Genomic DNA, 72089 nt, shown 5'->3' with positions numbered 1-72089 from the left:
GTGTGATAGGTCTAAAAAATTCACACAGTGCACAATGGAACTCAGTTTATAATAATGCCAAATTCCATAAATAAAATTAATGCTACTAGTAATACAAGTTCCTTCCTCCAACTTTTCCTAAGGACAAAAAGTGGGATATCTGATATGAAGAGCACAAAACATATGTCAAAATGCATAGAACATAATAGAAGGATGTAAAATTCATATAAATCTTGTCTCTAGACAAGATAGATTTCCCTGGTGAATCAGATGGTGAAGAATCTACCTGCAATGCAGGAGGCACGGGTTCAATCCCTGGGAAGATCCCCTGGAGAGGGAAATGGCTGCCCTCTCCAGTATTTTTGCCTGGAAACCCCATGGACAGAGAAGATAGCCCATGGGGTTACAAAGAATTGGACACGAATGAGCGACTAACACTTTCACTTTTTCTTCAGGTTGATTTTCAACTGTGAGTGATTAAAATTTCTTTCCTTAACTTCCAGGTCCAGAACATGAGACAAACATATATTCCATACTCCTCTAAGTACAACTAAAATCTGTAGACATGACATATAAAGCAAACATAAGACTTTGATAAGCAGAGAGCAGAAGGCAGACTCAAGAAACGAGATAACCGTGAGTTCTCTGGTTTCTGTTTTTTTGCCTCATATATTCAGAGATGGAGTAGAAGTTGACAGCAGAAACACAACAGTGCTAACAAAATAAATCCAATAAAAACTTGCTCACTCTAAAAACAATTCAGAATTTTTCAATTGTGAGTGGTTAAATAAACTGGAAAAAAATTGCGTCATGAATTGTAACTCAGCAATAAAAAGGAATAAGCTATTGATTCATCCAAAAAGCTGGATGGATATCCAGAGATTTATGCTGAGTGAAAAATCCAATCCCAAAAGGTCTCATATTGTTTGATTCCATTTGTGTGACACTCTTGACATCACAATTTATAGAAGTGGTTACCACAGTTTAAGGAGGGGCTGGGGACCAAAGTAAAACTTGCAAATGTGTACGTAAATTTATGTGTATGTGTGTGTGTGGCTATAAAACTGCAACATGAGGGATCCTTGTGGTAATGAAAATATTCCATTTTACTGTATCAAGGTCAAGATCCTGGTTTTGATATTATACTATAGTTTGGCAAGATGATTCCATTGGATGACACTGGGTAGAGGGTACATGGAACATCTATTACTCCTTTTAACAACTTAATTTAAAACTTTAATCACCTCAAAATAAAAAGCTTAATTAAATTATTTTTTTGTGCTTCTCAGATTGAGTGATCTTGTTTACTAATGATCCATCTGTCATATTTAGCATTTGGAAACTGCTTCTTCTCTAAAGGCTCAGGGAAACCATAACATCTATGATAAAAATTGATATCAAATTATTCTGAATCTGTCTTAACATATTTTATAATTTGCAGTCTTAATGCTCAGATTTCAAACTTTCTATTTTTTAGCCACCAAAATTCTGAGAAAAATATAAATTAACTATTAATATTCTTTAAAAGTTAAAACAAGTTAACACTAAAGTCAATTAACTCATATTATTGTGTTTTGCAGTGGATCTGGAACTCTACAACTGCAATTTCATTAGACCTCAAATAATTGAATACATTTTTGATATGTGTGAAAATTGTGTGTGTGTGTGTGTGTAAAGGAGAGAGGGGGACTGTAGAGGAGGAGGGAGAGAGAGAAGAGAATGAATTAGTTGAGAAAATAATATGGATTTATATGGTATCAAACACTCTTTAAAAGAATAAAAAATTGTAGTTAAAAGTATGTTTGTGATTTGGGGCATGCTGACTACCAGCAGAGAAGCTAGACATTCCATCTTGTTTTGGTTGGACTAGAACTTTTTATGGGGCCTATGGCATTAGTACTTTTATATCAGCAGTAACATATCTTTTTACTGGAACTGAATTGTGACATTAGTGCTGTCAGAGATCCATATTACAGAAATATACTATCTTTTCAAACACTACATCTTATAAAAACTACTCATAAAAAGCAAGTTTTCTCTGGCAACCCAGTGCATATTGATTGATAATTCTGCATTGATTGTGACTGATGAAATCTTATGATAGCATAAAATTTAGATACTTTCTTCTTCTAAACTCTAAGCAATACTGATACTCTTCAGAAAGATAACCCGTGTTTATCTAGTAGTTTTGATTATCTGTTGACTCAGAAACCTGTACTTCTTTAAGGGACAAGTAACTCCATTTAAGAGAAGGGGAAATGTTTTGAGTTCTATTTCTACTAGTGGTAATGAATTTAACTTGATTCTTTCTGGCTTACCTTGGTAATTTGTATAATGAATGTGTTTACAATAATTGTGCAACAAGAATAAACCTGGCTAAATCATAGAAGATTACAATTTATAGTGCTAAATTCATTATATAATTAAATCACATTAATGAGTAGATAATAAGTGACAAGTTGGTTTCTTTTCCTTGGCTTTATTGATGTTGCCTACATTGATACATAGCTAAAACCTTCTTCAGGAAACAGCAAAGCAAAATAACAACCAGGATTACTGCATATGTTTGGGGATGTGTTTAGCAAAAACCTGCACAAAGATGATCTACTGAGAAGTATGAAATCCAGGTTTCTCTCTACTTTCCAAATAATGAACTCTGGCAGTATTACAATAACTCTGAAGGAAACAGCACTTCATCTAACTGTCTTCTTCTAATTGGCACAAAAGTTCATTCTGTGTTATGCTTGTGTCCCAGTGATGAGCAATAAAATTTACTTAACAAATACTCACTAGTTCCCAGCATCACATCATTAGCCTGTCATACACTGGGGATATAAATATAAATTATAGAGGATCTCAGTATGCCATCAAGTAATTCCTAATTTAATGTAAATGCTGATACATACATAGACATAATTATTTTATCAGTGTACAGAGGTAGGAAAAGAGAAAATCTGATAGACTTCTGTATATCTGGTACTCACGATTTTGCATGAATCTTCTAGTATACAAAAATCTTTCTTTTACTTCCTTTTAAAATACTTTCTTATTTTCTGCTATATTTTTCTCTGGATTATACAACTAAAATGATATTATTACAGCTACTAGGGCTGGTAATTATAAAAATGGCAACAATATTTAAGCATTCTTAATCTTAGAGTATAGGAAGTATTTCATATTCACTGTTCCCCCTGATACTTACAAGAACTCTACAATAATGAGAGTATACAATGGTTACTTGTATATGTCAAGCTGACTGGCTCATGAGATGTCCAAATATTGAGTTGGAGGGATGAGTTAAGCAGATTTCCCGCCCCAATATAGGTAAGCATCATCCCAGCCATTGAAAGCTGAAATAGAACGACAAGAAGGAAGAAATGATTAACTTTCTTTGTCTGACTGGTGAACTGGGATATTGTCTTTTCCTGTCCTTGGATTGAAATTTATACACTATCAGCCCTCAAATTCTCAGTCTTTTGGACCTGACTAGCCATTATACCGGGTTTCCCTAATAGCTCACTTGGTAAAGAATCCACCTACAATGCAGGAGACCTTAGTTCAATTCCTGGGTCTGGAAGATCCCCTGGAGAAGAAATAGGATACCCACTCCAGAATTTGGGGGCTTCCCTTGTGGCTTAGCTGGTAAAGAATCTGCCTGCAATGCAGGAGACCTGGGTTCAATCCCTGGGTTGGGAATATCCCCTGGAGAAGGGAAAGGCTACCCACTCCAGTATACTGGCCTGGAGAATTCCATGGACTCTATTGTTCTCTGGTTCTCAGGTGTTCAGATTCAGATTGGAACTACACCACCAATTTCCCTAGGTCTTCAGTTTCTCAATGGTAGACTGGGACTTCTCAGCCTCCATAGCTGTGTGAGAAAATTCCTCATTAAAATATTCTTTTATAATTATATATTATATATAATTATTACAATAAAATACTAATATAAACAAATATATATTTATTTACTTTCTAATGGCCCTGGTTATCTAGGGAACCCTGATTAATACAAACTGTAAATATTATCAGAAAATTCTCTCATGCAAATAATTTCTCTTAAAATTAGCTGATATATAAAAAATAAACAGTATGAGAATATCAGTTGCTTTTAATGTGCTAAACTTAAATCTAAAAAACTCAAAAAACAAGTGAAATAGAATACAGATAATGTTTTCCCATATAAGTCATGAAACAGCAAAGGATAATTAATTTAAAAATAAAATATGTGAGGTTTTACTTTTTTAGAAAAGCCTTTAGAGAAAATAATTAATTAGCAATATTTGATTGATAACTTCTTATTCTTTTCTGAGTGATTCAAATTCAACAGGCAAATTTAGCCTTGAGTACAAAATGAAGCCAAAGGCTAAGAATTTTACAAAGAGAAGGCACGGATCATAGCAAACACCCTCTTCCACAACATGAGAAGACTCTACACATGGACACCACCAGATGGTCAATACCAAAATCAACTGATTATATTCTCTGCAGCCAAACATGGAGAAGCTCTATAAGTCAGCAATAACAAGACTGGGAACTGACTGTGGCTCAGATCATGAACTCCTTATTGGCAAATTCAGACCTAAACTGAAGAAAGTAGGGAAAACCAATAGACCATTCAAGTATGACCTAAATCAAATCCCTTACAATTATACAGTGGAATTGACAAATAGATTCAAGGGATTAGATCTGATATACAGAGTGCCTGAAGAACTATGGACAGAGGTTTGTGACATTGTACAGTAGGCAGTGATCAAGACCATCACCAAGAAAAAGAAATGGAAAAAGGCAAAATGGTTGTCTGAGGCCGTCTTACAAATAGCTGAGAAAAGAAGAGAAGCTAAAGGCAAAGAAGAAAAAGAAAGGTATACCCATCTGAATGCAGAGTTCCACAGAATAGCAAGGAGAGATAAGAAAGCCTTCCTCAGTGATCAGTGCAAAGAAATAGGGGAAAACAATAGACTAGGAAAGACTAGAGATCTCTTCAAAAAATTAGAGATACCAAGGAAACATTTCATGAAAAAATGGGCTCAATAAAGGACAGAAATGGTATGGACCTAAGAGAAGCAGAAGACAAGAAGAGGTGGCAAGAATACACAGAACTATACAAAAAAGAGTTTCATAACCCAGATAACTACAATGGTGTAATCACTCACCTAGAGCCAGACATCCTGGAATGGGAAATCAAGTGTGCCTTAGGAAGCATCACCGTGAATGAAGTTAGTAGAGGTAATGGAATTTCAGTTGAGCTATTTCAAATCCTACAAGATGATGCTGGGAAAGTGCCACACTCAATACGCCAGCAAATTTGGAAACCTCAGCTGTGGCCACCAGACTGGAAAAAACATCAGTTTTCATTCTAATCCCACAGGAAAGGCCAGAGAATGTTTGAACTACTGAACAATTGTACTCTTTTCACATACTAGCCAAGTAATGCTCAAAATTCTCCCAGTTAGGCTTGAACAGTAAATGAACCTTGAACTTCCAGATATTAAGGCTAGATTTAGAAAAGGCAGAGGAACCAGAAATCAAATTCCCAACATCCAATGGATCATAGAAAAAGCAAGAGAGTTCCAGAAAAACATTTACTTCTGCTTTATTGACTATGTCAAAGCCTTTGACTATGTGAAGTGAAGTGAAGTGAAGTCGCTCAGTCATGTCTGACTCATTGTGACCACATGGACTATAGCCCACCAGGATCCTCCATCCATCCATGAGATTTTCCAGACAAGAATACTGGAGTGGGTTGCCATTTCCTTCCCCAGGGGGATCTTCCCAACTCAAGGATTGAACCCATGTCTCCCGCATTGTAGGCAGACACTTTTACCATCTGAGCCACCAGGAAAGTCAACAAACTGGAAAATTCTTCAAAAGATAGGAATACCAGACCACCTGACCTGCCTCCTGAGAAATCTGTATACAGGTCAAGAAGCAAAAGTTAGAACCAGACATGGAACAACAGACTGATTCCAAACTGAGAGAGAAGTAATTCAAGGCTGTATATTTACACCCTGCTTATTTAACTTCAATGCAGAGTGCATCATGCAAAATGCCGGGCTGGATGAAGCACAAACTGGAATCAACACTGCCAGGAGAAATATCAATAACCTCAGATATGCAAATGGCATCACCCTTATGGAAGAAAGCAAAGAGGAACTAAAGAACCTATGAAAGTGAAAGAGGAGAGTGAAAAAGTTGGCTTAAAACTCAACATTCAAAAAACTAAGATCATGGCATCTGGTAGCATCACTTCATAACGAATAGATGGGGAAACAATGGAAACAGTGAGAGAGTTTATTTATTTATTTTTTGGCTCCAAATCATGGCAGACGGTGACTGTAGCCGTGAAATTAAAAGGTGCTTGCTTCTTGGAAAAAAAGCTATGACCAACATAGACAGCATATTGAAAAGCAGAGACATTACTTTGGCAACAAAGGTCTGCCTAGTCAAAGCTATGATTTTTCTTTTAGTCATGTATGGATGTGAGTTGGATTATAAAAAAGCTGAATACCGAAGAATTGATGCTTTTAAACTGTGCTGTTGGAGAAGACTTGAGAGTCCCTTGGACGGCAAGGAGATCCAACCAGTCAATCATAAAGGAAATCAGTCTTGAAAATTCATGGGGAGGACTGATGCTGAAGCTGAAACTCCAATACTTTGGCCACCTGATGCAAAGAACTGACTGATTTGAAAAGACCCTGATGCTGGGAAAGATTTAAGGCAGGAGGAGAAGGGGACGACAGAGGATGAGATGGTTGGATGGCATCACCAACTCGATGGACATGAGTTTGAGCAGGAGTCGGTGATGGATCAGGATGTCTGACGTGCTGCAGTCCCTGGGGTCACAAGGAGTCAGACAGGACCGAACGACTAAACTGAACTGAACAACATTATTGTGCAGAGTTTAAATATCATAACTCATAATTTTGAAGAGAAGTCTGGAATAAAGTTCTGGAATAAACACGATACATTTCGAATATTACAAACATTGTTTCTTAAACCAGTCTAGTTACAGGCTGAATTATCTCCCTCTGCAACTCAGTGGTAAAGAATCCTGCCAAGCATGAGGCACAAGTTTGATCCCTTGGTCGGGAAGAGCCCCTGGAATAAGAAATGGCAACCTACTCCAGTATTCCTGCCTGGAAAATTCCATGGACAGAAGAGCCTGGCAGAGTACAGTCCATGGTATCACAAAGAGACATGACTGAGCATGCACATGGACACACTATAAAATAGCTTGTTTACAGCTTCTGATAAAACCTATTTTTAATAGTTTTCCTACTTTCAGGCTATCATGGGATGGATCACTGGTACTTGAAAAACAGAAGCCATGTGTAGGTAGCCTATACAACACATACAATGGAAATTTCATTCATAAGAAAGCTGACAAACTTATTTTTCAACACGTTCACTTTCTTTTTCTTTTAATTTTATTTTATTTTTAAACTTTATATAATTGTATTAGTTTTGCCAACTATCAAAATGAATCCGCCACAGGTGTTCCCCATCCTGAACCCTCCTCCCTCCTCCCTCCCCATACCATCCCTCTAGGTCGTCCCAGTGCACTAGCCCCAAGCATCCAATATCGTTTAGGCCCTTGTTCACAATTTAAATAAAAATTCTGCTCAGATTCATCTCTGAAAGAGACAAACACTGAGCCATTAGCCTATACTGCACTTGTAATAGACAGTCAAAGGCCAACAGCACTGTTTTCAGCATTTTAGCCTCCACACAAATCATTTTTAAATACAAGCTCACTGATAAGAGCCTTGCCACATATTTAAAATGCATAAAACCATTCTGAAGTGGCCGATTAAGGCAGATTCAATTAGAAAATTACCATAACACATCTTTAAAGGTTTGAAAAAATTCAACAAAACAGTGAACCAGAAAGTGTTTGCTCTTTTAAGAAACTGATTAAAGTCAACTTTCTTGCAGTGAAAGAGTATGAGAATTAGGGACAGGAAAGAAAATACAAAGGCTCACTGCGGGGGAAAAAAAAAACTGTATATATATTTCAAAGACCTGGAGTAAATTATCTCTGCAAAATATGAATGCACAATTATTTAATGCAAAGACTATTATTTTGTTTCCAAACAAGCCGAGTGAGGAAAATCGGACAGAGAAAGACAAATATCATATGCTATTGCTTGTATGTGGAACATATTGATAAAAAAATATGGCACAAATTGACTTATAAAAAAGTCATTGATGAAGAAAATAAACTTTTGGCTACTAGGGAGGAAAGGGAGAGGAGCGATAATTTGGGAGATTGGGATTGACATACATACACTACAATATGTAAAACAGATAATGAAGACCTAGTGTAGAGCTGAGGGGGGAACTGTACTCAGTACTCTGTACTGGGTTTATACGTGAAAAAACTCTTTAAAATAGTGGAAATACACACACACACACACACACAAATACACACACATACCACTTTAAATCAACTATACCCCAATAGCAATTTTTCAAACCAAGGCTTCTTTGGTGGGTATCTTGATGCCTAAATAACATTTGAGCATCTTACTATCCAAGTGGAAAATCAAAAAGTGGCAATATTAGCTGACTGCCTTTCTATTAACTTTTGTCTTCCAGCAATCAATATATTGGTCCGCCATGACCCACAGTAAGCAACCATAAAAGTTGAAGAAATAAAAGGTTAACACCTCCATGACACTGTACTATCACAGTCACGTCACAGGCAATGATATAATCATTTCAAATGTGTCCGATAAGATATTAATGCACGTGTCTATTGTATGCTGACTAGTACTCACTGTTTCAAAAGACATTTGTCATATTACCAACTCTCATATAAGACACTTATTTCCTAAATAACTTCAAGCCTTTTGTCTTACATCATTAATTTTCCTGGTGAGGTTAGTAATAAACTCTAAAAATCAGACTGAGGAAGATATCATCTTACAAATATAAAATTTTAATAGATGAAAGCACATAAGGTGAAGTTTTTTCTCTCTCAAAATTTTGATCATTTATTATTTGAGTTAAAAGTTTAATTGTTATCTCAAAGCCAAATGTCCTATATATATATATATATATAGGATCAGAATCAGAATCAGAATTCTGATTCAAAATCAGAATCTCTCTCTCTATATATATACAACTTCAGTTCAGTTCAGTTCACTTCAGTCACTTCATCGTGTCCGACTCTTTGTGACCCCATGAATCGCAGCACGCCAGGCCTCCCTGTCCATCACCAACTCCCGGAGTTCACTTAAACTCACATCCATCGAGTTGGTGATGCCATCCAGCCATCTCATCCTCTGTCGTCCCCTTCTCCTCCTGCCCCCAATCCCTCCCAGCGTCAGAGTCTTTTCCAATGAGTCAACCCTTCACATGAGGTGGCCAAAGTACTAGGCTCCAAATGTAGCAATACATGGTTCAGCCTCAAAGTGATGGAAAGGACTATTTTCTCTAAGGCTGTGAAAGATGCTACCTAGAACTTTAAAGTGTTTGGCTTGCAAAGTCTTAATTGGTCATGCAATTTATAATTCTATTTAAAAGGCATTTTAAAGCTGAAGATGATTTATGCACAAACATGTAAATGCTGTTGAACAGCATACAAATATTCATAGTTAGATGATGGGAAAAACAACTAATTTTCCTTTAAAACTTATACTTTACCAAATGCTTCACTTGTATCATCTTATTTAATCTGTAAAAGTTAAAGATAGGAAACTGAGAACCTCAGAGATAATATAGACATACGAATGGACTGAAAGCAGGATTTGTCTGACTGTAAAATCATATTTGTACTATGCTTTATTCTCTTTCACAAATTCTTCACTCATTACTAATAAAATTAAAAGTTAGTCAAGTGGCTAAAACAACATGCAGATTTTAAGACACATGGAATATTCTTCCTCCTCCATTAGAACAAATTGTTTGTGTGGCACAATGGTGGGATATATTGCTGTAAAGCTAATTTGAGACCAGACAAAGGACTTTGGATGTTCGGGTAACATCCAACATTAAAAGTCAGGGACTCTGGCTTTTTTTTTTTTTTTTTTAGTGTGAAATCACCTTTTATGTGTTCATTTATAGAGTTGGGATGTCACTGGTTAATCTGAACCTGTGCTTATCACTTACCAAAGTATTTCATTTTTTGGAAATATTATTGATAATGCTGTGCATTTAGTATTCCAGATAATCTTTAGGATAATTTTTCCATCATTGATATGTATGAAAATGACTTATTTTAATTTAAATACACACTACTATATATTGAACTCTGGCTAAAAACTCCTAAAGCAGAATCTCTAGTACCAATACCTTAGTTTAAAAATTATGTGTTTAAAAATATATAATTGGTTTAAAAACATAGCGGTGATTTTTTGAACAGGTAGGATTATACTGTAAGTCATTAAAATAATATGACCAAGGGATTTACAAGATAAAGGAATAAAGGGCTTGAGCAACTATAATGTGCTAATCAGTCCTTTCCCACATCTGGAACACTTCCCTTTTCCTTTAGTTCTCTTATAATACTTAGGTCAGTCTCACTAATTCATTGTCTATATTAAACATCTAGTCTACATGATATATCATGGGTAGAAATATAAATAATATGTAAGCTGAGCTTCTAGAAGTTTGTAAAAAAGTAGAGGAAAATGCAATTTTTAAATCTACAAGGTGATTAATGCTAAGATGGAAATTTCAACAGAGTGTAGTGACAAGTCTAAGGAGAGAGTGCTAAGTTCTATCACTGAGGCCATCAAACGCATCATAGAAAGGTGTATATTGGAGTTACACACTGAAGTTTGAGAGGTGCTTTGTAAGAAAACAGGGATATGGGTATACTCTTGCCTAATAGAATAGTGTGAAAAATCACAAGGCTATACAACAGGATGATTCAGAAGTTATGTTATTGTTCAGTAACAGTTGTGTCTGACCCTTTGAGATTCCATGGACTGCATCACCATGGAAACCAGGCTTTCTGGTCCTTCACCATATCCTGGAGTTTGCTCAAACTCATGTCCACTGAGTCTGTGATGCTAACCAATGATCTCATCCTCTGCCGTATCCTTCTCCTGCCTCCAAAGTTTCGTAGCATTAGTGTCTTTTTCAATGAGTTGGCCCTTCACATCAAGGGGCTAATGTATTGGAACTTCAGCTTCAGCATCAGTCCTTCCAATGAATATTTAGAGTTGATTTCTTTTAGGATTTACTGGTTTGATCTCCTTGCAGTCCAAGGGACTCTCAAGAGTCTTGTCCAACATAATTTAAAAGCATCAATTCTTTGGTGCTCAGATTTCTTTATGGTCCAACTCTCACATCCAAACATGACTATTGGAAAAACCAAAAATTTGACTATATGGAACTTTGTCAGTAAAGTAATGTTTCTGCTTTTTAATAGCTTTTCTTCCAAGTCATAGCTTTTCTTCCAAAGAGCAAACGTCTTTTAATTTCATGACTGCAGTCACTGTCTATAGTGATTAGTGGTTCTGGAGATAAAGAAAATAAAGTCTGTGAGTATTTCCACTGTTTCCCCTACTATTTGCAATGAAGTGATGGGACCAGATGCCATGACCTTAGTTTTTTGAATGTTGAGTTTGAAGCCAGCTTTTTCACTCTCCTCTTTCACTTTCATCAAGAGGCTCTTGTTTCTCTTCCCCTTTTGCCATTAGGGAGGTGTCATCTGCATATCTGAGGTTACTGATATTTCTCCTGGCAGTCTTGATTACAGCTTGTGCTTCATCCAGCTGGGCATTTTGCATGATGTACTCTGCATAGAAGTTAAATAAGCAGGGTGACAATATACAGTCTTGGTGTACTTTTCCAATTTTGAACCATTCTGTTGTTCCATGTCTGGTTCTAACTGTTGCTTCTTGACTTGGGCATACATTTCACAAGAGGCAGGTCAGGTGGTTTGGTATTCCCATCTCTTTCAGAATTTTCCAGTTTGCTGTGATGTGGACTCTATCTCTGGGTCAGGAAGATCCCCTGAAAACCCACTCCAGTATTTTTGCCTGGAGAATCCCATGGGCAGAAGAGCGTGGCAAGCTAGAGTCCATAGTGTCACAAAGAGCTGGATAGAACTGAAACAACTTAGCATAAGCACAAGCCCATACAGTCAAAGGCTATAGTGTAGTCAATGAAGCAGAAGTAGATGTTTTTCTGGAATTCTCTTGCTTTTTATGTGATCCAATGGTGTTGGCAATTTGATCTCAGGAAGTTCTTGGTTCACATACTGCTGAAACCTAGCTTGAAAGATTTTGAGCATTAGCTCAGAAGTTAGGAATACATCTCAAAGATTGAGGTATGACTTGCAATGGGCATCAAAGGGGTGCTGATATGTAGCAAGGTATATTATTAGAGAAATAAGTACACATACTAATCCCTGAATGATACACTGGACCAGGCTTCAGCAGGCCGTGAACTGTGAACTTCCAGATGTTCAAGCTGGATTTAGAAAAGGCAGAGGAATGAGAGATCGAATTGCCAACATCCACTGGATCATAGAAAAAGCAAAAGAGTTCCAGAAAAACATCTAATTCTGCTTCAAAGACTATGCCAAAGCCTTTGACTGTTTGGATCACAACAAAGTGTTGGAAGATTCTTCAAGAGATAGGAATACCAGACCACTTTACCTGCCTCCTGAGAAATCTGCATGCAGGTCAAGAAAAAACAGGAAACAACAGACTGGTTCAAATTGGGAAAGGAGTACCTCAAGGCTGTATATTGTCACCCTACATAACTAATTTCCATGCAGAGTACATCATGAGAAACGCTGGGCTGGACGAAGCACAAGCTGGAATCAAGATTTCTGGGAGAAATATCAATAACCTCAGACAGGCAGATGACACCACCTTTATGGCAGAAAGCAAAGAGAAACTAAAAAGCCTCTTGATGAAAGTGAAAGAGGAAAGTGAAAAAGTTGGCTTAAAACTCAACATGCAGGAAACTAAGATCATGGCATCTGGTTGCATCACTTCACAGCACATAGATGGGGAATCAATGGAAACAGTGAGAGACTTTACTTTTGGGGGCTCCAAAATCATTGCAGATGGGGACTGCAACCATGAAATTAAAAGTTGCTTGCTCCTTGGAAAAAAGTTAAGAACAACTTAGGCAGCATATTAAAAAGCAGAGACATTACTTTGGCAACAAAGTTCTGTCTAGTCAAAGCTCTGGTTTTTCTTTTAGTCATGTATGGATGTGAGAGTTGGATTATAAAGAAAGCCAAATGCCGAAGAATTGATGCTTTTGAACTGTGGTGTTGCAGAAGACTCTTGAGAGTCCCTTGGACTGCAAGGAAATCCAACCAGTCAATCTTAAAGAAAATCAGCCCTGAATAATCATTGGAAGGACTGAGGCTGAAGCTGAAACTCCAATAATTTGACCGCCTGATGTGAAGAATTGAGTCATTGGAAAAGACCCTGATGTTGGGAAAGATTGAAGGCAGGAGGAGAAGGGGACAACAGAGGATGAGATGGTTGGATGGCATCACCGACTCAATGGACATGAGTTTGAGTAAGTTCCAGGAGTTGGTGACGGACAGGGAAGTCTGGTGTGCTGCGGTCCACAGGGACATGACAGAGTAAACTGCCAGACACAACTGAGACACTGAACTGAACTGAACTGTAAGCAAAGGGAAACAAAGATATGATTCAACATGAGATTTTTGGTCTGGTGAAGATGAGTTAGAACATCTGACATACACCAAATGAGGGCTGTCAAGCCTACTCTGCCAGTAGCAGTGATGATTTTGAGAACCATTATTTCCAAAATCTTCATTCTCTGAGGTATCATTCAGTTGACAGTGATATCTGCCTCAGATTATAAGAGGCGAATATGTAACTTGTGTTTTGTTTATCTTTCATCAATCTTATGTCAATTTAATTTTCAGGAAATAAAATTTTTGTCTATTTTCTCATCTTATGTTACCTTTTAGATCAGTATAACATAAAGAACTGTCAATACTATTTTTGACCAGTTCAACCTTTTCTGGTTTGCACTCACCCTTCAGAAATGCACATTGTGATATCTTGTCTTGAAATGAGACATGCAAATCGAATGCAGTGTCCTCAGAGTCAGAATGTCTTTTTTTAACTGCACCCTAAGTCAGCATGCACAATGGATCATGAGTGAAGAAAAATGTGTCGTTGAGGTGGCAGCTTAGATACCTTTGTGACTGGCATGATCAAAATCATCACCCTTCCAACCCAGTGAAACATAGACACAGGGTGAAAGCCAATGAAATATGTCTTCACTGGGCTGTTCTAATATTTAACAAATACATGCCATCAAGGTAATCTTTCACTGAAATTCCTTAAACAATTGGTTTAGACATATTTTGTTGTAAATATTTATATTTTAATATATTTATATATAAATATATTATATATTAAAAAGCCACACATGATCATGATTCTCACCTATAACATAAACATTAAATATATGTTGAACACATTCTAGTAAGTTAGTTAAATAAGTAACCTTGAAAATTCCTTTTAAGGAAAAAAAGTTCAAGGAAATGTTGATATCCCAGAACAGAGATCACATCCCCTTTGGTGTCATACTTTGATCCCTTTTGGTGTTATACTTTGTCTCCTGTGGTGGTTAATAATAATTACTAACTTGCTATCTGTTGAAGAGAGTCTTTTCTTTTCCATTGATTTTTGAGCAGTCAGTTCTTTTTATAAGTAATTTTGCATAATTGCATGAACTGCTATTGTTTTGAAATTGAATCAACTTATAATTGCTAAAAATCTCAATTCTCCTTTTGGCTAATAAAAGGAATTTTGCTATGATATTATGCTATGATTATTTAACAAACTAATAAATGTGGGAAAGAGAAATGCACAAAAATCTTATTTCTTGAAAACTGTTGTTGCATACAAAGTGTATAATTATCACTTATAGTTAATTATCATTTTGCATATATTTATCTTTTCAGAGTATAGAAGCTATTATCTCTCATTAGGATGTGTTTTCTGCCTATGGCAGTGATTAAGGGAAGATTTAAGGAAAACACACAAAAACAAAATACTTTTCAGCGTGATTCTTTTATGCTAGTAGTTCAAAGTGATTTACAAGTACTTTTGAATTAGGCTCTCACATTGCCAGTGTTAGAGCACAGATATTAGATATATTTGAATCAGGGAAACTTTGGCTTATGGAGAGTACACAATTGAGTGCATATCAAAAGCTGAATACCTCTAAAACCTTAATGGAGCCTCCTAAAATATAACATTTTTTTCAGAGGATAGACCACATTGTTCTCTGAATGCGAAACATTTAAGAAAGGATCTGAAAAACTGCATTAACTTTCTGTTACTAGTTTGCAAGGAAAACTATTTTCTTTTGCCATCCTGCACCCTTGTTTTATATGTTCCCATGTAACAGCCACCAGAATAAGATTTCTTCTCTTATTTTATATTAACAAGTGACAAAACAGAGCATCAAGCTATTTTTAAAAATCAGACTTAAGCAGCAGCAGCAGCGACCACCACTCCCTAGGATAATACCTGGAGGAATTCATTTATGTGGGAGGGTGTTTTAAATGGATTGTGTTTTTTTCCCTTGCTTCTTTCTCGTGCCGTTATGTGGACCTTTCCTTATTTTTTCTAGCCTTCCCCTATAGGTGGAACATTAGCAGCCACTGTGGCAGATGTTGCCTTTTTTTTTAACAACAACAAAAAAAAAAAATAAAAAAAAAATAAAAATCAATTTCTTCTGGAAGAAATTTATTTTCATTTCACACTTCAGATAACATGATCAAAAGCTTGAAGTCACCTGACTTTCTTACTATGTATTAAGCCCTTAAGAAAAGGTAAGAGTAGATGTCTATGTGCCACCTTTTGCTTTCAGATAGATTGATTTTTTTTGTAACTGTTATGTTCAGTTTGTTACCTGGTAATTTCCTTAGTTATTCTGAAAGCTATATTTTATCTCTGATTTGTACAGATGGTAATTTAATTAAATAAGTCTATTAAATTACTATATCAATTTATTTTTATTCTTTTTATTGAAGAGATACTATTAATGTTACTTGATAGGAAAGGTACTTCCATAATACTTTCAATGAATTAAATTTATAATTTTGCCATTGATTGACTTTGCTAGATGTGTTTATCTTTTTTTCCCCATATTGACTCTAGTGCATAAAGAATACTTGTGAAAATAATCCCCTCAATGGTTTTCAATCTCACATCACAAAGAAATACTCAGCTACCTGTGGAAAGACTCCACCTCCTGTACTACACAAAGTCCTATCTTAAATGCAGATAACTAATAAACTTGTTGAAAAAAAAAAAAGGAGTTATTTAAACAAATCAGGTATCTCAGACCATCTCATTTCATCATTACTATGTATTCAGTTGTCTGAGTATGATACATTTAGTACCTCTTCAGCCTCATTCAATAAAAAAGGTTCAAGTCACTGGACTTACAAGTCTGACTAGTTATTTTCTACTAAATTTAGTATTTTGAGGCTGGATATAATAGAAATTGCAGGTTACTTTAGTTTCATAAAGATAGTGAATATATAAGCAAATACATATTTTTTAAGTAACATAAGACTACAGAAAGACTAAATTAGATATTTTAATTTCTATTACTTCCTGTATACTCCAGCATTCTCAGGATGACATGATATAAAATAAATAATCAGAATCCCCCTTCAATTTCTTTCATTCAACTTCAAATATAGCTTCATCCAATTAAATAATACTGAAAATGTCCACAAAACCCAAAACTGCATCTTATGCTCAATACACATTTCTGCTCCCTAGAAAGACAAAAAAAGCAAGTCAAACTAAATTACAGTCCTGATCCATGAATATGTGAATGCTAACTTAATTAGATTAGAAAGCAATATGGTTAAGGTAGGATACAGTCTTATTTGTCTGCTAAATAAGTAAAATGTGCTAAAGTAAATAAAACAGAACATTTTAAATACTGTATGTGTTGATCAATGTTTGATTTTCTGAAGCAATTAGATTGAAAAACTTAGTAAGTTTTAAGTTACATTAGGTATAGGTGTAATACATCTTGAAAAAATCTTCAAGTCCATCTTTTCTTTGTAAAAATATCTGTTCTAGTGTTTAATGTTCAGAACAGGAGTATCAGGCATTTCCAAGCAACTTCTTATATTGGCTGATTTGTTTGCTGCTGAAGCAATGCACATTATGACACTTGAGGCTATGTTAAGTCCAGAAAATATAAAAGAACTAAAAAACTAAGTCATTTTTAAATTTTTATATCTATCTGTATTTCAAAGTAAATCATATTTATATATTTCTGCTGCTATACTTTAGTTATCACAAATATTATTTGACAAAGGTTATAGGATCCACATAAGCTTCCTGAGTACTCTTATATGCCCCTCAACAATTTATTTGAATCAGAGAATTGTTATTCCATAGGTAGATGAACCATAAGATAGTTATTTTTATAGCAGATAAATTTATAACCCATAAATTTGAGTTCATCTGAAACTAGTAAGCAAACCATTCAATATCACAGTAATCCAAGTCTATGCCTCGACCATGCTGACGAAGCTGAAGTTGAACGGTTCTATGAAGACCTACAAGACCTTTTAGAACTAACACCCGCAAAAGAAGTCCTTTTCATTATAGGGGACTGGAATGCAAAACTAGGAATCCGAAAAACCTGTAGTAACAGGCAAATTTGACCTTGGAGTACAGAATGAAGCAGGGCAAAGGTTAATAAAGTTCTGCCAGGAGAACAGGCTGGTCATACCAAACACCCTCTTCCAACAATAAAAAAGAAGACTATATACACGGACATCACCAGATGGCCAATGCCAAAATCAGACTGATATATTCTTTGCAGTCAAAGATAGAGAAGCTCTAGACAGTCAGCAAAAACAAGACTGGAAGCTGACTGTGGCTCAGATCATGAACTCCTTATTGCCAACTTCAGACTCAAATTGAAGAAAGTGAGGAAAACCACTAGACCATTCAGGTATGACCTAAATCAAATCCCTTATGATTACACAGTGGAGGTGAGAAATAGATTTAAGGGACTAGATATGATAGACAGAGTGCCTGATGAACTATGACTGGAGGTTCATTACATTATACATGGGACAAGGATCAAGATTATCCCCAAGAAAAAGAAATGCAAAAATGCAAAATGGCTGTCTGAGGAGGCCTTACAAATAGCTGTGAAAAGAAGAGAAGTAAAAAGCAAAGGAGAAAAGGAAAGATATACCCATTTGAATGTAGAGTTCCAAAGACTAGCAAGGAGAGATAAGAAAGCCTTCTTCAGTGATCAATGCAAAGAAATAGAGGAAAATAATAGTATGGGAAAGTCTAGAGATCTCAAGAAAATCAGAGATACCAAGGGAACATTTCCTACAAAGATGGGCTCAAAAAAGGGCAGAAGTAGTATGGATTTAATGAAACAGAAGATATAAAGAAATGGTGGCAAGAATACACAGAAGAACTGTACAAAAAGATCTTCATGACCCAGATAATCACAATGGTGTGATCACTGACCTAGAGCCAGATATCCTGGAATGTGCAGTCAAGTGGGTCTTAAAGCATCACTACGAACAAAGCTAGTGGAGGTGATGGAATTCCAGTTGAGCTATTTCAAATCCTGAAAGACGATGCTGTAAAAGTGCTGCACTCAATATGCCAGCAAATTTGGAAAACTCAGCAGTGGCCACAGGACTGGAAAATGTCAGTTTTCATTCCAATCCCATAGAAAGGCAATGCCAAAGCATGCTCAAACTACCTCACATTTGCACTCATCATTTCATACGTTAGCAAGTACTGCTCACAATTCTCCAAGCTAGGCTTCAGCAATACATGAACTGTGAACTTCCAGATGTTCAAGCTGGTTTTAGAAAAGGCAGAGGAACCAGAGATCAAATTGTCAACATCTGCTGGATCATTGAAAAAGCAAGAGCATTCCAGAAAAAAACATCTACTTCCGCTTTATTGAATATGCCAAGGCCTTTGACTGTGTGGATCAGAACAAACTGTGGACAATTCTTCAAGAGATGGGCATACCAAACCACCTGAACTGCCTCTTGAGAAACCTGTATGCAGGTCAAGAAGCAACAGTTAGAACTGGACATGGAACCACAGACTGGTTCCAAATAGGAAAAGGAGTATGTCAAGGCTGTATATTGTCCCCGTGCTTATTTAACTTATATGTGGAATATATTATGAGAAATGCTGGGCTGGATTAAGCACAAGCTGGAATCAAGATTGCTCGGAGAAATATCAATAAACTCAGATATGCAGATGACACCACCCTTATGGCAGAAAGCGAAGAAGAACTAAAGAGGCTCTTGATGAAAGTGAAAAAGGAGAGTGAAAAAGTTGGCTTAAAGCTCAACATTCAGAAAACAAAGATCATGGCATCCCGCACCATCACTTCATGGCAAATAGATGGGGAAACAGTGGAAACAGTGGCCGACTTTATTTTTCTGGGCTCCAAAATCACTGCAGATGGTGACTGCAGCCATGAAATTAGAAGGCGCTTACTCCTTGGAAGGAAAGTTATGACCAACCTAGATAGCATATTCGGAAAAGGCAATGGCACCTGACTCCAGTACTCTTGCCTGGAAAATCCCACGGACAGAGAAGCATGGTAGGCTGCAGTCCATGGGGTTGCTAAGAGTCGGGCACGACTGAGCGACGTCATTTTCACTTTCATGCATTGGAGAAGGAAATGGCAACCCACTCCAGTGTTCTTGCCTGGAGAATCCCAGGCACTGAGGAGCCTGGTGGGCTGCCGTCTGTGGGGTCGCACAGAGTCGGACACGACTGAAGTGACGCAGCAGCAGCAGCAGCAGCAGACAGCATATTATCTTTCACCTATCACAAAAAGTAACTCACAATAAGTTAAAGATTTAAGTGTAATACCTTAAATGATAAAACCCCTAGAAGAATATGTAGGGGAAAAGCTTATCATGAATCCCCACAATGATTTTTTGGATATAATTCTTAAAGCTCAAGGAACAAAAGCAAAAATAAACAAGCGGCACTACATTAAACTAAAAATTTTCTGCAGAGCAAAATAAATGATCAAAAAAATGAAAAGTTAACCTGAAATGGCAGGAAATACTGGCAAACCACACATAAAATACAGGGTTATTTATACCAACTCAAATAACTCAGTAGAAAAAATAACTTTTTAAAACATGCAAATGTTCTGAATAGATAATACACATAGAATATATTCAAAAGACCTATAGCTACCAATAAAAAGGTATTGAAGAACACTCATTATCAGGGAAATGCAAGTCAAATCTACAGTGAGATGTCACCATATACCTCTTAGTATGGCTATCATCAAAAAGACAAAAGATGATAAATATGGACAAGGAGAAAGGGGTTTCCTTGTGCACTGGTGGTTGGCATTGGGAACGCAAACTAGTATAGTCACTATGAATAGTAAGGAAGTTCCTCAAAGAAAAGTAGAACTACCCCATGATCTTGCAATTCTATTCTGTATATATACCTAAAGGAAATGAAATCATTAGCCCCAAAAGATAACTGCATCTCCTACATTCATTGCAGCATTATTTACAATAGCCAAGACTTGGAAACAACCTATGTCCATTACCAAATGAATGGATAAAGAAAATGTGGTGTGTATACACAATAGAATACTTAATCCATTTTAAAAATTGGATTGCTATTTTTTTCTATTAAGTATGAGTTCCTTGTATATGCTGGATATTAGAACTTTACCAGCCACAAAAAGAAGGAAATCCTGTCATCTGTAACAACATTAATGGATCTTGAGGGAAATAGGTCAGACAGAGAAAGGTAGGTAGACTTTAATAAAATCAAACTTATAGAAAGAGTAGATTGTTGGTTGCTAGAGGAAGGGGATAGATGGCCAAAGAGTAAAAGCCTCCAGTTATAAGCTAAATATGTACTGGGGATGTAATGTACATAAGGATGATAGTTAACATAATGTATTATACATTTGGAACTTCTTACAAGGGTAAATCTTCAAAGTTCTCATCACAAGGAAAAGGTTATATGAATAACTATGTGTGTAAGGTTATGAATATTAACTAAAACTACTCTGGTAATTATTTTACAATATATACATATATGAAATCAATATGTTGTGTACCTTAAACTTATACAATGATACAACAAATATATCTCAGTAAAACTAAAAAGCTAATAATGGGATGAACATTAATTTTATGTTTTAACAAAACTAATTTTTCATTATAGAATTATTTCAAGTAAATTGAAAAGATTTTCAGATATATTCATGTTGCAAATATTTATAAATTATATTTCTTATAAATAATGCCTTCTTTGCATAACATTAATATTACATATATTTAAGCCTTTTTTTGTGATAAAAGAGACTAATAAAACTGACCAAGAGGCCTCAGTGTTCCCTTAAGCTTGACTGTAGTTTAGACGGACTTCTACGCTCTAGTCTTTAAGCTTTCTTAGAACATTTACTTCAAACAAACAAACAAACAAACAAAAAACTCGGCAATTCTCTCTGTCTGCCCCTTTCAGATATATATAAATTTTTTCAGGTTCTTATAATTTTACCACCCAGGACTGTCATTCTCAAGTACTTGGGAGATGAGACATCTCTTTGAGAAGAAATGTTAAGGTAGATACCACCCCATCTCCCTCTTTCTGTTGAAAGGAATGTGTTGGTGCCTATATCCAGTGGGCACCTAGCTCTAAGTTGTAAAATCATCTCTTATCACAGGTATATAGAAAAGTTTACTTTTTCTTTAGTTAAAGCCAATCAGCAAGCTCAGATGGCCCTGTACTGTGACCTTTAAAATTCTCCTGTATGTATGAGCAGACTGAGTTAAGACTGAGTCTTGGCCTCTCTTCCCTACTGCAAAAGCTTTGATTAAATTCTCCTTGCCTGTTTAATGGGTGCAATTTCGCTTTTATATTTTAGAACACTACATTGCTTAATCTTCTTCCCTGATTCCATTCTTGTTACATTTAGCTATGATAAAAGACAAGCTCCTCTGTTTTTCATCATCTGAAAAAAAAATGCTCTCTCCAGCGGAAAATTCAAAGCAATTGGAAGGGTGATGGGAAAATAATCAGTTTACCAGCTGCTCTTCAAATCAGGTGATCAGTCTTTGGAGACATGCTTATATTTTAAGTTTTGTGAATACCAAAAGCATCCAATTTACTGATATTCAAATTCAGTATAAAATTAACCTCACAACAAGTACATTTTGGTAGTTTTCCATGACACCACTACTGCTACTACTATCATTAATAGAACCACTAATAAAATTAAATATATCATCTACTATTAGTTAATGATCATTTGGTGCCATGAATTGAATATGTGTTTATATATATATATCCAAAATACTTATACATATATATCCAAAAATATATATATATATATCCAAAACACATACATATATATATATATCCAAAACACAAAATTTTAATAATATTTCAAAATCTAATAAAAATGTCAATGATAATACAAGACAAATTTTAAAGGATTTAAAGATAATTTCTCTTTATAATTATCCTACTTTAAATTTTAGCTCTTTATTTCATTAGTATGTCTAAAGGAGAGTTAATTTTTTTTCATTCTTTCCAAATAAATCTGTTCCCTTTAGTCTGTATAGGAAAAGTAAAATGAGCAACCACTGAAACACTTTATTACAAAACATATTTAAATAATTATTAATGGTTACATTTTTATTCCTTTTACTTTTTAACAAAAAAAGATCTGAACAGAGAGATTGTCAAAAAAGATATACAGGAGGCAAATAAGCATATGAAAAGTCATACATCATCAGGGAAATAAATAAAACAGCAATGAGATACTATACATCTATTAAAATGGCCCAAAATTTAGAACACACTCAGGTCCCAATGCTGGCTATAATGTGGAGTTGTAGGACCTTTCATTTACTTCTAATGGGAACAAAAAATGATGCAGTCCCTTTGGAAGATTATGTTGGAAGTTTCTTATTAAACTAAATATAATCTTACTCTATGATCCAGCATTCACGCTCTGGTGTTTACCAAGAGGAATTGAAAACTTATGTCCACACAAAAACTGCACACAGATATTTATAATAGTTTCATTCATAATTGTCAAAACTCAGAAACAAGATGTCCTTCAGGGGATGAATAGATAAATAAACATCCAGATAGTGGAATATTCAGTGCTACATGAAATAAGCTATCAAGTCATGAGTCATGAAAACACATGGATGAAACAAATGCATATTAATAAATGAAAGAAGCCAAGGTGAAAATGTGACATAATATACGATTTCATTCATATGACATTCTGGAAAGTCAAAATTATAGAGACAGTAAAAAGATCAATGGTTGCCTGTGGTTAGGCGGGAAAAGTAAACAGTGCACAGAAAATTTTTAGGGCAGTAAAACTACAGCATATTATACTATAATGGTAAATACATACATATCATTATATATTTGTCCAAATACATAGAATACACAATACCACTAAGGTAAACACTTTGGAATTTGGTTGATTTTTATTTTATTTATTTATTTTTTAAATTTTATTTTATTTTTAAACTTTACAATATTGTATTAGTTTTGCCATATATCGAAATGAATCCGCCACAGGTATATCCCGCGTTCCCCATCCTGAACCCTCCTCCTTCCTCCCTCTGCTCCCCTCCCTCTGGGTCGGTCCCAGTGCACCAGCCCCAAGCATCCAGTACCGTGCATCAAACCTGGACTGGCGACTCGTTTCATACATGATATTATACATGTTTCAATGCTATTCTCCCAAATCTCCCCACCCTCTCCCTCTCCCACAGAGTCCATGAGACGGAATGATAAAACTATATTTTATACATATGTCCTCATTATTTTAGAAAACATGCAAACTAAAGTATCCAATGCTATGCTGTGCTATGCTAAGTCACTTCAGTCATGTCCGACTCTGTGTGACCCCATAGAAGGCAGCCACCAGGCTCCCCCATCTCTGGGATTCTCCAGGCAAGAACACTGGAGTGGGTTGCCATTTCCTTCTCCAATGCATGAAAGTGAAAGTGAAAGCGAAGTCGCTCAGTCGTGTCCGACTCTTAGCGACCCCATGGACTGCAGCCTACCAGGCTCCTTCATCCATGGGATTTTCCAGGCAAGAGTACTGGAGTGGGGTGCCATTCCCTTCTCTGAAGTATCCAATAAAATTATGGTAATTAATACATTTTGAATAAAATTTTACATCCTAGTAACATCAATATTAAACTATAGATAAGAGCACAATAAAACAAAAATGGTAGACATTTAATAGTATCATTATGGAATTATAAACCATGATATACAAAGGCTTACATTCCTTATAATCTTGTAGTGGGCTGAATGGTGGTCTCAAAAAAGATATTTTCATGTTCTAATCTCCAATGCTTGTGAATACTTATCTGGCGAAACATGAAAATAAGGATTTTGAGATAAAGAATTTGAGCTAATTATTCAGGTGGGCAATAAATACAATGACTAATAAAAAAAGGAATCACAGGAGATTAGACAGATGAAAGTACGAGGCAGCATGACCACAAAGGCAGAGATTTGGAGTAATGTATGCATAAATCCTGGAATTTTGACACTCAGATGAAGCCAAAAGAACCTCTAAAGGGAGTATGGCTCTGCTGACATCTTGTTTTTGGACTTCTGGCCTCCAGAATTCTAGGAGAAAAAAAATTAATTGTTGTTTTATATTACTGCATTTGTGATCTTTTGTTGTAACAGTCTCAGGAAAGATACAAAGCCCTACCAGATAAGATTCTTTTTCATATAGAGTCACATGAGGAATATAGCTTCTACTTGCCCAAAGAGGAAATCTTTTTGTATTCCAAATTGAGAAGGATAATAATCAATGTGTACACCTATTTACTAGGTTTTGTAACAAAATACCTGGTGGTTCAGAGGTTAAAGCATCTGCCCACAATGCGGGAGACCCAGGTTTGATCCCTGGGTCAGGAAGATCCCCTTGAGAAGGAAATGGCAACCCACTCCAGTGTTCTTGCCTGGAGAATTACATGGAGGGAGGAGCCTGGTAGGCTACAGTCCACGGGGTTGCTAAGAATTGGACATAACTGAACTACTTCACTTTCACCACAAATCACATGGTTTAAAAAATAGAAAATATTCTTTACAAGTTTGGAGACCAGACCAAAATCAAGAGGTGGGCATGGTCATACTCTCTCTGATGGTTCTGTGGGAGGAATTCTTTCCTGCCTATTCCTATTTTCTGGCTCATCTTGGTGAGCCTCGATGTTTCTTGGCTCATATATGCATCACTCCAATCTGCTTCACTCTTTCCTCTGCTTGTCTGTCTCTGTGTTCAAATTTATATTCCTTATAAGGACACTGGCATTATTGGATTAGGTCCCACACTACTGTTATCTTCACTTAATTACATGTGCTATTGTTGTTCTTTAATCTGAGTCATGTCTGATTCCTTGCGACCCCATGACTGCAGCACACCAGGCTTCCCTGTACTTTATCTCCCGGAGTTTGTTCAAACTCAAGCCCATGAGTCCTCATCAAGAGGCTCTTTAGTTCCTCTTTTATTTCTGCCCTTAGGGTGGTATCATCTGAATATATGATGTTGTTGATGTTTCTCCCAGAAATCTTGATTTCAAATTGTGTTTCAACCAGATGGATATTTCAAATGATGTATTCTGCAGAGAAGTAAAGTAAGCACGATGACAATATACAGCCGTGACCTACTTTTTTTCCTATTTGGAACCAGTCTGTTGTTCCATGTCCAGTCCTGTTTCTTCTTGACCTGCATACAGGTTTTGCAGGAGGCAGGTTCGGTGGTCTGGTATTCCTATCTATTTAAGAATTTTCCACAGTGTATTGTGATCTACACAGTCAAAGGCATTAGTGTAGTCAATGAAGCAGATTTTTTTTCCTGGAATTCCCTTGTGTTTTTTATGACCCAATGGATGTTCCCAATCTGATCTCTGGTTCCTCTGCCTTTTCTAAATCCAGCTTCTATATCTAGAATTTCTCAGTTCACATACTGTTGTACGTGAAGGATTGAAGGATTTTGAGCATTAAAGGATTGAAGCCTAGATTGAAGGATTTTGAGCATCACTTTGCTAGCATGTGAAAGGATTGCAATTGTGTGGTAGTTTGACCATTCTGTTGCATTGCTCACTTCTTTGGGGCTGGAATGAAAACTGACTTTTTCCGATAGTCCCGTGGCCACTGCTGAGTTTTCCAAATTTGCTGGCACTTTAACAGCTTCATCTTTTAAGATTTTAAATAGCTTAGCTGGAATTTCATCACCTCCACTAGCTTTATTCATAGTGATACTTCCTAAGGCCCACTTGACTTGATTATCTGGGTCATGAAGATCTTTTTTGTATAGTTCTTCTGTGTATTCTTGCCACTTCATCTTAATATCTTCTATTTCTGTTAGGTCCACACTGTTTCTGTCCTTTATTGTGCCTATCTTTGTATGAACCATTCCGTTGGTATCTCTAACTTTCTTGGAGAGATCTCTAGTCTTTCCCATTCTATTGTTTTCCTTTATTTCTTTGCAAGTTCACTTAAAAAGCCTCTCTTTTCTTTCCTTGATACAAAACTCATAAAGTAGCCAAAAAATACAGGCTAAAAGAAACAGTCTCTTTAGTATCAACTACTAGATTATTATTGTTCAGTCACTCAGTTATGTCCAACTCTTTGCAACCCAATGGACTGCAGCACACCAGGCTTCTCTGTCCTTCACCATCTCCAGAAGTTTGCTCAAACTCATGTCCATTGAGTTGGTGATGCAATCCAACCAGATAGGGTAAAGATTATCCACCTTCTATGGTGGTGCTGGTTGCATTAGTCATGTCTGAGTCTTTGTGATCTCATGGACTGTAGTTCACCAGGCTCCTCTGTCCATGGAACTTTCTAGGCAAGAATACTGGAGTGGCTAGCCATTTTCTACTCCAGGGGATCTTTCCAACCCAGGGATCAAACCTGAGTCATTTGTGTCTCCTACATTGGCAGGCGGATTTTTTTTATTTTTAATCACTGCACCACCTGGGAATCCCATCTTCAATGGTAGCTGTTGCTATTTTGTGCCACAGCATCTGCTGTAGGCAATCATAATTTGTGGTACACAGTAATGGATCATCCATTACTGTATCACTCTGAGTGATGTGACTTAGTGCACGACTTAAGTGTATTGTTACTATAAGTGTTAATGGTCCTTTGATTTTGCCTATCAATATAGTACTAGTTTAATATTTGTAATATTGTGACCATGTGTCATAAGATAATGAAAATGAGAACCATAAAGATACCTATATGGCAGAAAGTGAAGAGGAACTAAAAGCCTTTTGATGAAAATAAAAGTGGAGACTGAAAAAGTTGGCTTAAAGCTCAGCAGTCAGAAAACGAAGATCATGGCATCCGGTCCCCTCACTTCATGGGAAATAGATGGGGAAACAGTGGAAACAGTGTCAGACTTTATTTTTCTGGGCTCCAAAATCACTGCAGATGGGGACTGCAGCCATGAAATTAAAAGACGCTTACTCCTTGGAAGGAAAGTTATGACCAACCTAGATAGCATATTATAAAGCAGAGACATTACTTTGCCAGCAAAGGTCCATCTAGTCAAGGCTATGGTTTTTCCTGTGGTCATGTATGGATGTGAGAGTTGGACTGTGAAGAAGGCTGAGTGCTGAAGAATTGATGCTTTTGAACTGTGGTGTTGGAGAAGACTGTTGAGAGTCCCTTGGACTGCAAGGAGATCCAACCAATCCATTCTGAAGGAGATCAGCCCTGGGATTTCTTTGGAAGGAATGCTGCTAAAGCTGAAACTCCAGTACTTTGGCCACCTCATGCGAAGAGTTGACTCATTGGAAAAGACTCTGATGCTGGGATGGATTGGGGGCAAGAGGAGAAGGGGACGACAGAGGATGAGATGGCTGAATGGCATCACTGACTCGATGGATGTGAGTCTCAGTGAACTCTGGGAGTTGGTGATGGACAGGGAGGCCTGGCGTGCTGCAATTCATGGGGTCGCAAAGAGTTAGACACAACTCAACGACTGATCTGATCTGATACAGATATTACCATACATGAAGGCTAAGTAAATCTGTTACATTTATGGAAGGTCATATGCAACTGCATAGGGAAGTATAATCAAGACAGAGCATATTACACAATATACAGGAAGGAATTGGGACTGCCATGATAGAGAAACAAATACTAAAGTACACACAGGTACCAAAACTCACAGCTCTAGGACAACAAAGGCATGAACCTCTAAATCAAGCAAAGGGCTTTGTGTTCCATATAGACAATTATGCTCAATCACAAATAATGACAGCTGAATTATTTTGGATATACTACACAAACACATTATCCTATTTTTTTCCTTAATTATTCTATGAATCTGAGTTAAGTAACATTTTCTGATTTGGAAGTTAAACCTGGGGAAGAAGTGAGCATTTTGATATGAGATGTATTGGCCCGGTGCAACATGTAGCATCAGGTGGTGTGTCAAATCAAAGCAACAACAAAACCTGACCCAGTTCTAACATATATGCTTGGAAAAATGCACTTTGATATCACCTACTCATACAAACATTTAATAAAACCACAGAAAACATAAAAGATTACTGATATCGTGTCCAAATACAAAGTAGACTTTGCCAATCAATGTGCATATTCAATAGACGGTGCAACTAAAAAGTCTAAAATTTCATTCAACTGTAGGGTTCTTAACAAAGAAAATGCAAAGTCATACTTACTAAATATTCTCCAAACGTTATAGCCTATATGCAAAAAAGGAGTGTGATTTGTGTACGTGTGATATCTAGGATATCATAATAAACATCTTTGGTTGTCTCAAAAGTTGCAGAATCACTTATTGATATATTTTGTACATTATAAAAATGTCAAAAGATAAATTTCTAGACCTGTACCTACAAGACTGCTATCATTGTGGCTGGTCATAAAGATGTTAAAATGTGGGCCTAGCATGAAATCATATTTTCACAGCGTGGGGAAATAAGAATGACCTTCTCTAATTCAAAAATGCACTGAGAATCAGAAAGGAGGAAAAATAAACTCAGTAAAAAGATATATACATATATATATACACATATATATATATATATATATGCTGTTTCTTCAAATAATCTGATAATCTTTGAAGTGGCTATAGTCTAGGAAAGGATGAATTGATTGTACAAGGGTGTCTGATGTTAGCGTAGGTCACAATACAATGTATACACTAAAAATGACTCATTTGAGATAATAAGACCGTTTTAGAACTCATATATACAAATATCACTAGAAAAGGGAAGGTGAGTTAAATAGAACTTTCTCAACTTCTTCATTAAGACTGTAACTTAAAATCCAGTTTCATTTTCAAGAGTTCAAATTATCAACAACAAAAAAAAGAGTTCAAATTATCTCCCTTCTCAAATTTCTTTGAAAAACAGAGGTTTAGCTAATAAAAACATTCAATATGCTTTGTAGTATGGGAAAATAATGGGCATTTAAAAACATGAATAGCCTATGATGAATAGACATAAAGAACATGATTAACACACAGCTGGTCTATCAAAACAATACTGTAGATATAACGAGTATAGACATTTTCAGTGACATGGAAAGTGATTCCCGCAAGCCAAACTTGCTGGTGCTAGTAAGTAAAATCCTATCAATTGCACTCTCAAATGATTTTGTTGAGACTACAGTTGGAAATCATCACACTGGACTGACATCAGAAATCAGTGTACTGTGAGGTTGATAAGAGCTGAACTATAAATCAAACTGAATTTTATGTTTGACTGAATTCAGGTTTACCACTACATAAGAGAATAGTGTCCTAAATACTTTAGGTGGCTTAGAGAAGTATTATTAGAAAAGGAAACAAGGAGTAAAAATAGCCTACTGTATTACAGTACAGAAAGAAATATGTCATTAAATATAGATAATATTGGTTTAATTAGCCATATGGTATCAAATAATCTTTTTTCTTTGTAATAGCATGTAGTTTTGGAGCAGCACTGAATTCACAGCAAAATTCAGGGGAAGTACAGAGATTTCCCATATACCCTTTGCCCCAAAACATGCACAGCCTCCCACACTGACAACATGCCTCACCAGAATGGTACATTTTTTTAATCAAGGAAGAACCTAGACTAACACATCCTAATCAACCAAAGTCCATAGTTTGCATTCAGTTTCATTCTTCGTGTAGTACATTCCATGGGTTTGGACAAATATATAATGACATTTATCTATCATTATGATACCATATAGAGTATTTTCACTGCCCTAAAAATCCTCTGCCTATTCATCTTCTCTTAAAAAACACTAGCAACTACTTATCATTTTACTGTCTCCATAGTTTTCCCTTTTCCAGAATGTCATATACTTGGAATCATACAGTATATAATCTTTCAGATTGATTTATTTTACTTAGAAATATGCATTTAACTTTCATCCATGCCTTTTCATGACTTAATAACTAATTTTGTCTTATAGCTGAATAATATTCCATTGTCTGGATATACCATAGTTTATTTATCCATTCACCTACTGAAGGACACATCTTGGTTGCTTCCAAGTTTTAGCAATTATGAATAATGCAGCTGTGAATATTCTTGTACAGGTTTTTGTGTGAACATAAGTTTTCAGTTCCTTTGGTCAAATACCAGGGAGTGCAATTGCTGGATTGTATGGTAAGAGTATTTCAGTTTTTCAAGAAACTGCTAAGCTGTCTTCCACAGTGGCTGTACCATTTGCATTCCCAATAGCAGAGTAGTAGAATTCCAGTTGTTCTGCCTTCCACAGCATCTGGTGGTGTCAGTGTTCCAGACGTTGGGCATTCTACTAATGTGCAATGGTATCTCACTGTTGTTTTAGTTTGCATTTCTTGGATAATATATGATTTGAGGCACCTCTACACACACCTGTTGGTCATCTATGTATCTTTTGCAGGGGGAGGTGTCAAAGTCTGGGCCCATTTTTTAATCTGGTTTTTCATTTTCTTATGGTTGAGTTTCAAGAGTTCTTTGTATATTTGGATCCCAGGGAGGCCTCAAAAACAAACAAACAGAAAAAGTTCTTTGCATATTTTGGAAAGTAAGCCTTTTAGAGATGTGTCTTTTGTAAATATTTTGTCCCACCACTGGTCTTCTTAGTGTCTCTTCTGTATGTTTTTTTTTTTTCCCCTATTTTACACTTGGGTAACTTGAAAATATACAGTAACATAGCCTATCTAAGAAGAGTTTCAGTTCAGTTCAGTTCAGTCGCTCAGTTGTGTTCGACTCTTTGCAACCACATGGATGGTAGCACGCCAGGCTTCCCTGTCCATCACCAGCTCCTGGAGTCTACCCAAACTCATGTCCATTGAGTCGGTGATGCCATTCAATCATCTTATCCTCCGTCATCACCCTCTCCTCCTGCCCTCAATCTTTCCCAGCAAGAGTTTAGGAAGAGTTTAAAAACATTCAGGCATGGGAGGACTTGTTGACAATCAACTTTGGTGACAAACTAACCCCTGTATCCTGTGACCTAGAATTTTACCATTCCTTGGCATACAATGGGGCTTCCTTGGTGGCTCAGATGGTAAAGTATCCACCTACAATGCACAAGACCTGGGTTTAATCCCTGAGTTGGGAAGATCCCCTGGAGAAGGGAATGGCTACCCACTCCAGTGTTCTTGCCTGGGGAATTCCATGAGCAGAGGAGCCTCATGGGCTATAGTCCATGGGGTTGCAAAGAGTTGGCACAACTGAGTGTAACACAAGCATAAATGAATAAAAATAGATTCATTTTTTTATTCATGCATTTTCATACATGCATTTCTCTGTGTATACACACATGTGTAAGAGCAATTTTTATATGAGGTCAAAGCTGGAAACAATTTAAATGTCCAGAATAGTAAGTGAATAAGCTAATTTTGGTGTTTATATAATACCATTCTGTCAAGAAAACGAGTGAACTGTACATGTAACAAAAATGAATCTCACTTATATAATGCAAAGTGAAATAAGCCAGATACAAAAAAATGTAGATTATAAGGGGAAAGAGGTAAAATAAATTGCTATATTAGGTGACAGAATAAACATTTAAACATATCTCTCTAGTTTTCTCACAGATATTACTAGTATAATTAATCTTACTATTAGTTACTACTAATTGTCTCTGTTCACTGGTCCTATTATTGGTGTGTTTAAATAACAGCATTTATTTAACAGGAAACTAAATATATAGGTTAATACATAATATTAAACTCACATTTTTATATTAAAGCATGAATATATGCATAATTATTTAATATATTACATTGTTCCCCCTCCTTTTTTTTTTGGTCTGGTATGTCTATGTCTGAACTGGATCATTAAAAGTTGATTATCATAGCTTACAAAAAGTACCTAATAGAACAAACCAGGATCTATGGATTTCAATCAGAGCTCCCTGGAGAATTTTATATAAGTGCTAAACTTTTTATACTATAAAGCAGATGTTTTACAACTGAAATTTTTCCTACTATGTGAGGAGAATAATCTCACATATCTGCTGTATGATTATAGCCCAGAACACATCCTAAACAGGAAGGACGGACCAGGGGAGCTTCTCTTTCTCCTTCCAACTTCTTTGTGTCACTTGATTGCCTATATCCTTGAAATTAGCAGAAAATCCTAAAAATGCTTAAGATCTCTAAATTTGTACAGGTTTTACAGTGCAATCTTAAATGTCAACTCATGTATTACATATTAATTATACATGAAGTATATAAGTAGATATATATATTATTTTATATGTGCATGTAAATACATTCATATATATTTATGTATATATAAGAAAGTTCTATCATTTGTGATTATTTTCTTACATAGTATACCATTCTATACTCACCAAATAATCAGTGATACAAGGATTATTTAGATCAACAGTAAATTGAAGGTGTGTAAAAATCACATATAGCTAGTCTTATAAGTAGGAAGCATAAGTTTGTGATGAATAGGATTATGAAATTACAGACAGAGTGAAGCATATTTAACAACTGATAATTTTTCAGGTACACATTGTAGTATGAAGCAAATATCAATGTGAGATAATGACAGGTAAGATGATATGATTATGCTGATAAAAGATTTCTCAAATTTATATTCTTTCTCTCTTTATCTGAACAAAGAGGCTCTCAGTTTTGAGGTTAGAAGCATAATAAAAGTAAAATTTATAAATACCATTTTTCCTGGTATAGGGTAAATTCCATACAGTGGCTTTTGCATCTGACCTTGTGGAGATCAAATTCTGAATTTGCCATTGTAAACTTTGTTCGCTTAATGTTTTAACTCGTGAGCCTCAGTGACCATTAAATGTAAGACTGAAAAAATAATATTGACTCTTTGCAACCCCATGTACTGTAGCCTGCCAGGCTTCTCACCCATGAGATTTTCTAGGCATGAATAGTAGAGTGAGTTGCCATTTCCTTCTCCAGGGTGTCTTCCCAACCCAGGGATCAAACCTGGTCTCCCAGACTGCAGGCAAACTTCTTACCATCTGAGTAACTGGGGCAGCCACATAAATTTGATACGATCTTTAAAATACACACTGAAAAGAACTTAGAAGAGAGACTGAAACATAGTAATAAGCTTTTATTTTTATTTATATTTTTGTTAATTGAACTTGAATAAAACAAAAAACCTGGGGCTTCCCTGGTGGCTGAGATGGGAAAGAATCTGCCTTCAATGCAGGAAACCTGGGTTTGACCCCTGGATTGGGAAGATCCCCTGCAGAAGGGAATGGAACCCACTTCCGTATTCTTGCCCGGAGAATTCCATGGATAGAGGATCCTGGGGGTCTACAGACCATGGAATTGCAAAGAGTAGGACATGACTGAGTGACTGAACTGAACTGAGTACTAATGTCTTAGAAGTAGCTATGGCATAATTTGAAGAAATCCTTTTAGGATAGTGCTATAAGAAGTGGTTGACTGAAAAATTATGTTTCATGTTAAAATACAAAAATAAAAAATCATATGTGGGATAAATATTAAGAAAGTTAAAAAAACAAAAATATTATTTTAAAGCAATGAAGAAGTGGTTAATGAAAAAGGCAACAAATGTGTAGAATTTTTAGGTTACAAGACAATTTATATTTAGAACACAGCACATTATTAGGCTCATTAAGGGATTAAAAGATTAAAAGAAGCACACAAAGAACAATTTCCCCAGAACTTGAAAGATGCTCAGATTCAGAGTGTCTAACTCTTAAAGGACAAAAGCTTTATTAAAGAAAATAGTAAATGAGAATATTAATATGTGTTTTATGTTTTCACAAAGTTATGATTATATTTTAATCTCTTTGTTAGTAATTACATTTTAAAATGCATTATTTAATTATATATAAAAATCAAATTCAGTATTCCATGCAATTTGTGCCACTTACTAAAATCACTACAAAAATAGGAAAAAGATAATGACAAATAAGGCATAAAATTTTATTATAATTTTACTAAGTTTCTACCATTCTATGGCTGCTTTCCTTACTGTGAAATTACAAACATGTAATTTGTGTTAAAGATGTATTTATGTTACTACTTTTTATCTCAAATGAAAAACATTGATAGTGATACAAATTTTATACTGCTCATATTTACTTTTTTAATACATGTCAATATTACTAAAATTAAAACTGGAGAAATATTCTAACCCTGTTCTCCTTGTCCACGGAATTCTCCAGGCATGAATACTAGAGTGGGTAGCAATTCCCTTCTCCAGGGTATCTTCCCGACCCAGTGATCGAACCCAGGTCTCCTACATGGCATGCAGGTTCTTTACTGTCTGAGCCATTAGGGAAGACCCCTTTAGTATAAATGACTACTAGTTATGAGACAATATGGAAATGAATGATGCCAAACCTCTTTACTTCATAGACTTTATAAAAAACTAGGTCAATAAATAGCATAAAGAAATATTCATGTATATATAAAGCCACTTATGAAATAAGAAAGTGACTATAATTCTTTCATAGTAATTAATTGCAAAGGGAATATTGCATAAGTAAACAAGCAGAATTAATTAGATAAAGCTGGGAAATTTTCCCAGAAAAGGATTTTGGTTAGATCTTAACCAAAGTTTTGTGTGTTTTTTTTTTTTTAATAAAAATCTGTTTTGTATATGTATACATCAGGAGACTTTAGAAGGTATGAACCTACACATATAATAGAAGAATCTACTCTATCTCTCCAGTATCTCTTAACAATGTCATAGAGAATTTGTTACAGAACTATTTTTTCTATATTACATTGATGCTTTTTGTTTATTTCCCTCTTACTTGGCTGTACAAATTGAGGTTATGGGGTCTTTATAAATAGGTGCATATTAGCTGAACTAAAGCAATTCATGAAGTAGATTGGAGAGGGCATTTTGACTACCACAAACAAAATAGGTTTAGTTTGAAACCATTTCAAAATAAGAAACCATGTGAAGCCAGATACTTCAATGATGTATGTGTAGAGAATTTGACATACTCATTAAGATAATGTTGCCCGTTTTGAGTTCACTGGATAATGATTAAAACAAAAAATTGCTTTTCCCATGAAGCACAAATTGTTTCCCAAATGGAAAAAAATCTACTGAAAATGGAACTGATATTCCAAAATGACCTTCTATGATAATCAAATATTTTTATCTGCTTAAATGGCTTGCATTTGGAATGGGAATGGCAATAAATTCCTTTAACTTTTTTCACTCAATACAAAGAGAAGAAGCTTGGTCAAAATAGAAATAGTAAATATAAAGACAAAAACAGTAATCTTAGACAAATCTACAATCTGTCTCAATACATTATTTTATAGGAGCCTTGGTATTTGCAGTATGCTGCATTTGCTGAGCAGTCACTTAAGTCTCAAAAGGAACAAAAGTACTTTGCAAATTTAAATGAATCTCTTCAGGGACTGCTCTAACCACCATAAAAATAGCTATTGCATTTCACCCCTAGGTAGTTACAAATGAAAGTGGAAGATAATTTTAAAAAGTAGCTAAAAGATGGTAGCTACAGAGAAACACTACACTTAATAGTTGCTGCACAGTGAAGTTAAGTAGGCAAAACATAAGCATCTGACAATTAGGTAATTGACCAAGGCTCTCCAACGGAACTTCCTGTACTTCTTCATTAGTTGTAAAATATGCTACATTTTGTGTGCTCAGTGGATTAGACTTTTTGACTTCAGATAAAGATTTCTGCTTTACTTAGCTCCTTAGACACAGATAAAACAGAATAGCAAATAAAAAGCTAATAGCTCACTATATTCTAGAGATGAAAATAATGCATATTTCACAAACAGGTAAGTTATGATCTATGCCATGTTATGGAAACCAGTTACATGATAACTGTTATTATTTACTTATTCATCTATCCATTCATTGTTTTGACAAAGAATATTAGTTGCCACTTATATATCCAAGTAGGGTAGGGTTAAAGGGGCATGCCATGGTAAAAGCTGATGTGGTCACCCTCTGGTTTTAACAATCTTCATTTATAAATAAACTATAAGATGCATCCTAGACTGTAGGAAATTTGATACAAGGATCTGAGGTTTTGGACAGAAATGGATATGATGATGTGAGGCTGCCAGATTTTATTCCAATCTGTGTTGTGTTCCTAACACTGTTTCCCAGGAAAAGTTTGTTTCATCAGAAAGATACATATCCACCTACTGTGAGGTATTACTACTATGAGGAAACAGCCTCCTAACTTCATGAATGGTAATTTGTTTCATTAGATGTTTAACATAAATGCATTAATATGCAAGACCTGGGGTTAGTACCTGCTGTGGAGTAACACATCCTTAGGCGAACTCAGAGCAATGTAAGTGAGGGCACAAATAACAGACCAGCAACTCAGAGACAGTACTAGAAAACCTAGATTTCTCTCCCTGATAAATTCACTTCTAAGGAAAGGAAGTATAGAGGATTAAAAATTGGGTAATAACACTGTGCTCTTTTTTGAGTTTGTAGCTGAAAGACACACATGGAGATTAAAAAAAAAAAAACAAATTAAAAAAACCCTGCAAACATTTGGCTCTGTTGCTCTCTCATGAAAAATCATGCCTACAAATTTAGGTCATAAGTAGATTATTTTTTAAGACCCCAAAGATGAGGATTTCTTGAGGATTCTTCATTCTATCCAAATTGTTACTGTCTTCATATCTTATTGGACTTGGGTCTTTCAGACCTAGACTCTCTAGTCTTTCAGTTTTTATATATTGATAACATTTCGAATCTTATATATATGTTACTTACCTGAAAATTATAGAAGGGAACATTCATACCTGCCCTGGCCCACAGAATGATGACGGAAATGTAAGTGTTATTTAGCCAAAAAGTTCCTTTAGGATTTTCCGTAACATCTTACAGAAAAACTTTGAGGAACGTTTTGGTCAGCTCAATACATTCACCTCTACATTGTCTTTCAGTACTGAGTCTCCTGTTCATCAGAATTCTTGGGGTCTCCAAGAGAAAGTGGCACCAGATATTCTTAAATTCAATATATATGAATTGTTCTCATCCCACAGTACCAGCAGGAAAGAGAAAAGAGTTAATAAGCATCTTTGCTGATTTAAGATATAATCTGGTCTCCTCTCTTATTCTGTGAGTGTTTTTCCATCTACTCTGTAAGTAACAAAAGAATGGTTGTTTGATTAACAAATTGAATGTATTTCTTGATTATTCATCCTCATGTGCTTCTCTTTCTCTTCCTTCTTCCATTCTTCTTTTCTGACCCTTAATACACTTTATATTTCTGAGCAAGTTGGGCATACATGTAGAAAATCTGCACAGATTGTTTTCTCTCATAAAGGAAGTAACAGCAACCAGAGAGGTTATAAGGAGAACAAATGAGTAATGAATGAGGTATTACAAAGGGAATTTCTCCCTTGTCTTATAAATCTTAGTCCCTCGCCCCAAGAAAAATGTTCCTGTTGAAATTACTGCATCTTATAAAAAGATAAAATCTTATTAAAATCAACAATAACAAAATGAAAAGAAAACTTTCTTGAAATGGTTGCCAAATGAATCTCAGGTGAGAAATATACTTTGTATCACATAATTTTTACTGAGACAAAAGACATAATGGTTACAAGTGTTTTGAATGTAATTTAACTTCCTAAAACAAATTCAGATTGAAATACTAGACTCTTATTCTGTTCTACTGTTCTTCTGCTTCCAATATCTTTAAAAGTAAAATTTTAAACCTAGAATGGTTTGCTTACTGTTGTTGTTGCTTCCACCGTTGTTACGCTTATTGCCTTTATTTGACTAGGGTAATAGGCCTTCTTAGACTTGCAGATTTTTAAGAGCTTTACTTAAAACTCTGTTTTACTCAAATGATACCCAGAGGATGCTATTTATCCCTTCAGTGCCTATCTACTCTTATAGAGAAGATGAAAACATAAGTTGATTATAAAATCTCATGGTGAAGTAAAAGGTTCTATAGCAGTACATTTCAAGAGAAACCTCAATGTTTGAAATAGGGGCTATATATTTTAGTTTCTGATGGGCTCGATAAAGGACAGAAATGGTATGGACCTAACAGAAGCAGAAGATATTAAGAAGAAATGGCAAGAATACACAGAAGAACTGTACAAAAAAGATCTTCACGACCCAGATAATCATGATGGTGTGATCACTGACCTAGAGCCAGACATCCTGGAATGTGAAGTCAAGTGGGCCTTAGAAAGCATCACTATGAACAAAGCTAGTGGAGGTGATGGAATTCCAGTTGAGCTATTCCAAATCCTGAAAGATGATGCTGTGAAAGTGCTGCACTCAATATGCCAGCAAATTTGGAAACCTCAGCAGTGGCTACAGCACTGGAAAAGGACAGTTTTCATTCTAATCCCAAAGAAAGGCAATGCCAAAAATGCTCAAACTACCGCACAATTGCACTCATCTCACATGCTAGTAAAGTAATGCTCAAAATTCTCCAAGCCAAGCTTCAGCAATATGTGAACCGTGAACTTCCTGATGTTCAAGCTGGGTTTAGAAAAGGCAGAGGAACCAGAGATCAAATTGTCAACATCTGCTGGATCATGGAAAAAGCAAGAGAGTTCCAGAAAAACATCTATTTCTGCTTTATTGATTATGCCAAAGCCTTTGACTGTGTGGATCACAATGAACTGTGGAAAATTCTGAAAGAGATGGGAATACCAGACCACCTGATCTGCCTCTTGAGAAATTTGTATGCAGGTCAGGAAGCAACAGTTAGAACTGGACATGGAACAACAGACTGGTTCCAAATAGGAAAAGGAGTACGTCAAGGCTGTATATTGTCACCCTGTTTATTTAACTTCTATGCAGAGTACATCATGAGAAATGCTGGACTGGAAGAAACACAAGCTGGAATCAAGATTGCCGGGAGAAATATCAATAACCTCAGATATGCAGATGACACCAGCCTTATGGCAAATAGTGAAGAGGAACTAAAAAGCCTCTTGATGAAAGTGCAAGTGGAGAGTGAAAAAGTTGGCTTAAAGCTCAACATTCAGAAAACGAAGATCATGGCCTCTGGTCCCATCACTTCATGGGAAATAGATGCGGAAACAGTGGAAACAGTGTCAGACTTTATTTTTCTGGGCTCCAAAATCACTGCAGATGGGGACTGCAGCCATGAAATTAAAAGATGCTTACTCCTTGGAAGGAAAGTTATGACCAACCTAGATAGCATATTCAAAAGCAGAAACATTACTTTGCCAACAAAGGTCCGTCTAGTCAAGGCTATGGTTTTTCCTGTGGTCATGTATTGATGTGAGAGTTGGACTGTGAAGAAGGCTGAGCACCGAAGAATTGATGCTTTTGAACTGTCGTGTTGGAGAAGACTCTTGACAGTCCCTTGGACTGCAAGGAGATCCAACCAGTCCATTCTGAAGGAGATCAGCCCTGGGATTTCTTTGGAAGGAATGCTGCTAAAGCTGAAACTCCAGTACTTTGGCCACCTCATGCGAAGAGTTGACTCATTGGAAAAGACTCTGATGCTGGGAGGGATTGGGGGCAAGAGGAGAAGGGGATGACAGAGGATGAGATGGCTGGATGGCATCACTGACTTGATGGACGTGAGTCTGAGTGAACTCCGGGAGTTGGTGGACAGGGAGGCCTGGCATGCTGTGATTCATGGGGTTACAAAGAGTCGGACACAACTAAGCAATTGATCTGATCTGATCTGATCTGATGGTATCTATATAACATTTCCTCATGACTATCCTATATTTTTGAGCAAATTGATTTTATACTGAAAAAATGTAATATAAATATCATTAATTTACAAATTGGAACCAAAACTTGAAATATTACAAAATGTCACACTTTTCCTGTTAAAATAACTTTGTTTCCTTTTTAAAGGAGAAATAAATGCTTTAAAAGTTCAATAAGAATTTAAATTCAATATGGTGGTCTTAAAAATTATATTTAGAGAGTTCTTTCCTCCTGAAAAATTCCACTGAAATTACAGTAAATATATAAAAAAAATAGAAAGGAAGAATAAACTCAGAAGAGCACAGAGAAAATTATAAAAACCACTCTGTCTTATTCTGTTCAGGCTGGTATAACAAAAATACCATAGACTGGGTGGCTTATAAATAGTAAATATCTATTCCTCATATTTCTGGAAGCTGGATGGCACAAGGTCATGGCACTGGCAGACTTTGTGTCTAGTGAGGTTCCAATGCTTAGAAGGGCCGACTTTTCATTATAATGTCACATACTGAAAGGATACTAATCTTTTATAAGGACACTAATCACATTTGTGAGGGCCCAGCCTGCATGACCTAATAACTTCCAAAGACCTCATTTCCTAATACTATCATTTAAGGGTTGAGGTTCAATATATGAATTCTTGGGAGACATAAACATTGAGACCATAGTAGCTGAACACATTTCCCCACAAAAAATTTTTCTAGATACTTTAAGGTAGATGGAATTGAGGAAATAAATAAACCAAACTGAAGAAAATTCGCCCACAGAAAAATCTCCAATACGTATAAAACATATTCTGCTCAATGAACTCTACTATATTTAGAATTAGCCGGTACAAAGGACTGTAACTAGTGGAGTGTGATTTTTTTTTTCATTAAAACTAAAGTGGGATTCCTTCAGAAAAGCAAAGATACACTAGGGAGTAGAGGAGGGCTCTAAGAATACAGATCAGTGCTTCAGAATAAATCTCATCTTAACTTGGCAATGGAGAAGGTAACAGCTTATTGCATCCATTCCATTTTCACATCTAAGTAAAACCTTTTCAAAAACATGTGTAGAGGGGTTCCATGCAGGTCTTATGGACTTATCAGGTGGCTCAGTGATAAAGAATCTGCCTGCCAATGCAGGAGATGCAGGAGAAGAGAATTCGATCCCTGGGTCAGGAAGATGCTCTGGAGGAGGAACTGGCAATTCACTCTAGTATTCTTGACTGGAAAATCCCAAGGACAGAGAAGCCTGGTGGGCTGTAGTCCATGGGGTTACAAAGAGTTGGATGTGACTGAGCATGTAGACACCCATGCAAGTCTTACATTCCAAGGGGAAGACTGTTGGGGAAATATACTAGAAGATGGTCAGTCACTTTCATTAATTCTCCTAAGCTCAATTCATAAAGAGAGATGGAAATTTAAAAATGAACAGTAGAGAAAAGTAAAACAATAAGGTAGAAGGTAAAAAATGAACAAACAGAACAGACAACAGCAGAAAAAGAAGAAATAATTTTGGAAATATAATATTTAAAATTCTTATACATATTCTTAGATTAGAGAAGATTGTATATCCTTAAAGCAACAGCAGGTTTTTATTCAAAGGCAAAAAAAAAAAAAAAAAATCAGAGAAAGAAAGTATTTCTGAAAATTAAAGTATGATAATCCAACCAGTCCATTCTAAAGGAGATAAGTCCTGGGTGTTCTTTGGAAGGAATGATGCTAAAGCTGAAACTCCAATACTTTGGCCACCTCATGTGAAGAGTTGACTCATTGGAAAAGACTCTGATGCTGGGAGGGATTGGGGGCAGGAGGAGAAGGGGACGACAGAGGATGAGATGGCTGGATGGCATCACTGACTCAATGGACGTGAGTCTCAGTGAACTCTGGGAGTTGGTGATGGACAGGGAGGCCTGGCGTGCTGCGATTCATGGGGTTGCAAAGAGTTGGACACGACTGAGCGATTGAACTGAACTGAACTGAATAAAACATTTGGCTTTCACTTTGGAGTCAAAAGTCAAAGTCACTCAGTAGTGTCTGATTCTTTGTGATCCCATGGACTGTATGGTTCATGGAATTCTCTAGGCCAGAATTCTGGAGTTGGCAGCCTTTCCCTTCTCCAGGGGATCTTCCCAACCCAGGGATCAAATCCAGGTCTCCCACATTGCAGGCAGATTCTTTGCCAGCTGAGCCACAAGGGAAGCCCAGGCTAAAAGGCGTGTCACTCTCATCCTTATAATGTAGAAGACCCAGATTAACTTTAAAATTCATGACCTCTTTTCAAACCCATTGGAAAGCTGAGGTCACAGAGGGAAGAACTGGCCTCAAATATAAGGAAAGATGGGTATCTGTGGGGAGAGAGGAGATGAGAGCACATACATGCCCAAGGAATATAAACCAGACATCTGAAAGATTTTAGCCACAATAGCTGATAGGTTTACTTAAGTCAACTCCAGGGTGTTGAGCAGTGTAAAGTCCTTGGAGCAACACAAAATTGGGGTAATCCCCATTCTTTTGTAAGTTCTTTCTGAACAAAACCTATTAGATATTCACAGAAAATATCAGGAAGACCACTAAGCAAGTATCCAATATGATACAGACCTGGGAGAGGGAAACTGCATGTATGTAGGCAGGATAGAAGATTCTACTCAGAACTTTTCACCCCTACATCTCCTATATTTCCTCTATATAATTTGTGAAGAGAAGAGCAACAAACACTGTCACCCTTAGATTTAAAACTCATTGTACTGAGTAACAGAAAGGGAATAGGAAAAAAATGTTCCTGGATAAGTGGCTCTGGGCCACATACAACCATGGGAGAGGCGAGAAAAAAGAGAGTGCAACACCCCTGAGACACAGGGACCTGGAGCTTGCCTAAAAAGGAGGTTTAATTAAAACAACAAAGAATGCTCAATCTTCACAGTTCCTCCAACCACCAAGTTACCAAGTGCTGAATGAGAAGTAAAGTGAAAACTGTTGGAGAGGAATAAGAGAAGAATACAAAAAGACTCTCTGAGACACAGATGAAAGGGGAAACTAAAAACTCAGAGTTAAGCAGGCAGTGCTCTGCAAAACCAACTCTAAATACAAGTTATTACTACAGAAATTTATAGAGTATGGTGCCCTGAGAATAAATATAGCTGCAACAAATTTTAAGCCCAGGTGATCTCCCAAACCAGTAAGACAATGATTGCAAGACCGAATAAAAACCAAGAAACAAAAATATGCTGTCCATAAGAATCCCATTTCAAATATAATAGAAAAGGAAAAGAGAAATATATACCAGTTAAACAGTAATAAAACAAATGCTTTTTATTTTATACAGCAACATCTTTAAAGATGATTACTATACAAATATCAGACAAAGTAGCTTTCAGTTCAAAGAAAATTACACACACAAAGAAAATCACAGGTACCGAAAGACATCATATATATAATGATGAAGTGGTCAATTTTCCAAAACATATAGTAATCTTAAATTTGAATGTATCTAAATATGAAGTTTCAAAAGAGTAAAAGTGAAAAAAGAAATAGAAATGGTAAAACTATAGTTAAAGAGTTCAATGCTCTTTTCAATTGATAATCAATTGATAAGACAGTTGCAGAGAAAGTTCACTCAACAAAAGCAGAACAAGCTTTCTTTTCAAGTATATAGGAAATGTTCTTCAATACTGATCTTATTCTGTATCATAAAACAGCTCAACAAATTGATAAGAATGAAAATCAAATGAAGTATGTAGCTGGGACAGAAAAAATGTTAAAAGTCAGTAAAAGCAAGAAATATGGAAAATCCATACTTTGAATTTAATTTTGAAATCAATTAATTCTAAATAACTTATGGTCAAAATACTCAAGAGAAAAAATATTTTGAACTGAATTAAAAAAAAGTAACACCAAAAAATTTAAGATGCATTAATATCAGTATATAGAGTAAAACTTATAGCATTAAATGTATTAGACAAGAAGAAACACCTCCAAATGAGTTATCTTAGTTTCAACCTTAAGAAACTTAAGAGAAGTGAGCTAACCAAACTGAGACATAAGGAAGGTGAGATAGAGAAGACAGTGATGATGAATAAAGTAAAAAGAGTAGAAAAGCAATTTAAAAACTAGGTTTTGAATGTCTTAATAGAATTCATAAATGTTTTCAATTTCTGACAAAAATACTCAAAAAACAAAATAAAACAAATAAACACCAGAGACGATACAAATTACTGACACAATGAAAGAGAAGAAAAGATACCATTTAACATGTGTTTAAAGTAGTATACTAGGAACAATTTTATGCTCATAAACTTAACACTTTACATGAAATTGTCATAATTCTTTGAAAAATACAAATTATGAAGTCTCACTCAAGAAGAAATAGATAACCTGGGTGTCTTTTTTAGATATATTTCTTTTTAAGAAACTGAAACTTATTCAAAATGCTTTGATTAAAGAAAACCCCAATCCCAAATAATTTATTATTTCTACTAAATATTCACTTTTTATACTCTCTTCTAGAAAATAGGGTAGGGGTAACTATTTTCCAATTATTTTTAGGAGCTTTGTACTGCCCTACTACTACTACTATACAAAGATATTACAAGGAAAAAATTATACAAATAATCCTCATGGACATAAACTCAAATGTCCTCCACAAAAGACATCTATATATCAATCAACATGATTCATTAACAGACTTAACAAGCTCAAGATCCTATGAATACATGCAGAGAAAACATTTGAAAAAACGACAAGTTTATCAGTTTATGATAAACTCTCAGTAAATTTGGAATAAAAGGAGATTCCTTCACCTGACTGCTGCTACTAGGTCGCTTCAGTCATGTCCAACTCTGTGCGACCCCATAGAGGGCACCTCACCAGGCTCCCCCATCCCTGGGATTCTCCAGGCAAGAACACTGGAGTGGGTTGCCATTTTCTTCTCCAATGCATGAAAGTGAAAAGTGAAAGTGAAGTCGCTCAGTTGTGTCCGACTCTTAGCGACCCCATGGACTGCAGCCTACCTGCAGGCTCCTCTGTCCATGGGATTTTCCAGGCAAGAGTACTGGAGTGGGGTGCCATTGCCTTCTCCATCCTTCACCTGACAAGGGTATCTAAAATAAGCACTGCTAACATCATACTTAATAGTGAAGGCCTGTATGCTCATTGCTAAAATCAGCATCCAGGGAACAGCAATCACTCTCCTAATAGTCAATATTGTGCTGGATATGCTAGCCAATATGTTGATAAAGTGAAATAAATTCAAAGAACACAGAATATAAAAGTAGAGACAACCATTTTCTATTCACAGATGAAAACAATTTTCTATGTGGAAAATCTGAAAAACTCAGGAATTTTTCTAGAATTAATCAATTTTATCATCAGTATATAAAGTCATACTAAAAATACCAATTTTATCCCTACCTACTAGCAATGAACAATTGTAATTAAAAAAATAAATTTTGTTTACTACAGTACTAAATAAAATTGAAATATTAGGTAAATACCTAACAAAAATATGTTCAGAATCTGAATGTTGAAAACCATAAAGCACAAAATGATTAAGCAACAAGTAACTGAAGAGAAATACCATTTTCTGAGACTGGAAGCCTCAATATTGTTAGCAAAATTATTCCCAATTCGATCTGAAGATTCTGCGCAATTCTAATTAAAGTTTCAGCAAGATTTTTGTAAATATCTGAAGGCTGACTGTAAAACTTTTATGGTAAGACAATGAAACTTGAATTGACACAAAATGACTTTAAAACTGAAGAACAAATTTGGAAGATTTACATATTTCAATTTAAGTGTTTACTATAAGCTACACTAATTAAGTTACTCTGGTATTGAAAAGAAAATATATCCATAGATTGATGGAATGGAATTGGAACTAAAAAATAGATTTCCCCAAATTTAGTCAACAGAATATTTCTAAACAAAGTTATAAAGAAATCTACAAGATGCCTCTCCTTCTCCCCTTTTTCCTCTTCCATTTTTCTTCCACCCCATCAACCCTCTCTCTCCAACAAATCATAATATATATACTGGAATCCCGGTTCAGTGGCTCAAGCAGCTCAAGAGACTGTCTACCACCATCTGCAGGTTCATCCTGGGCTCACCAGTTCCCAGATATTATTGATGCCAGAGTTGATCATAGTCAGGTGCTCCAGGGAGAGGCCCCAGGCAACAACCGATAGGTTTTCGGGGAGTCCCAGAGACAGGAGTATCTTGGGGTATTAGAGCTCGTACACCCAGTCTCCACCCACTTTTTCATACCTTGCTGCTGCTGCTGCTGCTGCTGCTAAGTCGCTTCAGTCGTGTCTGACTCTGTGCAACCCCACAGACGGCAACCCAATAGGCTCCTCTGTCCCTGGTGGTAGCTGAATGCCTCCTTGCTGGGCTCTGTGTAGGCCACCTTGAAGCGAATGATAACAGCTTGGCGAAGAGCTCCTTCATGACACATTGAGATGGCCTGGGGTGAGGTGGTGGTCGGCCACACCTTCTCTGTCTAGAGGAACTCACTAGGTGTGAGGCGTCCAGGCTGTGGTTTAGGAACACACTGTCTGTGGTGAGGTACACGGCATAGCGCCACCGGCTTCCTTAGGGCGGGTCTGCAGAGCGCATGGACTGAAGGACGTGGTGCGCAGGTGCGCACAGCGGGTTTTGTTTTGTTTTTTTTTTTACCTGCCTCTTTCCCACTCTGGCAGTCCAGGTTGTTCCCCAGTGAGCGGCCCACGGCAGACCCGAGACCAGGCCTGCTTGACCCGTTGCATGTAGTTCATTGGTAACTGCAGGGCCTTGAAGAAGGTGTCATGCTGATCCTGTGCTGGATGCTGCTGGGGCTGGAAGAGAAAATTAACAACAACAAAAGTTCCAGAAGGAGCGCTTGAAGGTAAGGCATATCTGCAACCCTCTGAAGCTCAACGCCAGAAAAATCATCTGGTGCTGGGTGTAGGCCTTGAGCAGGACCAGCAGGAGTCCGCTTTTGTGGAGGATACTGGGGGCGGAGGAGTTGTAGGGATTAACGGGCAGTCTTGCTCAGAACCACTGGAAGTCATCTCTGGGCCCAGTTCCACGTCTTGCTTGGAGATGCCAGTGCTGAAAACGCTGCCTTTTCTCACCCAGCGGGCTTTCAGGGGCACTTCAGTCAGCAGCTTCCGGCTCCTGAGTGCACTTCTCTCCTCCTTGTCAGCCCTCCCCAGGCCAGGTGGGGCTGTGGTATCCACTGCTCGGAGGGCCCGGGGCTTATTGGGCTCACCTGTGTCCACTCAGAGCCGCTTGCTAGAAAAGGCCTGGCGGATGTTGTTCCGTCGCTAGGTAGTCACAGGAGCTGCCTCGGGCCAAGCCTTGGGGAGACAGGGGCAAGACGCAACACCGAGGACTCCTGGCTGCTCTCCGCTGGCTTCGTTCTTGTCCTGTGCGGTAAACTCCCACCATCTGACTGGACTATTATAAGAAATATTATGTATTGTGCTGTTGCCAATGAAGATGGAGGACATTTTTAGGCCCCCACGGACAGAATGTCACAGACGGCTGTTTTCATAATATTGGTCGTCTGCCTAACAAAATGGCTGCTCTTGTTTTGGAAGTTAAGCGTCTGCTCATCCACCTGTTTCATGGACGTGTAGTTTCTGAAAACGATGGCCACAGTCAGATAGCAACCATGGCAGATGTCACAGGTGACATCACATGCTTGGTGTCTGCCATCGACTGGGTGAGCTCCAACACTGTCAGGGCCTGGTACTGCTGGCTGCCCTGGCTGCTTAGCAGAGCAAAGCAGGCATGAAGAAGTGCAGGTAGGGAAAGGGGACCATGTTCATGCTGGCTTGGGCAGGTCAGCAATGAGTTGTTCAAGGAAGGACAGGCAGGTAATGACCCCACTTATGGTGGGCAACGCCAGATGGGTCAGGTCACGGTAGGTGGGCAAGGTCAGCTTTATGGTTCTGAATCAAATGTAATGGAGAGAATAATTATCAATGCATTAGGTCTCATTTGTGTTTTCTACTGGCTGGTGGACTGAGTAGGTGGTGGTGTAGGGCTCCACTTTCCTGTCCAACACCTCAAGCAAGGGTGCCCTGCGAAAAATATTTATGTTCCTATCTGGATAGTCCTGGATCTTGCTGGTGAGGAGAGTACCATCCCAGATCCATCCAGCCCCTCCACGGCAGGGAGTGAGTTATCTGGAAGCCATACAGGCAGTGACAGCTCTCAGCCTCCTCCTTCAGGACTTTTAAATAATGCAAAACTATTTGTAGCTCAAAGTGAAAAATATAAAACTATAATATATACAAAAATGTTCTTTTTAGAAAAAAAATTTAGGAGAAAATTTACCTATGATATGAGCAAAGAGATATTAGATCAAACAGCAAAAGTATAATCTATTAAAGAAAATAAAAGATGAACTGAACTTTTTATAAAGATAAATTGAAATTTTTGAAATTAAAATTACTTTTCTGCCAATGATACCATTAAGTGAATTGAGAGAGATACAGTCAAAGAAAATATTTACAAATAAAATTTCCATCTCAGGACTTGCTTTCAAAATATAAAAACAGATCTAAATCTCAAAACTCAGTAAAACCAACAAAATATGCTAGAAAGAGCTGAAGATAGATATCACCAGAGGTTATCACCAGAGAAGATGAAATTGTGGCAAATAAGCATAAGAAACTCAACATTATTAATCATTAGGGAGTTGCAAATTACCTCAGATATGCAGATGACACCACCCTTATGGCAGAAAGTGAAGAGGAACTAAAAAGTCTCTTGATGAAAGTGAAAGTGGAGAGTGAAAAAATTGGCTTAAAGCTCAACATTCAGAAAACGAACATCATGGCATCCGGTCCCACCACTTCATGGGAAATAGATGAGGAAACAGTAGAAACAGTGTCAGACTATTTTTCTGGGCTCCAAAATCACTACAGATGATGACTGCAGCCATGAAATTAAAAGACGCTTACTCCTTGGAAGGAAAGTTATGACCAACCTAGATAGCATATTCAAAAGCAGAGACATTACTTTGCCAACAAAGGTCTGTCAAGCCAAGGCTATGGTTTTTCCTGTGGTCATGTATGGATGTGAGAGTTGGACTGTGAAGAAGGCTGAGCGCAGAAGAATTGATGCTTTTGAACTGTGGTGTTGGAGAAGACTGTTGAGAGTCCCTTGGACTGCAAGGAGATCCAACCAGTCCATTCTGAAGGAGATCAGCCCTGGGATTTCTTTGGAAGGACTGATGCTAAAGCCGAAACTCCAGTATTTTGGCCACCTCATGCGAAGAGTTGACTCATTGGAAAAGACTCTGATGCTGGGAGGGATTGTGGGCAGGAAGAGAAGGGGACGACAGAGGATGAGATGGCTGGATGGCATCACTGACTCGATGGACGTGAGTCTGGGTGAACTCCGGGAGTTGGTGATGGACAGGGAGGCCTGGCATGCTGCAGTCCAAGGGGTCACAAAGAGTCGGACACGACTGAGTGACTGATCTGATCTGATCTGAAGGTAAATTATACAGCTATCAAAATGCCAAAACAAGCAAAGTAACAATAACAGTACTGTCAATACCAAGTTATATCAATAATGTAATGCACTAGAAATTTCATATATTTCTATTAGAAATGCAAAACTATACAGCCACATTAGAAAGCATTTGGCAGTATTTTATAAAATCAAATGTAATTCTGCTTGCCATATGAACCAACAGTATTACTCCAAGGGAAATGAAAATGTATGTTCACACACACTCTGTGAATATTTATAACAGCTTTATTCACAGTCGCCAAATAATGAAAACAAAGCAAATATTTTCTAACCAGTGAATGGATGAACAAACTTTTGTATGTCCTTGCAAATAGATGTTTCCAAAATCTCTAATATAACTGGCTAAGTAAATGCAGTTAGATGCCAGATACTATACCTTCCATGATTCCATCCATCTATGCTTTTTGAAGCAATAGAAGCAATAATAAGTACACCTAATGTCCAGATCTTGGTTTCTAAATATAATACTGTAAGGATGGAAAATTAGATCAATTGAATCAGTTGGTGCCATGCATTGGGTTTTGAGAGGCAGAGGCTGAATATAAAGAGCCTGTTTTGGGGATTGAACTGTTCTTTGTGAAACTGTAGTGATGAATAAACTGTTCTGTGAATTTGTCAAAACCTGTGGGACCATACACGACTGACTGATTTTTATATATAATTTTAAATTAAAAAATCAGAATGGTGAGATAGATGGAGTGTAACAAAATAACAACTATGATTGAGATAAAAAAAGTACTGGAGGGGATGGAAGAAAAGAGAATCTGATCTTTAATAATTTTGGAAAGTAGTGTTTTGATTGGATATTATAAGAGTGAATGTATAAAGAAATGTAAACACTCTGGTAAATGTGTTTCTCCCTTGGATATGTTGGTAAATGTGTTTCTCCCTTGGATTTGTTTCTCCCTTAACAAATCTAAAGCTACTTTATTGTTATAAGGGAGTTAAACAAATAAGTAAATTCTTTGTACACAATGAAAGCCAGATTTTGACTTTTAGGGGGGAAAATTTATAAATAACTAAATGGGGAAAATTAGAATAAGCCCTGTGGTGCTGGATTGGAGTATCAGCATAGACATATAGATGATAAGTGACAGGCAAGTAGATGACAGATTACAAACAAACATGCATACATAATTATAGATATGTATGTATGCAGGAATTGGTAAATACTATGCTTAGATCTTTTCACTAAGAGGAAATAGAAGCAATAACAATAAGTACACCTTATGTCCAGATCTTGGTCTCTAAATATAATTTTTCAATAGAAAAATTCAGGGGTCCTTCATGAAAATATTGATTTTAGGGCTGTGGGAAGAAAAATAGGAGATGAGCCTAGAGTATCTAGCAGTATCAGAAGAATAAATTTTATGAAAAATAGAAGGGGGAATGTTAAAAGAACACAGGAGCCAACCTGAGAGAGAGCTCCCACTGGACAATGCTGCTGGAATACCTTGAGTAACAAAATAATGAATGATAGAATAGAATTATAACCTCCAAATAAAATAAATAAACATGGGTTCCACATGCATAAATAACTAACTGAACAAATAAATGGGGAGAAACCACATCTCTTCCTTATATAAAAATAAATGTAGAAGGAATGAGATATAGAGAAAATCATCATTAGAACACTATAGTAATGATTATTACAGGTAAGATCCTCAGTAGGTGGTAAAAATCAGTGAATATTTAAGGAGAACTGGTCATATTTGTATTGTCAAAAATATTTCCCCCCAATTATTTAGTAATTAAAAAAGGAATAATATCAGCTTTATAAGGTAGAATCCTCGAAGATACATGCTTCATCAAGGTAAAGTAACATGAGTAATACTTGTCATCATAATGTATACCCTCATATGGTGCAACGAGAGCCATCACTTCTATGGTACCCTTTCCCCAAAATGTATTACCTCAGTATACTCTTGAGAAAATATTAGACAAACTAAAAATGAGGCCATTGCAAAAATAAACTGGTCATTACTCTTCGAGGTCTTGAAATACATGAAAAGACCAGCAAATTTTCACAGATAAGTGATATAACAACTAAATGCAAGGTGAGATTCTGGATTGGATCCTGGAACAGGAAAGTGAAAGTCACTCAGTTCTGAAAGTCTATTAATTGGTTGTTGGGGGTGGGGGGACTGTGCACAAATTCTACTGTTTAGCAGTTTGAACTAGAGTTATTTTCCTAGTTTTATCAATAGTATTACACCAAAGTTAGTTTCTTAGTTTCATTAATAGTACTGTAACAAAGTTAATTTCTTAGTTTTGATAATTGTCCTATATTATGTAAGATAAATATTCACAAAAGCAAATTTAGAGGACACAATAGAACTGTCTGTAATGATTTTGCAACTCTGTAAGTCTAAAATCATAAGATTGAGTCTTTTAAGTTTTAAAGTTTTTAGGCTAACATTGAGAATATTTTCCTGAATTAAGGGCAAAAAAAAATATGAAAAGTATCACAAAAAATTCATAGATATTAAATATCAATCCAAGTAGGTTCAACAATCAGATAGAAAAAAATAAGGAAATATTAGTAACAAATTATCAGAATTCAGAAACAATATGAGCCATTTGATTAAATGTATCCACTAAATGACCCACAAAATAATGTTAAATTCCCTTTTCCTAAAGGCACAACAGATTTTCAAAACCAACAAGACAAAGAAAATCTATCGAGAAAAAATAAATCAGTTAAAAATGTCACAGAATTCCTTATTGTATTTGTAAAATTCAGTGAGATGAAGCTTTTTGATTTTTTATAAAATTGAGTATATATGTAAACATATGATTTTACAAACTTGTTTATGGCATTGTGAAATGTATTTTGTTTTCATCTCTCCTCAGTTCTCTGCATGAAGCCTAAAGAGTGAACTAAGGACAAGGAAACCACACTGAACAGATCAAGGACAAGTCACAGATGTTTGATATTTTGCTTCCAAATAATCAGTGGTGAGTAATCCTCTGAAAGTAGATGGTAAAAAGTTCTTATAAACAACTGGGGATTTTTTTGAGTGGAGGATGTTACAATGAGTCATATTGTTATTCATTCTATAAATGAGAGTTTAGTTCACATCTCTGATGAATAATATAGCATACCATATAAAATTAGATAAACGTTTTTGTTTATTCAGTTAATGATATTCAGAGCCTACTAGATGAGTAGATTCGCTGTTGAGTGCTGAGTATATTATTAGTGAACAAACTCTGACAAGAGTTTATAACCTGATATTAGTAACACAAAATAAACAATTAAACAGATAAATCAATTAATTAGAGGTGAAGCAACAAAAGCACGATGCTGTATTTCCTAAATATTATGAAGAAAACAGTAGTATAAAGAAATTGTGAATAATAAAGGCAAGTGCCTATATTGGTAGCCAAGTAAGGCTTTTCCGAGGAGATGATATTTAATTTAAAGCATGAAAAATTGAGGCAAGATAGTTATGTAAGAAAAGAGGGTATTCAGGTGAATAGGAAATTAATTTTAGGCAGAGGGACACCATATAAAAAGACCTGCTGTGGGAGAAATAAACTGAGCTTTTTGGTGTAGTAAAGAAAAGAAATTGAGAGTGAGAAAATAACAGTTCTGTACATTTAAACAGGATGTATAAACAGTAGTATGGAGAGTGTGTGTGTATCTGTGTATATATGTCTGCTCTGTAAATAGTGAGAGCAATTTTAATTAGTGTTCAGATTTTCTCAACTTTGAAATTCCTAGTTTATATATTCTAACTTTGGATATACGCAACCACACCACCATTTCTCTTTCTTATCCTCTCTTAATCATAGACTATATCTGATACTAGTCACTGCCATGTATTTTATAACAATAAGAGTACAAGGAAGATTTTGTTTTAATCAGACATTTTAGAGTATGCTCGATATATCATTGTCAGGACATAGATACATTTACAGAGCATTACTTTGTGTCTCATATTTTGTGAAATGTCTCATACTTTGTGAAATGTCTCATACTTTGATAAAAGTATAGTACAGAAATATCTGTAAAAGCTAGAGTGAATGAGGGAGCCAAATAACAAAAATGGTGGATTGGCTACTGCTTCAGTTGTTGTTATTATTGTGAAATTTGATAGAGGCTAGTCATTCACTGTGGTGTCAGGAGATCTTCCTTGGGCTTTGCCCAAAGGAGTTGGAGAATAAAAATGGGATATAAGAGGTAAAGGCTAGTGAACACGTTTATGTCAAGCAATATGGCAGATTAGGTATTTTGAAAATTTAGCTTTGCAAACAGAAACAACGGATGAATAAATAAAGTTTTATTTAATTTCTCAAGAAATTCAGCAAGAAACAGAGAGACCAATATCCAAGTTGAATCTGCAAACCCATGTAATAAGCAGTCCTTTAAAGTTTCATATACCCTGGGAGTAATTTGCTGGTGTCAGTATCCAGAAGCCACTTGAAGAGCCAGTAGACAAGGCTTAAACTTAAAAGAGGTCTCCAGCTGGAACTTAGAATTTTAAAACAAACCAGAGGGATTAAAGACTGCACCCTCAGTATATGGGAAAGTTATTTGGGAGAAGCTTGAGCAGTGGATAGAATATGGAAAAATGACTAAAAAGTTTCTTTACTTTTGTAAAGGACTGTGGTCTTTCTGAATCTTATAGCCTGGGAGCTTTTTGAGGAGAAGATCACCGTTCCTCTTGCTTAAGTAAACGGAGATTGCTTTTTGAATTTGTGTTTTCCTACCTATTATTTATGACTGGGGGTCATTGAATAAATTAGACTCCAAACTAGAAAATGGCAGAATTTATCTCTGGCTGTGATCATTTTAGTGATTCGACCTAGGTAAGAAGCAGTAGTCTCCTTTGCTATCTTTATGATTTATTTGCTGCTGTGAAGGAATATCAGTCTCAGAATATTTCAAAAATTAAAATAATAATTCCACATAGTCTTGAAAAGTAAAATTTTGAACTGGTCCTGGAAAAAAAAATAGACTGAAAGTATGGAAGTGAAACAACAAATTTGTATAATGTCTGTAAAATAGGATCATTTATTTCACCCACATGGATTTTTGCAATACATACTTAAGTATCGTTGACAACATCCCTTGGAACATGAAATATCACAAAAGCCTAGACATATATACATATAGGTCTAGAAGTATAGGCAAGCAAAACAATTTTTCAGTTGAGTTCAGTTTAAATTTTTAAAATTAAAAAAATTAAATATTGTTAAGTTATATATTTTAGGAAGTTTTTTTTTTTATTAAATAAAATATAGAATCTAAGTGTTAGCTTTTTCCATTTTGGTTTATCTTCATAACTTTTGAATATGACTCTAACAAAATAAATATGCTTATACAGCAATAATAAAATATATTTCTGATGAATAACTTTTCCATTTTTCATATTTTGGTGTATTAAAAATAAAAATTCAACTGAGTAAGTTTTAAAGATGTTATTGGGTTTATTCAATGATTCATGAGTTGGGCATTATCCAGTCTATCAGGTAAAGTAGTTCTGAGGAGCTATAAATAAAGACTTCTATAGTCAGAAAGAAATATAAACAAAGAAGTTGTTTGACAAAAAAGAAGGGTTGTTGTTTCAGGATAACTTTCCTTTAGGGAAAGTCAGGGGTCTATCAGAATACCTAACCGGTGCTGATATGGTGATTCCTGATTGACTGATTTGTTTTGGAGAGAGATGAAACTCCTTTTAGGTCAGGACTCAGTTTGGTGGCTGGGGCTTTGCATAAGTAACTCCATTTGAGGCCTTTAGTCTATTTTTTTGTCTTAAGCATGGTTGTTTTTCTTTTTTCTTTTATTTATTTAATTTATTTATTTTAATTGGAGGCTAATTACTTTATCATAGTGGTTTTTGGCCATACATTGACATGAATCAGCCATGGGTGTACATGTGTTCCCCATCCTGAATCCCCCTCCCACCTCTCTCCCTATCCCATCCCTCAGGGTGATCCCAGGGCACCAGCCCTGAGCACTCTGTCTCATGCATTGAACCTGGACTGGCGATCTGTTTCACATATGATAATATACATGAGTCAATGCTATTTTCTCAAATTATCCCACCCTCGCCTTCTCTCACAGAGTCCAAAAGACTGTTCTATACATCTGTGTCTCTTTTGCTGTCTTGCATATAGGGTCATCATTACCATCTTTCTAAATTCCACATGTATGTGTTAATATACTGTATTGGTATTTTTCTTTCTGACTTACTTCACTCTGTATAATATAGTCTCCGGTTTCATCCACCTCATTAGAACTAATTCAAATGTATTTTTTTAATGGCTGAGTAATATTCCATTGTGTATATGTATCACAGCTTTCTTATCCATTCATCTGCCGATGGACATCTAGGTTGCTTCCATGTCCTGGCTATTAGTCTTGTTTTAAACAGTTGTTTTACTATGAAAGATACTTTATTAAATGATTCCATTGTATTGATACCCCAAAATAGCAATATACCTTGCAAATGAAATTAATTTGGAAGATCACAGGTGAGATGAGACTGTTCTGAATTATCACATGATCTGTCTTGTTATTACTGTTTTGAAAGCCATTGGGTGATAACTGTGTTAAGTAATCTATATTTGATACTAGCTACAATTTGTGATGGGGAAACAGTGGAAACAGTGTCAGACTTTACTTTTTTGGGCTCCAAAATCACTGAAGATGGTGACTGTAGCCATGAAATTAAAAGACGCTTACTCCTTGGAAGGAAAGTTATGATCAACCTAGATAGCATATCCAAAAGCAGAGACGTTACTTTGTCAACAAAGGTCCGTCTAGTCAAGGCTATGGTTTTTCCAGTAGTCATATATGGATGTGAGAGTTGGACTGTGAAGAAAGCTGAGCACCAAAGAATTGATGCTTTTGAACTGTGGTGTTGGAGAAGACTCTTGAGAGTCCCTTTGACTGCAAGGAGATCCAACCAGTCCATTCTGAATGAGATCAGCCCTGGGATTTCTTTGGAAGAAATGATGGTAAAGCTGAAACTCCAGTACTTTGGCCACCTCATGCAAAGAGTTGACTCATTGGAAAAGACTCTGATGCTGGGAGGGATTGGGGACAGGAGGAGAAGGGGACGACAGAGGATGAGATGGCTGGATGGCATCACTGACTCGATGGACGTGAGTCTCGGTGAACTCTGGGAGTTGGTGATGGACAGGGAGGCCTGGTGTGCTGCGATTCATGGGGTCACAAAGAGTCGGACATGACTGAGCAACTGAACTGAGCTGACACTGCCTGTAACATATGCTTTTCAGAAGGTCCACTATTATCCACTCTAGATTGCACAATGTTGAATGGAGCCTAAGGGGAGAATGGTGGTGCTAGTGGTAAAGAAGCCATCTGCCAGTGCAGGAGATAAAACAAGTGAGGGTTCAATCCCTGGATTGGGAAGATCCCCTGAAATAGGAAATGGCAACCTGCTCCAGTACTGTTGCCTGGAAAATTACATGGACAGAGGAGCCTGGCAGGCTATAGTCCATGGGGTAGCAAAGAGTTGGACATGACTGAACATGAGTATGATGAAGAGAACGTGAATTCCTTTTGATCCTCATCCTCTAGGACCTGAAGTGCAGACAGAAGTATGCCTTGTATGAAAACTCAATGAATAATTTCTAACTGCAATCTGTTATTGCTCTCTATCATCTGAATAATTACTAGTTGAACAGTTGTGAAATATTGACATGATAGAAGTTCAGAACAGGAATTGTCTTCAGTTCTACATTTAAAAAAAATTAATTTGTTTATTTTAATTGGAGGCTAATTACAATACCGTGGTAGTTTTTGCCATACATTGACATGTATCGGCCACAGGTGTACATGTGTCACCCCATCCTGAAACCCTCACACACCTCCCTCTCCGCCCCATCCCTTTGGGTTGTCCCGAAGCACCAGCTTTGTGTTCCCTGCTTCATTCATTGAACTTGCACTGATTATCTATTTTACATATAGTAATATACATGTTTCAATGTTAGTCTCTCAAATCATCCCACCCTCACCTTCTCCCACATAGTCCAAAAGTCTGTTCTTTACATCTGTGTCTCTTTTGCTGTCTTGCATATAGGTTGGTTATTACTGTCTTTCTAAATTCCTCATGTATCTGTTAGTATACTGTATTGGTGTTTCTCTTTCTAACTTACTTCACTCTGTATAATAGGCTGCAGTTTCATCCACCTCATTAGAAATGACTCAGATGTGTTCTTTTTTGTATCTGAGTAATATTCCATTGTGTATATGTATCACAACTTCCTTATCCATTTATCTGCTGATGGACATCCAGGTTACTTCCATGTCCTAGCTATTGTAAACAGTGCTGCAATGAATGTTGGGATATATGTGTCTTTTTCAATTCTGGTTTTCTTGGTATGTATGCCCAGCAGTGGGACTACTGGATCATATGGCAGTTCTATTTCCAGTTTTTTAAGGAATCTCCACACTGATTTCTATAATGGCTGTACTAGTTTGCATTCCCACCAGCAGTGTAAAAGGGTTCCCTTTTCTCCACTCCCTTTCCAGCATTTTTTGTTTGTAGAGTTTTTGATGGCAGCCATTCTGACCAGACCCACCTCAAACCTAGGGACACATACAGACTGAAAGTGAAGGACTGGAAAAAGATATTTCATGAAAACGGGGACCAAGAGAAAACAGGAGTAGCAATACTCATATAAGATAAAATAGACTTTGAAATAATGACTGTGATAAAAGACAAAGATACTACATAATGATCAAAGGATCAATTCAAGAAGAAGATATAACAATTATAAATATATATGCACCCAACATAGGAATACCTCAATACATAAGGCAAATGCTAACAAGTATGAAAGGGGAAATAAACAGTAACACAATAATAGTGGGGGAATTTAATACCCCACTCACACCTATGGATAGATCAACCAAACAGAAAATTAGCAAGGAAATATAAGCTTTAAATGATAGAATAGACCAGTGAGACCTAATTGATATCTACAGGGCATTTCACCCAAAGACAATGGATTTCACCTTTTTCTCAAGTACACATGGAACACTCTCTAGAGCAGATCACATCCTTGGCCATAAATCTAGCCTTGGTAAATTTAAAAAATTTGGAATCATTTCAAGCATCTTTTCTGATCACAATGCAGTAAGATTAGATGTCAACTACAGGAGAAAAAAAACCTATCCAAAAAAAAAAAACATGGAGGCTAAACAATACGCTTCTGAATAACTGACAGATCACAGAAAATATCAAAAAGGAAATCAAAATATGCATAGAAACAAATGAAAACACAACAACCCAAAACCTATGGGATTCAGTATTGCTGAAGGATTCATAGCAATACAAGATGGAGGTTCATAGCAATACAAGCCCTACCTCAATCAAGAGAAATGTCAAATAAACATCCTAACTTTACAACTAAAGCAACTCGAAAAAAAAACAAAAAAACAAAAAGAACCCCAAAGTTAGTAGAAGGAAAGAAATCATAAAAACCAGAGCAGAAATAAATGGAAAATAAATGAAGGAGAGTATAGTAAAAATCAACAAAACTAAAAGCTGGTTCTTTGAGAAGATAAATAGAACAGACAAACTGTTAGCCAGACTCATCAAGGAAAAAGGGGAGAAGAATCAAATCAATAAAATTAGAAATGAAAGTGGAGAAACCACAACAGACAACACAGAAATACAAAAGATCATAAGAGATTACTATGAGCAATTGTATGCCAATTAAATGGACAACTTGGAAAAAATGGAAAAATTCTTAGAAAAGTATAAGCTTCCAACACTGAACCAGAAAGAAATAGAACATCTTAACAGACCTATCACAAGCATGGAAATCAAAACAGTAATCAAAAATCTTCCAACAAACAAAACCGAAGGACCAGATGGCTTCACAGGTGAATTCTACCAAAAATTTAGAGAAGAGCTAACACCTATCCTACTCAAACTCTTCCAGAATATTGCAGAGCAAGGTAAATTCCCAAACTCATTCTATGAGGCCGCCATCACCCTAATACCAAAACCAGGCAAAGATGCCACAAAAAAAGAAAACTACAAGTCAGTATTACAGGTGAAAATAGATGCAAAAATCCTCAACAAAATTCTAGCAAACAGAATCCAACAACATATTAAAAAGATCATACATCATGACCAAGTGGGCTTTATCCCAAGGATGCAAGGATTCAGTATTCACAAATAAATCAATGTGATACACCATATTAACAAATTGAATGATAAAAACCTTATGATTATCTCAAATCTAATGTTATAATTAATTTATTCTTCAATTAGAGAAATAGAACCAGAGAACTGAAGAGTTCTCTCAATGCTATAAATTGGTTACATAAGATAGCTGGGACAAGATTCTATCCAGGGACTTTTCTACATTTATAATATTTTCCAGACTCCAGTCCTTGTGTAACACAAACTTTGGTCATTTCTGACAGGTCATCAAGGTTTACCATGTTACAATATGTGTGTATTAGCAAAGTAATTTTTTTTTTTTATAAAATGGATCCAAGAAACTTTAATAACCTAGCATGAAAGTGAAAGTGAAGTCACTCAGTCATATCCGACTCTTTGCGACCCCATGGACTGTAGCCTACCATGCTCCTCTGTCCATGTGATTTTCCAGGCAATAGTACTGGAGTGGGTTGCCATTTCCTTCTCCAGGGGATCTTCCTGACCAAGGGATCGAACCCGGGAGTCCCGCATTGGAGGCAGACACTTTAACCTCTGAGCCACCAGGGAAGCCCAGCATAAAGGTAGTTTAATGGCAACTATAGTTAATATCCTTTTTCATTACTGAAATGATGTTCAGGCCTGTGGAAAAATGTTTTAAGGCTAAAGATTTACCACAGGATAACTGAGAAATCTAAACCTGCTCTAGTCATCAATTCTGACTTCTAAAGCACTTAATGGGCGTCATAAGGACCCTTGATTTATACTGGCCTCACAAAGAAGCCCGGTTAATAAGGAGCCAGCTAGCCCTCTAAAAAGCATGTTTGTTCAAGTGCATTTCACTTCCTTGTGTGGGTGTGGAAAACATGGTAACACTACATTTAAATATTTGTTGGTTACTACAGAATAAGCTTGGGGACTTGCCTGGTGGCTTAGACAGTGGTCTGCCTGCAATGCAGCAGACCTGGTTCAATCCCTGGGTTGGGACGATACCCTGGAGAAGGAAATGGCAACCGACTCCAGTATCTTTGACTGGAAAATTCCATGGATGAAGGAACCTGGCAGGCTACAGTCCATGGGGTCACAGAGAGTCAGACATGATTAAGAGAGTTCACTTCACTTCATAGAGTGAGCAGGGCAAGGGCAGATTAGAAACTTGCTATGAGACACACTGAGGTGCTGTGGTACATAGTATAAAATATACTGGGGAATTATGGCTGCAGCTGAAATCATTAAGCCTAATGCAGTTGGATTTGGAGTGACATATTTTTAGGAAAAAAATACCTGTTAACATGTAATATAGAAGCAGAGCTTCAGAGTATAAAAAGTGTTTTGTGATGAAGTCATCAGCACATAATAGAAGAATATCCTTAATGTTCAGTAAAATGTGATCACAGTGCCCAGGTGAAGGTATTATCACTAAAGGAAATGTGGTTCAAATCTTCCATTGAGTTTAGAAAAAAAGTTATAATAATATTTGAATAGAGATCTGTTTTGATAAGGTCAGTGGCAGCCTAGGATTTTATTATACATGCTGATCGTGAATTTGTCACTGAAATGGAAGTAGACCCAGGGTTGTATTGAGTAGAAAGGTTCTGTGGTCAGTGATGCCCCCTGAAATTCATGACAATTTTGCAAAAATTGAATAAAAAATTACTGTCTAGACAGTAAAGATGTGCTGCTGCTGCTGCTGCTAAGTCATTTCAGTTGTGTCCGACTCTGTGCGACCCCATAGACGGCAGCCTATCAGGCTCCCCCGTCCCTGGGATTCTCCAGGCAAGAATACTGGAGTGGGTTGCCATTGCCTTCTCCAATGCATGAAACTGAAAAGTGAAAGTGAAGTCGCTCAGTCATGTCCGACTCTTCGTGACCCCATGGACTGCAGCCTACCAGGCCGCTCCGTCCATAGGATTTGCCAGGCAAGAATACTGGAGTGGGGTGCCATTGCCTTCTCCAAAAGATGTGCTAGAGATATCTTAAAGAAAATCTGATAGCACCTGCTGACTAATGTAATATTAGAGAATGGAGAAACACTTTAAAGATCCCAGATGTTTTTATTTATCAAGAAGTTGTTCTTTACTACTATGAGACTATCAACATTTTTCTACCCCCCACCCCATTGAATCAATCCATTCAGTATTTTAAGTACTTCCCAGTATACCTATGACCACTCCTATCATTAATCTAAGCTATCTCCATGCTCTACACTTGCAATATTCCCAACTTCAAAGCACCCCTCTAGACAAATCCAACTTTATGATTTCTCTGCCTCAATACTAAACCCCTGAACATTGCTGAAGGAAAACATACAGTTGTCCAAATAAGCACCAGTACTTATTCCCAGTTTCAGTTGTCATTCACTACTACCTCCCAATCATTCTCAGGAGTCTTGATCAGCAACCATTCTCATCCAATTTTTCATACTCACACCAAGTTCACTCTTAACAGGTATCTTTTTTTCTTCACACACACACACATACTACAGTGCACTTTACAAATTGAGACCATCATCCAGTAAATCTTTCCATTTTTCTGACAAAACCAAATTTTTCTGCAGGTAAACTTCTTTTCTGTCTCTTGCTAGTGTAATTATTTAAAACTGATTACCCCCATCTGTGTAGGTCTTATGACTTTCCTCCTTCTGTGGCTTGGGGCTGTCAGTAATCACTATGATTTCTAGTAACCTTTACAATATGATTTTGTGCTCTGTCGCCTTAAGTACTTATGTTGACAATTGCATATAGACAATTTGTTTTCATTTATTCCTTAACTTTGCTAGCTCAGTTTTTATCTTAATATGTCAGAAAGCTTAAATTAGACATCTTTATTCTAGTCCCTGATCCTGTATTTCTGTATCATCCAGTGTTTCATAACAAGCTCCCTATTAAATACTGATTTTATTTTCTGTATTACATACTCGTCTGAAGTCAGAAACCATACATTAGTTATTTTTATTCTCAAAGTCTAATACATTTATGGTATGTTATTTGCACCCAATAAGGTTTAGTAAAATGAATGAATGACAGAAAAGACTTAAGGAAGTAAGGGAAGAGCAACATCATTGAAAAGATAGAGAAAAAGAAAATAAATGGTTAGAAAGCCAGAAAAATGTAACTGTATCAGAACAGCCTTCATATGTCCTTAATTGCAAAAGTGACAAGCAGAAAAATTAAAGAATAAATAAGAAATTTTACAGTTACCAGTGTTACTGGATGTTTTTAATGAAAGTTTCCACTTGAGTGACAAAGCAGTGAAAATTAGTGGTTTTTATAAAGCATAACGTGTGTGCTTAGCCACTCAGTTATGTCCTACTCTTTGTGACCCCATGAACTGTAGTAGCCTGCTAGGCTCCTCTGTCCATGGGAATTCTCCAGGCAAGAATACTGGAGTGGGTTGCCATGCCCTCCTCCAGTGGATCTTCCCAACCCAGAGACTGAACCCAGGTCTCTCGCATTGCAGGCAGAGTATTTACCTTCTGAGCCACCAAGGAAGCCCTAAGCATAACATAATGAGTCTTTTTTAATGTGGTAAATTCCTTTGGTTATTTAAGAGATAGTCACCTAGAGAAACAAAGGTCTAAAAGTATTTTCCTTTACTCCTTTTATATTAATTTATACAGTTTTATCAATCTGTTTTGTGGTTGAAATTACCTATTTCAAATTAGTAACATCTGCTTTCTTGTTTCATTTAAAATGTATTATATCTGAAATTACTCGCATTCAAACTGCCTAATAAGAAAAAAATTGAAAATAAAAGTAATTATTGTTAAATAGTTGAATCAATTCACCAAAGCCTAATTTGACTATTATCTAGCGATCCCTAGTATTTATTTTTCAAATCAGTCTTTGTTCATGTAGTATCTTACATATAAGCTTTATTCATATAATATGTTTTTGAAATATTTGTTTGAGGCTATAAAATATAACAGAAGAGAAATATAGGAGATTATATTTAGAAGACATTTTTAATATACATTTATTCTATAAGCGTAAATTGAATCTATAATGTATAAGAATTGTGTAATTTAATTGTAACTATTTCTTATCTTATTCATGAATTATTTTATTCAATATTTATCAAGATCTGTTTTGTTTCAGATATTAATCTAGGTGAGAGAGATTAGTAAGAAAAAAGAAACAAAAAATAAAGAAAACCCAAGCGGTTTAGTTTTTCATAAAGCTATTCAATTTAGTATATGTTATAAATTACTTACATAATGTTAACAACATAAATTCTAGGAAAATTATCTGTCTATGTGCAGATGACAGTGGAAAGCTCACGATTAAATTTTATAACTGTATGATTTTGACAAACAGTTATAGAGAGTAAAAACTGTATTTTCTACCATTTTAGCCAGTGCCTTTATTTTCAGGGTTTGGAAGATATAAAACATGAACACATGCCTTATTAGGCATGATATTCCTTTCAAATATTTGAAAACAAAACCAATACTCCTCCATTTATATCTATAGCCAGTGGCAGAGAATCAGACTTTGGATCACTTTAATTTTCTATCAAAGTATTACAGTAATACAATTAAATAGTGAGCTTTCCATCAGCGGTACTGTAATTTAAAAGCAAAGCTTGAATATATTTCTCTCTCTATTACTAATCTTATGTAGTATGCCAACCTGCAAAAAGTATTTTGAATCATGACTATATAAATTATCAAATTAGTTATTCTTATCTTCTGTATTCCTATAAATGAAAGCTTGAATAACTGTCTTTTTATGTTTTAAGATATTACTCTAGATGACAGAGTCATAGTCCTACAGATTATTTCTCATTTCCTTGACTGATGGAATTCTTCACCTCCCTGAAAACCTTATTCAAATGCCATAATTTCAACATAGTTTTAAAATTCATACCTTCCTTCTATTTTGGGGGCATCTGAAAAAATATATGTACAACACACACATATACTATATACACATTAAATAATGCCTTTTATCTTATTTTTTCTTCAAAGCCTTATTTCATATGTAATGACAAAATACTATCTGCCTATCTTATATCTCGGAGAAGGCAATGGCACCCTACTCCAGTACTCTTGCCTGGAAAATCCCATGGACAGAGGAGCCTGGTGGGCTGCAGTCCATGGGGTCGCTAGGAGTCGGACACGACTGAGCGACTTCACTTTCACTTTTCACTCTCATGCATTGGAGAAGGAAATGGTAACCCACTCCAGTGTTCTTGCCTGGAGAATCCCAGGGACAGGGAGCCTGGTGAGCTGTCGTCTATGGGGTCGCACAGAGTCGGACACGACTGAAGTGACTTAGCAGCAGTAGCAGTGCTACATAGATGAATATCTTTGTGTGGCAAACAACGGACTGATATTTCCTTCTTGTTCTATAAAACAAGTTAACACTCTACATGTATCTATCCATATTTTACTTTTCCTAAAGCCTAGAAATATTCTTATTATTCCCATTGTGTCATGTTATCCAGTATTTGTAGCATTGTTATGTGAATTGGATTATATTTGTGTCAATTAATATCATCATCAAAATTTTTTGAATCAAAATCTTACTGGAATGATAATAACGAGTAGAACAGGATTTGTAGGCATTCTTATGAGGAAATTGATTGGCATGTTCAAGTAGAAGAAAAATATGACTGGCAAAATAATTTCTGCTGATAACCTTAGTATGATTGCAATAGTTTACTATATTTCTCTTTAGAAATTATTTTTTTATTTTTTTGAAAGAAATATTTTATAAAATATAAATTGATATTTTCTTTTTAATGGCTGAGTAATACTCCATTGTGTATATGTACCACAGCTTTCTTATCCATTCATCTGCTGATGGGCATCTAGGTTGCTTCCATGTCCTGGCTATTATAAACAGTGCTTCGACGAACATTGGGGTACATGTGTCTCTTTCCTTTCTGGTTTCCTCAGTGTGTATGCCCAGCAGTGGGATTGCTGGATCATAAGGCAGTTCTATTTCCAGTTTTTTAAGGAATCTCCACACTGTTCTCCATAGTGGCTGTACTAGTTTGCATTCCCACCAACAGTGTAAGAGGGTTCCCTTTTCTCCACACCCTCGCGGATTCATTTTGATGTTTGGCAAAACTAATACAATATTGTAAAGTTTAAAAATAAAATAAAATTAAAAAAAGAAAAAAAGAGAGAAAAAAATATAAATTGATATTTTCTGTATGAAAGGTTTATAAATGAAACAAAAGATTCCCTAGGTTGAAAAGGCTACACATATTAGTGACTGGAAAGGAAGTGAGTGGTCAAGTTTAGGGGGATAGAATGTATTACTATATAGATAATCAATGGAAAGAAGTGAGGGACAATATTGTGGTACAAATGAATATACAATGGGAAAATCTATACTGGTGCAATAGGAAGAAAAGGCAAGACAGTTTCTTTCCCCTGATTTAAAGAAAAAAATATAGATACAGTTTTTGGCTTTTCCATAAATCAGAGAGGAAGACTGGCTTTATAAATTAAGGAAGGGAGATAAAGATCACTAAGATTCCCTAGCATACCAGAAGTAAAGATATGTACATCAACAATATATAAACAATATTATAAGATTTGGCATTAATATTATACTATCCTATTATTTAATCTTTGAAATAAGTGATGATTGAATTGTAAGCTAAATTAATTTGTTATTAATATTTTCCTTGGAATGCCTTTTAAATCTACTAGTTATAGCCTCATTTATCCATTTAGTATGAATAAATTGATTTTCATTGAATTAGAATTTTGAACAAAAAGCAGTCATAATGCATACTGACATTCTTTCTTCAATTTATTCCTTTCCAAACCTACAGTTCTTAAATCTTCTTACTCTGAGCCCATCCTAGTTCTCCCAGCCTATGCATAGAAAAATTCTGCCTGTTGTGAAAGGATTTTCAAATCCCAACAGGTGTTACTCAACTAAGTGTCAGACATGTGAAGTTAAGTCCCCATCAAAAAGACACAACGAAAGAATACCACTCTCCCTAGGACACTGGCTAAATGAGTTTGACTATATATTCTAGTACAGCAATCACCCAGAGTAGTGGCAGATAATCACATACTATCTCCCCTAAGAATAAGGTATTAGCACACTGTGGCTGCTTAGAAGTTTATTTTTGTTCTCCTATATAAATGTTTATACACTGCTCTATTATAGTGTGTAAAATTGAAAATTATATTTAAAGTTATGAAAAGATTAATTAAATAATTAGGTTTTCATGACAATGATTTTTATATTATTTTATGCAGATTAATAGAGAAAAGTCAATTACATGACAAATTTAATAAAATATTAAGCATTAATCAAAAAAGTAGAAATAGGAAGTCAGCATAATTCTTGAAAAATTCAGTTTTCATCTTTAAGCAAGCTCAGATGCAAATTTTCCTTCTGAATGATTGCTTTAATTATAGGTACTTCAAAAAATGTAGTCTAACAAATACCATATGATATGATGTATGTGTGGACTCTAAGATATGATACAAATAAGCCTATTCACAAAACAAGCTCACATACATATTAAACAAATTTTTGGTTACCAAAGAGGAAACATGGTGGGAGAAGGATAAATTAGGAGTCTGTGATTAGCAGACACAAACTGCTATATATAAAATAGACAGACAACAAGGACCTACTGTATAGCACAGGGAACTACAGTCAAAATCCTGTAATAAAACAAAATCGAGAAAATATAAAAAATTATATGTATATATATATGTAAATATATATATATAAAACTGCATCACTTTTCTGTACACCAGAAACTAGCACAACATAGTAAATCAACTATAGTTGTTGTTGTTCATTCCTACATCATGTTCGACTCCTAGTGACCCCAGGGACTGCAGTACCCAGGCTTCCCATCCTTCACCGCCTCCCAGAGTTTGCTCAAATTCATGTCCATTGAGTTGATGATGTTATCTAACCACCTCATCCTCTGCTGCCCTCGTCTTCTTTTGCCTTCAATCTTTCCCACCATCAGGGTCTTTTTCAGTCAGTCAGCTCTTCACATCAGGTGGCCAAAGTATTGTATTGCAGCTTCAACTTCAGCATCAGTTATTCCAATGAATATTCAGGGTTGATTTCTTTTAGGATTAACTAGTCTGATCTCCTTCCAGTCCAACAGATTCTCAAGAGTCTTTTTTAGAACTGCAGTGTGAAAATATCAATCCTTTGGTGTTCAGCCTTTTTTATGACCTGACTCTCACATCTGTACATGACTACTGGAAAAACCATAACTTTGACTATACTGACCTTTATCAGCAAAGTGATATCTCTGCTTTTTAATACGCTGTCTAGGTTTGTCATAACTTTTCTTCCAAGGAGCAAGTGTCTTTTTATTTCATGGCTGCAGTCACCATCCACAGTAATTTTGGAGCCCAAGAAAATAAAGTCTGTTTAAAGGTAAAGTAAGACAATTGACTTTGCCAAAGAGGGAGCTATTAGTCACTGGGTTAAAAAAAAAAAAATCTGTCAAGTAGATGGAAACAGATATTTGAATATAATGAACTGAAAGAAACCTATAGATTAGAAAGCAAACAGAGTAAGTATAAGTAATATATTTGAGAGAGCTGCTATAATAGAAAGAAGATAAATTGGGCTTTATCTAAAAGATGTTGAATCATGGGTAGACTTTTTCTTAAAATAATAGATTATAAAACATAGATGTGCTCACTTCTTTCCTTATTAAATGTGAGCTCCTTGAAGGCAAGGGCTATTTGTCTTTTTCAATTCTATGTCTCTTATTCAGTTCTATGTCTTCTAGCACAATTTCCTGAACATAATGTACTATGCATAAATATTTGTTGAATGAGTGAGTTAATAAATAAATGGATGAACTTACAATTCTTCACTTGCTTAAAATATTTTTCTCCTGTATCAACTATTATCAGAGGTGTTTCTTTTGTTGCTGTGTGTTTTCCCTTGCCACCTAAAACAAAAATTTGTAATATTCAATCTTTCTTTTCATCATAGCTTGACAACCATTATTCCTGAACCAAAATATCCTTCAATTTTGCTTATTACACCTATGAAATAGTTTTATAATATCCATTGCTTACATTCTATTGTCTTCTCTAATTAATTAGTTTAGATTCTCATCAATATTATTCTTTAACATTTCACTAAAGGAACTGAAGTCATCATAGGTAGCCAGTCTCTACATTGTAAAAGTGAAAGTCACTCAGTCATGTCTGACTCTTGCAACACTGTATAGTCCTTGGAATTCTCCAGGCCAGAATACTGGAGTGGGTAGCCTTTCCCTTCTCCAGGGGATCTTCCCAACCCAGGGATCGAACCCAGGACCCCGCATTGCCAGCCGATTCTTTACCAGCTGAACAACCAGGGAAGAACAAGAAACTGGAGTGGGTAGCCTATCCCTTCTCCAGCGGATCTTCCCGACTCAGAAATCGAATCAGGGTCTCCTGCATTGTGGGTGCATTCTTTACCAACTGAGCTAAAAGGGAAGCCCCCCAATTATTCCAACCTCTTGGTATCCACACCATTGTGTATCTCCCTCTCACATTAAACAGAGATGATCTGTTTTTAGCAGTAGATTATTGTGGAAATGGCAGTGTTTGACTTGTGAGGCTACATTCGGCTTTGCCTTCTCCTCACACGCTTTAGGTGAAGCCAGCTCCCATGTTATGAGAATGCTCAACTATCATGGAAAATCAACAGGGTGAGGAACAGAGATCCATGGTCAACACACACGCTAATTTGACTTGGAAGTAGATCCTCCAGCACCAATCAGTCCTACAGATGACTAGAGCCCTAGGGGACACCTTGACTGCAACTTCATGAAAGGCCTTAAGTCACAATCAACCATTGAATTGAAGCCATTTGCAGATCCCTGAGCCACAGAAACTCTATTAGAAAATAAATTTTTTTTTGAAACCATTAATATTAGAAGAATGGCAAAAATATATATTTCACTCTGAGATCAATATCCTGATTTACTGGTTTACCAGGATTATCTTTCTAAAATTCTGTTTATAACATCAAGAAAAAAGAAAAGCAAAAATGAGCAAATGAGACCTAATCAAAATGATAAGTTTTTGCATAGAAGAGGAAACCCGTATAAAAAACTAAAAGAATACATTTGAATCAGTTCTAATGAGGTGGATGAAACTGGAGCCTATTATACAGAGTGAAGTAAGCCAGAAAGAAAAACACCAATACAGTATACTAACGCATATATATGGAATTTAGAAAGATGCTAACAATAACCCTGTGTACGAGACAGCAAAAGAGACACTGATGTATAGAACAGTCTTATGGACTCTGTGGGAGAGGGAGAGGGTGGGAAGATTTGGGAGAATGGCATTGAAATATGTATAATATCATATATGAAACGAGTCGCCAGTCCAGGTTCGATGCACGATACTGGATGCTTGGGGCTAGTGCACTGGGACGACCCAGAGGGATGGTATGGGGAGGGAGGAGGGAGGAGGGTTCAGGATGGGGAACACATGTATACCTGTGGCAGATTCATTTTGATATTTGGCAAAACTAATACAATTTGTAAAGTTTAAAAATAAAATAAAATTTTAAAAAAAAGTAAAAGAAAATTATGGTGTAGGAAAAAATATTTGCAAATAATACAATTTCCAAAATAGACAAATAATCCATATAGCTAAATATTAGAAAAACAAATAAGAAATCAAAATATAGAAGACTGAAGCAGACATTTCTCCAAAGAAGACATACAGATGGTCAACAGGCCAATGGAAAGATGTTCAATATTGCTAATTATTAGAGAAATGAAAATCAAAATTACAATAAGGTATCAACTCACACTCAGAATGGCCATTAAAAAAAAATTACAAATAATAAATGCTGGAGGCTTAGAGGGTGTAGAATCCTCCTCCACGGTTGGTGGCAAGGTATGTTAGTGCAGCCACTATGGAAAGCAATATGGGGGTACCTTGAAAAACTTTAAAAATAGAGTTACCATATGATCCAGCAATTCCATTACAGGGCATATATAGGGAAAGGACAAAATCTCTAGTTTGAAAAGATAACATGCACCCTAATGTTGATAGCAGCACTATTTACAATAGCCTGGACATGGAAGCAGCCTAAGTGTCCATTCATTTGTTGTCTTTAAGTTGCTAAGTTGTTTCCAACTCTTTGAGACCCCATGGACTGTGGCATACCAGGCTTTCCTGTCCTTCACTACCTCCTGGAGTTTACTCAAATTCATGTCTGTTGAGTCAGCGATGCCATCCAACCATCATTTCCTCTGTCACCTCCCTTATCCTCTGCCCTTAATCTTTCCCAGCGTCAAGGTCTTCTCATATGAGTCAGCTTTTTGCATCAGGTTGCCAGAGTAATGGCCCTTCAGCTTCAGCATCAGTCCTTACAATGAATAATACCAGTTGATATCCTTTAGGATTGACTGCTTTGATCTCCTTGCTGTCCAAGGATTCTCAAGAGTCCTCTTCAGCACCACAGTTTGAAAGTATCAATTCTTCGGTATTGAGCCTTTTTTTTTTTTTTGGTGTTCAGCTTTTTTTATGGTCCAGCTCTCACATCTGTACATAACTACTGGAAAAACCATGGCTTGGACTATAGGGACCTTTGTTGGCAAACTGATGTCTCTGCTTTTTAGTATGCTCTCTAGGTTTGTGATAGCTTTTCTTCCAAGGAGCAAGTGTCTCTTAATTACATGGCTGTAGTCACTGTCGACAGTGATTTTGGAGCCCCCCAAAATAAAATCTGCCACTGTTTCCACTTTTTCCCCATCTATTTGCCATGAAGTGATGGGACCAGATGTCATGATCCTAGATTTTTGAATGTTGAGCTTTAAGCCAGCTTTTCCCTTCTCTTATTTCACCTTCATCAAGAGGTTCTTTAGTTCCTATTCACTTTCTTCCATTAGAGGGGTATCATCTGCATATCTGAGGTTGTTGATACTTCTCCAGGAAATCTTTATTCCAGCCTGTGCTTCATCCAGCCTGGCATTTCGCATGATGTACTCTGGATATAAGTTAAATAACAGAGTGACAATATACAGCCTTGCTGTACTCCTTTCCTAATTTGGAACCAGCCTTTTGCTCCATGTCCAGTTCTAACTGTTGCTTCTTGACCCGCAAACAGATTTCTCAGGAGGCAGGTAAGGTGGTCTGGTATTTCTATCTCTTTAACAATTTTCCACAGTTTGTTGTGATCCACACCATCAAAGACATTAGTGTAGTCAATAAAGCAGAAATAGATGTTTTTTTCTGGAATTCTCTCGCTATTTCTGTGATCCAACAGATGTTGGCATTTTGATCTCTGG

At 36.2% G+C, this 72089-nt stretch overlaps 1 pseudogene; it reads right to left on the bottom strand.

The window, feature by feature from the left end:
• Window positions 1-47287: 47287 nt before the first annotated feature.
• On the bottom strand, window positions 47288-60115 carry LOC133252162 (tubulin beta chain-like; annotated as a pseudogene).
• Between the last annotated feature and the right edge of the window lie 11974 nt (window positions 60116-72089).

Source organism: Bos javanicus, chromosome 7 (genome assembly GCF_032452875.1).
Source record: "Bos javanicus breed banteng chromosome 7, ARS-OSU_banteng_1.0, whole genome shotgun sequence".
In the NCBI taxonomy this organism is placed as follows: domain Eukaryota; kingdom Metazoa; phylum Chordata; class Mammalia; order Artiodactyla; family Bovidae; genus Bos; species Bos javanicus.
Note: the sequence above shows the minus strand (reverse complement) of the source record. Positions and strands in the feature narration are given on the sequence as shown.